General features: G+C 40.5%; 5 protein-coding genes across 12 annotated transcripts; 3 read left to right on the top strand and 2 right to left on the bottom strand.

Moving 5' to 3' along the window:
- The first annotated feature begins 644 nt into the window (after positions 1 to 644).
- LOC124261425 (protein mono-ADP-ribosyltransferase PARP12-like) lies at positions 645 to 12795 on the top strand. Its single transcript, XM_046695746.1, has 7 exons — positions 645 to 739; positions 3704 to 3857; positions 5109 to 5326; positions 8294 to 8500; positions 9166 to 9362; positions 9974 to 10198; positions 11083 to 12795. Exons 2-7 carry the CDS (start codon positions 3713 to 3715, stop codon positions 12155 to 12157), a joined length of 2067 nt encoding a protein of 688 aa, XP_046551702.1. The 5' UTR covers positions 645 to 739; positions 3704 to 3712; the 3' UTR covers positions 12158 to 12795.
- Positions 12796 to 18287: 5492 nt separating this feature from the next.
- Positions 18288 to 20103, bottom strand: LOC124261485 (putative nuclease HARBI1). The gene is given in 4 exon segments (XM_046695805.1): positions 18288 to 18485; positions 18857 to 19022; positions 19024 to 19343; positions 20053 to 20103. Coding segments are annotated over 4 exon segments (735 nt in total).
- Positions 20104 to 27356: 7253 nt separating this feature from the next.
- Positions 27357 to 37259, top strand: LOC124261424 (protein mono-ADP-ribosyltransferase PARP12-like). 4 transcript variants are annotated; one of them, XM_046695743.1, is made up of 8 exons: positions 27405 to 27491; positions 27686 to 27753; positions 28632 to 28796; positions 29587 to 29804; positions 31326 to 31532; positions 31901 to 32097; positions 32706 to 32930; positions 35316 to 37259. In XM_046695743.1, the coding sequence occupies exons 3-8, from the start codon at positions 28637 to 28639 to the stop codon at positions 36262 to 36264; spliced, it is 1956 nt and encodes a 651-aa protein (XP_046551699.1). In that variant the 5' UTR covers positions 27405 to 27491; positions 27686 to 27753; positions 28632 to 28636; the 3' UTR covers positions 36265 to 37259. The 4 variants fall into 4 exon arrangements, with proteins under 4 accessions (XP_046551700.1, XP_046551697.1, XP_046551699.1 ...); XM_046695742.1 differs by having other exon boundaries at positions 27454 to 27576; XM_046695744.1 differs by lacking the exon at positions 27686 to 27753 and having other exon boundaries at positions 27357 to 27491.
- Positions 37260 to 39334: 2075 nt separating this feature from the next.
- Positions 39335 to 55602, top strand: LOC124261473 (solute carrier organic anion transporter family member 3A1-like). 5 transcript variants are annotated; one of them, XM_046695793.1, is made up of 11 exons: positions 39335 to 39420; positions 40035 to 40131; positions 43709 to 44319; positions 45152 to 45238; positions 46051 to 46239; positions 47259 to 47423; positions 48102 to 48291; positions 51582 to 51702; positions 51885 to 52039; positions 53170 to 53234; positions 53792 to 55602. In XM_046695793.1, exons 3-11 carry the CDS (start codon positions 43719 to 43721, stop codon positions 54070 to 54072), a joined length of 1854 nt encoding a protein of 617 aa, XP_046551749.1. In that variant the 5' UTR covers positions 39335 to 39420; positions 40035 to 40131; positions 43709 to 43718; the 3' UTR covers positions 54073 to 55602. The 5 variants fall into 5 exon arrangements, with proteins under 5 accessions (XP_046551749.1, XP_046551748.1, XP_046551752.1 ...); XM_046695794.1 differs by having other exon boundaries at positions 39376 to 39447; XM_046695792.1 differs by lacking the exon at positions 40035 to 40131 and having other exon boundaries at positions 39366 to 39420.
- A 2489-nt stretch (positions 55603 to 58091) lies between these two features.
- LOC124261484 (nascent polypeptide-associated complex subunit alpha, muscle-specific form-like) lies at positions 58092 to 62584 on the bottom strand. The gene is made up of 4 exons (XM_046695804.1): positions 62525 to 62584; positions 62021 to 62360; positions 59737 to 61773; positions 58092 to 59194 (listed from the first exon to the last, which is right to left on the bottom strand). Exons 1-4 carry the CDS (start codon positions 62582 to 62584, stop codon positions 58092 to 58094), a joined length of 3540 nt encoding a protein of 1179 aa, XP_046551760.1.
- Between the last annotated feature and the right edge of the window lie 9505 nt (positions 62585 to 72089).

Raw genomic sequence — 72089 nt, 5'->3', positions numbered from 1 at the left:
AAGAAGAAAATATTTTTATTGGTGTGTCACATGTTATATATAAAACATATATAGACAGTTTAAAACATTCAGTAAAATATAACATCCGGCAATATGGCATATGAGACACAAGACACTACATTATATCTAAAACAGATAGTAGTAAATAAAATAACACAGCTTTGTAAGCAACAATGGAGTGTTGTATATTTAATTACATGACTACAAATAGCATTTACGTATGGTTATGGAGAAGAAAGAAAGTATTTTTAGTTGTGTGTCACATGTTATATATAACACAAACATAGACACCTTAAACCACTCAATATAAAATATAACATCTGGCCATATGGCCTATGAGACTATGTTAATAAGAAGAACATTTTCTTCTTATTAATAGTTAAACGCCAGCGTTTACACTAATTATCAACGCTATCTAACATCCGCTGTAGGGACAACAGGCTTTATAGTGCTGCGAACGCGCTGTCGCTGCACGTAGCTTCTAACCGAGGAAGCGCGATTATTGACATTCACCACCACTCGCCCCTTTCCGTAACCACCAAGGAGACGGCTTGTCCCGGAATAACACGAGTTGGTCAGGAATGGATTATTGAATGTTTACTATAGTATTAGCGACGTTTTCCAAGAATATAACAACCGTTCACATACTCGGAAGTACGGGTAGTTTCGGTTGTCCTTTTTGAGAGGGTCCCGTTGCTACTGTCTCAGCCGGATTCTGTCGGACAAGAGCGCCCTGCGGGTAAGGTTGTAGTCCTACATTGACAAAATGTCGAAATCACTTCAAATTTGGTTAGGAGAGTACAGAGAAAAATGCAAATTAGAAATATATGTGTCAGGTGTAGCTCCATAATCATTGATGATCTGACTGCACTGTTAAATTCAATCTTGATCTGTAATCGCGCAGATTATGTTTGCTTTATATTTGTGCCGGGTTAACTCCCTGGGTGCCAGAGGGACACATAATTAGCCTAAAGTGCTGTAAAAGACCTTTCAAAATAGGCTTCATCGTAAATGTCGCCATATTTGACACAATACGCACAACAAAATTTTGGACAACACTTAGCAGTGACTATTTCTCAAACCGCAAAGGTATTTGCACTTATATTTATACCAACGGATAGGAAATTTAATATTTTACATTTCCGTTGAATTTGATAGCCGTACGCAGATCTTCGGCCACGCGAGCGCAATTCGCACATGGTTCACCTATAAATCCTTAAGAAAATGTGCGCCTGAAACAAAACCCTCGGTTAAGTAATAAATAAATATATAAATAAATAAATAAAATCAAAAATTATGTACAAAGTAAATGATCTCCCCCTGCATGTACAAAATCAATCTTCCCCCCCCCCCTTTAATAATAATTTGTATATGTTGTTTGTACAAAATTAAGTAACAGGCCTAGGAGATACTGTTAAGAGTAACGTCCCATGACAGACACTACATATACAATGCCGTCCGGCAATTCAGCGCACCTAAGCACATCGATCGCAACACGGCAACTAAAGTCTCAAATATTGTGTGGTTTACGTGACTAAACATGCTGGTATGCATTATATATATAAGATTCTAACGTTGCATTATGCTGTACGGTTGACCTTACCAGCGTTCTGACGACATCGCTTGCTGTAATCTAAATATAGATTTGTGACACTCACTAGTAGGATAATAGGATCATGGTTACAGGTTACATTAATCAGTTTCTGACGAACAAGCGAAGCTGGTATTTCCGCGCGTCCGGTAATTCTGCGCTGCAACTGATGCGCATAACATCCAGCTGGAGATTTGAAGTATGGACGCGTATTAGGGCCAGATTATTTTCAAAAATCACTTCATCAATGTAAGGAAGAGTGTTTCATATTAAATCCAATTATAAATAATGATGAAAAAGTTTTAAAAGTCTGAAGAAAACGAATTTTCATAAAACTGTCAATTTATCTGTCAATTACTGTTACTAGTACTTAATTACCTTTAGTGATTAAAAGCCAGTCCCTTTATAAATATCCCGATTTCAAGCGTAGATGTGACAGCAGACGATGTTAAATTAGATACGGAAGTACGCTATTGCAGCTGCGCAGAATTACCGGACGCGCGGAAATACCAGCTTCGCTTGTTCGTCAGAAACTGATTAATGTAACCTGTAACCATGATCCTATTATCCTACTAGTGAGTGTCACAAATCTATATTTAGATTACAGCTCTGGATTCCCGTGATTGACCATAACTGAAAAGAAAAATAGCCACTACCATTTTCATTTTGATAAAATCGTAAATAGTTTGTACTGATTTCACGTATAATTGCACATGTTGTTTTCAAGTGCACAAACAGGTCTGTTCAATAAATCTTTACGTAGGCTCTAGACTTGCACAAGTCTCTAAGCTAATAATTAATAGTTTAAATGATATTTTTCTAAAAAGTATAAATAACAGACGGTTATCTAGACTTGCCACTTTAAAAGATAGAATAACTATACATGGGGAAGCGAACCCGGCCGTTGCTTGAACTAAAGTCCTCCCAGAAATAGAAATAAAACGTTTTTTGTTTATTACTTCATTAAAATAGGTAGTTTCAACTTATTTTCTTTGAGAGGCATTTTAGAAGTTGTGAAGATGAAGGAAAACTGATTTCTATGGATAGTCAACTGCTTTATTTCGATGCGTGCGACGTTTCGGTGTGGGTACTCACTTGCTTGGTAACGGTGTTAGTACCTATACACCGAAACGTCGCACGCATTGAAATAAAGAAGTTGACTATCCATAGAAATCAGTTTTCCTTTAGTTTCAACTTAGTTTCTCAATTAAGCCTTTTAATTTGGTCCTTTTATCATCACCCAAAATACCATTTTACAGGTAAAAATATAAATTTTGCATAATATCAGCAACTCTAGAAACATGTCATAGCTTACGTCACAATCAACAATGCGAGTTACAACTACCTTCAGCACAGTTTCGACCGGAAGATGCATTTGCACATGCGTTGCCATAGCGGTTGTGCAGTTGACAATCAAGGCTAAGAATGGAAGTGTTAAAATTGTAAACTTTCAACAAGTACAGGCACAATAAATGTACCAAGAAAATCCCTAAATCAATTATTTTGTACATCAATTAGGATAAAAGAAATAAAGGATGAATGGTATAAAAAAAATATGTACGCGGAACACATCTCATTTGCATACTACAACTAGCATCAGACACGTATATTTTGACTTTGATGAAAGGTTAAGTGATAAAATGACAAGATTCGCTCTCCTGTAAACTCATCTACTTCGCAGGATTTCACAAAAAGTGTTAAAAACCAAATTTGGGAAAAACGATAGTAATAGAATATTTAACTTTCAAACATTTTATTTCTATTTCATTGAGTACTTTACGCCTTCGTAAGATAAGGCTATAAAAGCAACATAAACGTTTCTCAGGCCTCATGTTTCGCCAAAGTGGGAATCTAATGTTACGATTGTTTTTTGTTTGTTTGTTTGAAACGAAAGTGATAAAGAACTTTTTTCTCTACAGGAATAGCAACACACCAAACAAGGCACTTTCTTTCAAACAGAACATGTTTGTGTTTATTATATCAATGACATATTCAGCTTAATTTGAAAGATATTTGTATGAGCATAAATTAAATTGATTGACGCGCATGATTTAAAAGTGGCGAAAATTATTTTGGCATGAATATTCAGCAAACAGTGCATATCTTCTTCAGACGATCGACATGAGCGTTTTCACAGGAATACAAGGTTTTGAGAGAGGAAGAGGGCGTGGTAGAGGACGAAGGAGGGGCAGAGGACGAAGCAGGGGTTGGGGAAGAGGTGTGACGTCATCAGAGACAAACACAGATGAATGTACAGAAGTCACGGGTGAGATTAACCTGTTAACGATATTAAAGGCACAATGTCACATATTTTCTACAATAGTTTGGCCTGTATTGCATATATTGGGGCATACACACTCATTTAAGCTTCCTGTTGATGCAATAAAAGACTTATTATCCCTTACGACTTGCCTGAAATCGATATTTGAAACTTCGAGGCGAATACTTCCAAATAGATCACACTTGCCATAATGTAAACAATTGCTCCGTACATAGAAAACTGCCGCACACGGTGTTGTCGCACACACCGGCGCAGCGATGACTCAGCATAATGTACTATGCTGGCTGACCGCATGGAACTCTGGGTAGGAGAGTGGGTGTTGTCGGTGTTTGCCGAACTGGTTCCAATCACAAGTTTCGTATTCGTAAAGGTGAGGTGAGGTGAAATTGGATTAAATGTCGCGCTTGAGAATATTTCGCTCATATGACGACGTGCATGCGTGTGTATGGGTATGTGCGGCTGCTTGTACTAGCCAAGACTTATAGTGCTAGCCCACTGAGATACCATGCCGCAGTGAAGCATGAATACCCCACTCAGACACATTATACTGACTCCGAGCCGACCAGTCCTTGTTGTACCCATTAATGCCGAGCGCCAGGCAGGGACCAAAAAGTACCATATTTTAACTTCTTTTGGTATGACGCAGTCGGGGATCGAACCCGCGACCTTTCGCTCTCCGGGCGGACGCTCTAACCACTACACCACGGAGGCGGTCTAGTATTCGTAAAGAACTCTCCAAGGGACATAACTCTATCATGTCAATGGGGTTCGCTTGAAATAATGCTCGGCCAGTAGTGGGCGCGAGAGTCGATTTAATGCAATCCTGCATTAATTCATACGAACTTTGTAAGTTAATATTGTAATCTAAATACGTAATTTCGTTTGAATTAATCATATAGTAACTTTTCTGGGGGCTGTTTAAGATTGTCTTTGACAGCTTAACGTGTTCACATTCAGACTGACCAGTACCGACCGTTGAAGTTGTTGTAAAATGGCAAATTTCATCTGTTTAGATCCTGAAAGTCCTTGGAGGTAACTCACCAAATCTAGCTACCGTTCATGATTCTATAACAATTCTGAAAACTGTATATTTGGACATGTATTGTATATGTTTACATTTAAAACGTGGTGGGACGTTTAACAAGAAACAAACAAATACATTCAAAACGTTTAACAGTGAACGCAAAGGCAGATAAACAAATCATTAAACAATAAAGAATGTGACTGATGTTTCAGTACAGAGTGTAAGACGAGGCCTGACCGGAGGGGCGAGGGAACTGTGTGAACGATACATATGGGGCACTTGTTATTGTCCTCGTGTCCACCACCAGAAGAAGGCTCCGTATGTGTGGCAGTACCTGGTCAACATTGGCGATTGGAAACTGTTGTCCAACAGTGAGATGGAAATTGTGGAGGAATCGTTCTGTGACAATGACAACAGCACAGAGGTTGAGGTGAATTCATTCAGCAGCAATCGACCCTTTCCGTAAATCACGAAAGGGGTCTTTACCGTATCTGGTGTCAAACCCTGGTGTCCTTCCTCTCACAGCCAATCAATAGTGACTTTTGGTTTGATTATTAAGCTTGTATTACCCTTTTGAGTGCCATCTGATGGATCTTTTTAGACTATGAATAGATCTTACAAGCATTGTTTAAATGTCCATTCTGTTTTGAACGATTGTTTCTAAGCTGCGCTTCCTTAGAACAGCGATTATATCTAACTGGGCTTCTTCACAACAACGATTATGTCTATTTAGGCTTTCTTACCACAACGATTATGTCTAAGTGGAAAAAAACGAAGCGTAACGGCGTTTTGCATTCCTCACTTCTGTAGATTTGACTTTTTGCATGTGATTGCCGCATGCGAACAGTAACAAACGATCTAGAAGGAAACATATTTGCCAAGCGGGGAAATACTGGGGAAATACTGCTTTACTTCTGAATTTATATATATTTGCTTGTGTAATATTTCGAAAGAAACTTAAATTGAAATTGATTATTGCGATCTTGTATTGAGGTGATATAGTATACCACACAATATTATGGACTGACTGACTGAGTTTGGTTTTACACCGCTTTTAGCAATATTCCAGCAACATCACGGCGGGGGACACCAGAAATGGGCTTCACACATTGTGCCCATGTGGGGATTCGAACCCGGGTCTTCGGCGTGACGAGCCAACGCTTTAACCATTAGGCTACCCCACCGCCCCAAATATTATGGATATCAGCTTCTTTTTATTGCCTACACAACACAAGGAGAAGCCCAGAAACGTTGTGTATACAATATAAAGACGTTGTCATCCACGATATTATGTCTTATACTTGAATACCAACATCTGTATGCCTCTCAAAAACCTATTCCCACAAAAGTATTCCCAGAAATTATTGAGAAACTTGTTTCGGCAAATATCAAATACAATGGAATCTGTCAAATCCAGACTCTGTGTAATCCGGTTTCTCCACAATCCGGACTACTCCCAACAATCAACTTGCAATGAGAACAATGCTTTGTTATCCGGACTTAGCTGACCATAATAACAGTCCGTTGAATAGACATCTCTGTTACTTCTGTTGGGGTCCTAATCGCGGCCAACATTAAACATTTTACTGACCCCTAACGAGGGAATCTGTGTTGGTTTTCTTTTTTATATCATAACGATAACTGTCAACGAGACGGTAATTTTACTCAAAATGTTAAAAAAGAATGTTTCTATCAGCTGCAATGAAACCGTGTGTCTTTCCTATATTTTTATTTACTTCGACCTGCATTAGTCACAGCAATCACTGTCATATTGCATCTACCCACGCTCGAAACGAAGTGTAGTTGACAGAAAATGGATACGTATACATATTTTGTTTCGTACATGTATATAAGCTATAGAAGTTTTAATTAAATGAATATGTTGAGATATGGTTCTCTTACAGTCTAAGTCTTTTCAGTACTTTGTGAGACCTCCCTGCCCTGCAACACACGACTGAATGCGCCTAGGTACACTACCGATCAAAGTTTGTACAAAAAATCGTGTGACAGCGTATCCCAATCTTTGACCACTTCTTTCTTCAGATCCTCAATATTTCTAGTCCTTTTTGGTTTACTCTGTCCTTCATTAGTCCCCATACATTCTCATTAAGGTTAAGATCTGAGCTGTAGCTGGACCAGTCTAAAACTTGAACATTTTGGTTTAAACAGTATTTATTCAGAAAATAGACAATACATTAGAAAGACAATACAGAACGAACAAAAAGGATTGGCAAACAGGTCGAACTAGGGCTATATTAATGCCTCTCCCGAGAGAAAACAAATTAAACAAATTAAGATTGTGCAAAAGCGATATATAATTCAATGAGGCAACTTTCAAAACAAACAAAACCTTAGTCTCGTCATCAGAGAATCTATTGCGGTACTGGATATGTCTGATATGACTATAAAGCGGGCAGAAAATAAAGAAGTGCGAGATATATTCTGTTGAAAAGCTACATTGGCATGAACTAATTTCTTTTAGATGTCTTTCGAATTGGTGCAAGTTTAAATCGCTACATCCTAGTCTCAGTTTGGACATGATGATTTGGAAAAAGTTAAAGTATTTTATAGTTCTGGGATTAAGAGTGTAATTAGTAAGATCGATGTGATTTAAATTTAGACAATGATTCCGCCGATTTAACAGATTCGTCGAGATTATTCCAGGCTTGTATGACTGATGGAAGAAAATATTTAGAGTGTTGTACTTGTCTAGTGTTTTCTGGCTGAATATCTCTGGCATTACGAAGGCAATAGTGAGTTTTGTGGAGCTAATCTTGTTAAGTACGCTGGTGTTAAGCCATGTAACATCTTATAACAAAATGCACACTTATGATTCTTTCTTCTTTCAAATAGATCTGGGCTGTAGCAGGACCAGTCTAAAACTTGAACATTTTCGTCGGACAACCACTGTTTAGTGTAGCCCGCAGTGTGCGTTTGGTCGATATCATGCTGGAAAATCTAATTATCTTCATACAGTGTTTGGGCCTTTGGAAGGAGGTTATGATTTAAGATGTCAACATATCTTCGTCAAATTTCCAGTGAAAATACACAACGGCGTCACTCCACGTGATGATATCCCACCCCACATATGAAATTTCGGGCTATGTTTTGAGCGTTGGTTTCACTGTACCTTTTGTCCAAATGTTCGCAGAGATCGGAAAAAGTCAGACAGAACTTTCATCAGAAATGAAATCATTATTCCAATCTTGATTTCGTGAGCCCTACACCAGTTTAAACGTGTTTCTTTTTGTGCATCTTTCATCAATGGGCAGAGAATTCCGCGCTGTGTATGTATTGAGTATTTCACCGTAACTGAAGGACACACTATTCACTATTTATTCTGTTCTGTGCTTGGGATTGACCCACAAAGTTTTATCTAATGTAATATAATTTCCAGGTCCGATTACATGGAGAGATTGCATCAACAGAAGTAAACTTTGAAGAAATACTTGACCCACCAGGGCAGACGTCGTACAACAAGCTCAGTTTCCGGCGACTGTCAACCCGATCTTACGTGGAAGCCGGAACTGACGAAATATCTCATTACACGCAGTGGGTGTGGTACTGGCAGGACAACAGTAAAGAGTGGTCGCCCTTTATACCGGTAACCATGACTTGCATTGCCCCGCCATGACACTTCTTCCTGGCATAACTCATTAACCCAATAATAGAATACCAATGTACATGTATCTCACTTTGATACAAATTTCACTAATCTCACTAATTGAGCATTTTGTTGATACAGACTATGGCTCATCTGGACAAGGTTTTATCAAACACTAACCCTAGTCAGCCAAATCCCACTCTGGCAATGTGAGAGACCTGTTTTGACAGAATCTGACCATGGCTAAGTGAGAGGACACCCGTTAACCCCCGCCATGACTTTTCTACCTCGCATAACCTACTACCCCATGCAGTTGCAAGTTACCTGCCCTTGGTTTCAATTTGCCTGTTTGACTGGCAACGCTAGGTCTAAGGTACCAATCAGAATGCGGGTTCCAAACAAACCTCTATGTTGGCTTGGCAGTTTCAACAACATGGCGCCCAGTCCCAATGATAAGGATGTCGTTTGTGCTTAATACAATACTGGAAACCCACCTCACAAAAAGCACTCAAAAATCTGTTTGCTGAAAAGGACGTCTGAATGTTTATTAAACCTACTAGGTATTCCTTGTGAAGGCCAGGGGGATTTTCAGGATAAGACTAAGAGGTATAGCTGAGGAAATATTGATGAAAACATCCCTCATCCACATCATTCTGCTCCTACAGCCGGAACTTCAGCTGACCCTGGAGACCAAGTACCTGGCTGGACAGAACACCTACCTCTACACTATCGCAGATCAGGAATACCGCCTGGACTTCACCTCTCTGGTTCAGGTCAACAGGAAGACTCTAACTCGGAGGCCAGTCCAGAGGAGGCCGATGTTTGTATCTCTTGATGACGCCAGGAGCTGCCAACAGACGTGGTAAGATATCTGGGGAATCAGTTATATGTAGGTTCACTGAGATCCTTCACTAGAGACAGGGTGTTGTGTCTGCTGACAACACCTAACATCCCCACAAGATGTGGTAATTTTTCACTGACAATTAAAAGTGTTCATTAAGGCCTTTCGCAAGAGATCTGTAACCTTGTCTGCTGGCGATGCCAAACGGCGACAGTAGATGTGGTAAGATTTCTGTGTCATGTATGCCCACTGAATCCTTTCACAAAAGACCCGTGACCTTGTCTGCTGGCGAGGCTCGACACCTGCAGACTGGCTGACTGGCTGAGTATGGTTTTACGCCGCTTTTAGCAATATTCCAGCAATATCACGGCGGGGGACACCAGAAATGGGCGACAATTGTTTGTCGAACCCGTAGGCGTGACGAGCGAACGCTTTAACCATTTAGCTACCCCACCGCCCCGACACCTGCAGAAGATGTGGTAAGACATGTAGGTTCATTGAGGCTTTCACAAACGACAATTGTTTGTGTCCGTAAATTCATTACCTTACCATACGATTCAATCCACTTGCGCACCACACAACCATGCGTGGTAACATACGAGAACGTTGTAATTTACAGAACTGTTATTCAGTTCCAGTTTATTGATGTCCCCGGCGACGGTACCACCGACTGACGTCTCCTCGCACTGGGCTCCGCTTGACCGTTATCAGAACAGTGAAAAAGTGGAACTGAATACAAGCTCCGATGAGTTTACCACTGTGATGTCATCCATCTACAAAACTCTGTCAGCGGACAGATGTCAAGTGCAGCGAGTATACAGACTGCAGAATGCTTTACTTTGCCTCAATTTCCTCAGGTAAAGTATTGAGGTGTTCCATACATTAAGCATGTACATACAGAATATGCAATATATATACGAGCAACCGAGTGTTTACACGTTAATGCTAGCTGCTGTCAAGCCGTCGCTAAAAGTTTTTTAAAAGTTACATGGCGGTGGATTTTGTTCTAGGCTGTAGTATTAATTAATGTTTCAAATCTTATCTATTTTACTTTTAGTTACGAGTTATCCAGTTGATTAGGCATGGGTCACAGGCCCTCGTGTCTTTGCGAGGATTAAAGATGTTAAATTTTTTTAACATTTGAGATGACCCCCGACTCGAAATGCTTCACAGTACAATACATTATAATGCATTGTACTGTGTAGCATTTCGTGTCGGGGGTCATCTAAAAAATATTTTTGTCTTTTTAATCTTTAATCTTCGCAATTTTTAATCCACGAGGGCCTGTGGTATGGGTGGGTACATGTTATGTGTGGGTACGAGACCGCCGAAAATGTTCAGGTTCAGATCTCCGTGGGTACGGGTTCTCCAGTTCGCAATATCACTATGCCAGTCTCCAACACTGGTTCCAGGTCTTGCCATTCTCAAGGCAATCGACAGTGACCTTTTCTGAAAACTCGGATGTGTTTTAGGGCCTGTTATGTATTGTTACTTTGACAGATTTTACCCATTGTTGTGGGTTTTTGCGTGGCATCATAATCCTGTGTTTTTCTTATGAAACATTCCATTTACTGATATCACATTTAGTTCTGAACGAAACTAATGCTGGGCTAACCTTCAGACCACATTCTGTTTGAATTAATAGATGTGTGGAAAATGGGTTTATCAAAATATACAAAACTGTATTTAATCGATGCATAAAAACGATGACAAATCACAATATATAAACGTGATGTTTCAGTATGAAGAGGACACTTCAGGTGTCTCATAGCACCGAGAGCATTGATGAGCGACATCTCTTCCACGGCACAGACACTCTAGACGTGGTCGACAACATCTGCATCAACAACTTTGACTTCAGAGTCAGCGGCAAGAACGCCACGATGTACGGCAAGGGGGCGTACTTCGCCCGTGACGCTAAGTATAGTCACTGTTACACCAAAGGCAGGAATAGGTACATGTTCCTAGCCCGAGTGCTTGTTGGTAAGTACGCACTGGGAGACAGCAGCTACACGAGGCCTCCACCGAGAAAAGGCCACGTGTTGTACGATTCTTGCGTCAACGACATAAACAACCCTTCAATATTTGTTATATTTGAGCGAAATCAGTGCTATCCCGAGTACCTTGTCGAGTACAGAGATGAAAGTGTTGACGAATCCGTGTCTGTAAGCAGAAGTATTGGAAATGTGACAAGATCACCTGCGAGTGCTAGTGCGCCAGCCAAGACCGCTCCAGTTCCCTCTATGATCCGAAAACCGGCACAGCCTGTTCCAACACAACCTGCTAAAGTCGTCAATCCTGCGTCATCATCAGGCCTCAGGAACCCCAGCCCCTCCTTAGGGAGTGTGTCAACACACGGATATGCATCTGTTGGATCCAGTTCCCCAGCCTACCCATCGTCCGTCTCCACCAGCAACAGATCGTCATTCGGGACGAGAGCGCCTTCACCTGTTCCAACACTACCTGCTACAGTCATCAATCCGCCTGCGTCATCCTCACCCCCGAGCACCCCTAGGTACTCCTCAGCGAGTGTGTCAACATACGGAGGTGCACATGCTGGATCCAGTTCCCCAACCTACCCATCGTCCGACTCCACCTGCAACACATCGTCATTCAGGACGAGAGCGCCATCCAGTAACCAGGCATATGGCAGTGCTGCTGGGCAAAACACCACTCAGGTTTCCAGAAGTGAAATACCTGTTAGTCAAAACTCAGGCGTCTCCTCCTCTGGTTCCCGTTTCTCAGACAATGTTGCAGCTCCAGCGAATCATGCTCGGCAGAACACACCCAAAACGAAAGTGTGTATATTAATGTAACGTTCGACCGTTTGAAAACCGTATTCGTCTACATTGCCTTTCCCATGGGTCAACAATTCATTCCCGTCACAAGAGACGACTGCATGGATCGGGCGGTGACGTTAAGTGATGCGATCTGTAGAATGTCCACCGACATCGTTGATCATTGCGTCTTCTATCTTGTCTGGATCCAGACTTATGTTGAAGAAACATCCAGACTACATGACGAGTTAAAGAATACCAGAACCGAGTTACCAAACAAGCCTTAAAACAAATTTCAGTCTGGAAAGGAAATTACAGAGATCTTTCAACATTCAACATCCTAAATGGGGAAGTGTACACGAAAACATCACATTTATTCTTATGTGAAACAAAATGGAATTTTTCAATTAGTTAATGTCAGTGTTTGAAAATATACACTCATTTTTCTTACAATGAAAATATAACCCTCAATATAAGTACTGAAATGTTATGCCATTATGAGGCCTTTGTTTACCGAGCTTAACAGGCGAGAGTTACCGCCCTTTGATTATGACGTAATAGGTGCCAATTGATTTAGACTGGTCTCCTGTCTAGTCTCACAGCAAAAAATATAAATACTGACATTAAAAAAAGCAAGTAAAAATACGAAAGAAGCATTAGAACTGAAAATGTAAGCAATAGGATAGAAATGATCGTGTGTATTTTCATTCATTACCTCACATCAGTGAAAATACCAAATATGTAACAATGTTGACGTACGTATGACATCACTATCGGGAAGCGACTTCCTGAAAATGGCGTGTTCACTGACACGAGTACGCGGGATTTTTTGAAGGAAACTTTCGTTGTATGAAGCAACGTATATGCATAAATGTCACATGTAAGTAGCCCGAAACATTCTGATAAGAAATAGTCGGAAATGAGGAGAAGCAGGATCGGATACTTTTTGAGAGCGGTGTGCGCGTGCGTGCGTTCGTGCGCGTGTGTGTGTGTGTGCACTATTGAGGTGAGGTGAGATGAAATTGGGTTTAACGTCGTGCTTGAGAATATTTCGCTCATATGACGACGTGCATGCGTGTGTATGTGTATGTGCGGCTGCTTGTACTAAGCCCAGACTTCAGCTGGTTTTTATAGTGCTAGCCCACTGAGATACCATGCCGCAGTGAAGCATGAATACCCTACTCAGACACATTATACTGACTCCGAGCCAACCAGTCCTTGTTGTACCCATTAATGCCGAGCGCCAGGCAGGGACCAATAAGTACCATATTTTAACGTCTTTTGGTATGACGCGGTCGGGGATCGAACCCGCGACCTTCCGCTCTCGGGCGGACGCTCTAACCACTACACCACGCTGTGCACTATTGAGAAAAGGGGGGTGCACACTTCATTTTCACAGTTTTTCATCGTTGTGCGTGAGTTAGCGTCAGTCGTGGTGTCACGCTTGCGGAAACTGTAATGTACTGAACCACAAAATAAATGTTGCACCGATACCGGTTTCTTAAAGCACACACTTCAATTCACTCTAATTAGCAATCAAAACGGAGGACTGAGTTCCAACTTGACAAATATGGTTAACACATTTTCGAGATTCACATTTAGAGTTCACACAAACAAAATCACCAAAAATGATACCATTAAGATGCCCCAAAGTCAGTATCGTGTGTGGCCTCCATGGGCATCGATGAAAGCGTTGCACCGTCTGTATATGGAATGAATTATCCGGTTGATGAAGGCCATAGGCACTTGGGTCCATAGTCTGCGAAATGCCTGATCGAGTCCAGCCGCAGTTGTCGGCCGCATTTTCATTTCCACGAATGTCATACGGAACCTTTTATCGAATCTGCTGTTTTCGGTGTGTTTGGTCGATATGCTTTTTCATCAGAAAACACACTGATGTTGGTAATACCTGTCAATTTGGATTCAAAAACATCATAACAAAACGGTACAATCATAATAAAAGCCTTGCTAGAATAAAATTTACATTTGGTTTTGAAAAGCAACTGTTTTTGTGGTTCAGTATACACTGTATATTGTGTTGAATCGATCTGGGGAACCATTTGAATACACCTATTTCTATATAACTATGTCTTACTACGATACCTTTCCTATCCATGTTCTAAACGTAGGATCAAGCGTATGCAACGAATAGGAGAACGCCTCTCTCACAGTATGAGAACGTGACACACAGTGTAAAATCTGAGATTGGCTTTGTTTGCATTTCAAACAAGACTCAGTGGTCCTTTCCTAGCACGACATCAGATATATTAAGCTAGATTTCACTTAGACACTTGGTATTGGTGACAAAAGACAATTTGTAAACTTATTTTGAACTGTATGAGGAATTCAGGGATTCGTTGTACAGATGGTGGTTTTGAATGAAATAGTTGTGATGTAATGGGCGAAGCATAACCGACATACGTTAGACGTGATTTTATAAACACTTTGCAGTATGGCTGAAAGTTCACTTTGAATGGTTAGGGTAAGAGTTAGGTTAAACTTGTCCTACAATGAGCGGATGGTATCATAGAAAAACGGTTCAAACAGAATTCAAAACTGCGAATTGGATGTATCTTCGTGATGTATTTGGATACGGTTTCGACATATCAAAGTGAAGATTGATGAGGAGGGACATATACTGTACGATATATGTTATACAATTTGGTTACGTGGTGACACTTGTCGTACAATGTATGTACGTTCTTTTTTCAAACTGCAACGTCATCACAGTGTGCAACTGACCACATACCCAGCTGACGGCCAGGCAACATCTGGAATAAAACAGTTAGCCTTCGCATGGTGACACCTTAGGTCTATGCCATTGGTTGTGCCGACAGTGCGAGAACTCTTAGAACGTGGGCCGCCGGTTCAATGGAGCACGTAACGTCTGCGCGCGAGTTTGAGGTGGTGCAGACAGAATCCAACATGGCGTCGCAGCACAAAACTGTGTTTCAGTGCGAAATCTGTCAACGAGTTTTCAACGATGTATCAGCTTTCAATCTTCACAAATGTAGTGACATTGGTAAGCATAACACATTTACTTACCTATTGATTATGTTCCAATGACAATGCTTTTCTGGCTCTAAAACAACATATTAGTCTTGTTTCACCAATATGTGATTCACGTGGTCTACGTGAGCTTGCATAATGATTGAATTTGTGAGTGAGTGAGTTTAGTTTTACGTCGTACTCGTCAATATTTCAGCTATATGGCTGCGGTCTGTAAATAATCGAGTCTGGATCAGACAATCCAGTGATCAACAGCATGAGCATCGATCAATGCAATGGGGAACCGATGACATGTGTCAACCAAGCGAGCGAGCCTGACCACCCGATCCCGTTAGTCGCCTTTTACGACAAGCATGAGTTACTGAAGATCAATATTCTAACCCGGACCGGCGTAAAACTAAACTCACTCACTCACTCACATCAGATTTAATGGCAACATAAACTCCAAAACTTTTTATGCACATTGCGCATTACCAAAAGGATTGAGGTTTGTTTGTTAAAAAAACCCACCAAAGACTTTATTTTCCATCTTTCTGTGAAGAAAGTTGTTTTAGTGTCAATGTAAGAGTAACAGATGGGCAACGAAGACTTAGTGATTTCATCATGTAAGGGGCGGTGGGGTAGCCTAGTGGTTAAAGCGTTGGCTCGTCACGCCGAAGACCCGGGTTCGATTCCCCACATGGGTACAATGTGTGAAGCCCATTCTGGTGTCCCCCGCCGTGATATAGCTGGAATATTACTAAAAGCGGCGTAAAACTGAACTCACTCATCATGTAAGTTTAGAGCAGATGTGTGAGCATGCTTTCAAGCACGAGTTATATTCAACTAAACTCCTGTTTGCGGTAATTTTCAAATTTAGCTAATATCTTGACAGGTTTATGCATTAGTGTGTCTTAATATATTCATTAATGTACACAATGTACTCATTATAAAATGTTTATAGAATTTATATTTTACATGTTTGTGTTGTAGACTATGGAGGCTTTGATGCGGAATCATTGTTCGAAAAGTAAGATGCTCTGGCTCTGCAACCCACGCCCACTGACACCGACAGTCAAGCATCCACTTCCACTGGATCCTCTGGACCTCCGACCATCTGGACACGGCATGCCACATTTTGTCTTATAGACTTGTACCACAGTAACGAAAACCTGGTAACAGGGAAAGTTGAGAAAAAAAGCCATGTGGTGAAGATCGCCAACCTGGCAAGGGACATGTTATGTGTTGTTTGCGCTTTATTAAATGTCTATGATGGTATTTTTCCTTTGAGCTAAGATAATACAAATAATTAGATGAAATATTTTCATATTTAAATAATACTGAATAATATTAATATATCCAGTTGAATGAGTTCAAGTCTCAAAACTCTGGACTGGTTACGATTTTGTACTAAGTTACGACAGAGCACACGACGTGTTTGCAAGGATTAGAAGGAGCCCAAATAATTAGATGTCATAATACAGGAATACGAGACTCTGGACTGTGTAATCAACACGAGACTGTTTGACATGCTGCCGAAAGGCAGACGGGTAAAGAGTTGTGCGTCTGAAGTAGTGGAGGTAATGCAGACCTACATTCAAATGCAGGAAGAGAGACACGATGAAGAAACAGCGAAACAGAAGAAACAGAGCCACGATGAAGAAACCGAGACACATGAAGAAACACAGACAGGAAACCATGCACAAAGAGAGAATGGGACTCTTCAGGGAATTTTAAAATGTTTTTGGGGACAAAGAGAAATAAATATGTCCTATTGTGAAAATGAATAAGGATTCCATGTTCCATGACTGACACTGTTTTTGTACCTTGCGGCCACATGGTAGCCTGCAATAGTTGTGCAATTAAATGCAAGGAATGTCCAAAGTGTAGGTATTCTATTGCTTAAGCGCTAGAAGTTTTCAAAATGTAAAAATATGCAAAGAAATACCCAATTTGTTACAGTGAATGGGCAAAGCTCATGTCTATTGTATTTTTTAAATATACTCATGCAAATAATGGTTGTCACCCCCTTCGATTTTTTTAATTTGAGAGGGGGTGTTGGGTGTGGATGTGAGGTGTGTGGGGGGTTGGGGTGGTGAGGGGGATGACAACCATTATTGGCATGAGTGAAGTTGCTGATGTTTCTCTGTTCTTGAAACAACAAAAGTGTTGATATATTTCTAAATAACGTAATTCACCACTTAATTGATATGTTGTGCCTTTTTGTGTTGTGCCTTTACATGGTTGCCAGTTATAGCTGCCATTAAGTGCAAGGAGTGACCTATTTGCAGATAAATCAAGCACTGACAATTTTCAACATGTAGAAGATGGTATCAATCAAACAAAAAATCAAACGCTGAATGGGCAAAGCTATTTTCTTAGTGTAGTTTTTTAAATTGTTTGTCTGTTATGCTGAGAAGAACACAAGAGTAACACAATGCAAGTATTTGATTACTTTTTGTGAGTATAACATTTTTTCAGATGACTCTTTGTTTATATTTTTAACTGGTTGTTTTTGTTAAGGTTGCACCGTTTTGTGCTTTTGTGATACTCATTTTCAAAAGAAGTTGGCTATGTATTTTATTTGTCACCTTTAAAAGTTGACAATGTGCAATATTGTTTATGTTATTTCAGTTTCTATTTACCGGTAATTTAACCCTTTACTTGCGTGATTTCTGGTCAAATTTGTTCAGTGACACATTGTTGGTTCCAATGTCACCGTTAATGCATCAAATGTTGTTGTGTGTTTATGGCACACATTGTCAAACATTGTATGACCGATATATCATGAAACATTGTTCAAACATTGTATGACCATATCATGAAACATTGTAAAACATTGTCTGACCATACCATCAAACATTGTAAAACATTGTCTGACCATACCATCAAACATTGTCAAACATTGTATGACCATACCATGAAACATTGTCAAAAACATTGTCAAACATTGTATGACCATACCATGAAATATTGTCAAACATCGTATGACCATATCATGAAGCATTGTCAAACATTGTATGACCGATGTATCATGAAACATTGAAAGACAACATTGTTTGCTGAATAAACTATTTTATTGAAATTTCTCTTTGTTGTTCATGAGAAACAGGTCGATTAAGAATTGCAGTTCTTGACATAGCTAGTAATTTGATAACTTTTTGAACACTGTGCATAACCTTTAATTCAGGTTTCTAACAATATGATTGCGTTTAGTGGTACCCTCAACATCATTCTGTTGAGCAAGGTAGCCATTGTCAATGTTTTGAGCAGGGCCATCCAGAATAAAGTCTCTGAGATCTTCATGTGTTGAGATACAAATGTTGTGTATGATACAACATACCATGATAGTGTTCACTGCTGTTTTCAGCACTCGTAACTAATCGTACCCCTGTCTTAGCCGTGTCCGGGAGAAATAATCCCCCAGCCAATCAGAATGCGCGTATGTAGAGAAAAAATTGGGTCAAAATATTTGTTTGAAATAATTTTCATTTCGGCTTGGATAAGTTTTCCCTACACACTTCAAGTATATTTAAATTATAGCGTAGGGAACTATTCACCGTTCACTCGGAAAAAAATTCCTTGGCGTGAATGCCAGGTTTGTTTTCAAAGTAAACAAGAGTTACATGCCCTTTGAAAATAGTTCGGCAACTAGAATAATTCTTTCTCTCTGCGCTTTTGCGCTCAGACAGAGCCACGTTCAATAAAACGTCTACAAGAGGGATAGGTTACGGAAGGGACGAAAGTTACGAATGCTGTTTTCTGTTGCTGGGTGTCCAGATACTGAAGCTTGCGAAACCGTCCTTTCAGAAGTGCAAATGCACGCTCAATTACAGTGCGAGCAGAACTCTGGCTAGTATTGTAATGTCTCTGTTCTTGTGTTAAGTGACCGTTGTCCCTAAATGGTGTTAGCAGTCAGTGGATAGGCAGCGTCACCAAGCACGTGACCTTGACCACACAACTGTTGTCCATGTGTCCAAAGATCAGAGTTTTTCAAAACACGCGAGTCATGACAACTTCCTGGCCAACCAGCTACACAATCAATAAACCTCATGTCATCTCTACAAACAGCCTGCAAGACAACTGAATGAAACCCCAGTCGGATAACATATGTTTGACTGTGTTCATGGGGAGCTTTTATCTTGATGTGCGATGCATCAGTTGCGCGAACTATCCCGGGAAAGTTTCGCTTTTCAAAGAAATTATCAATGACTTGTTGTCGTTCTTGACCTCGAGGCTTGGTTTAACATCATTCAACAAAACATGATGCACCCTTTCACAACGTACAACAGATGACTCAGTTATGTTAAAGCCGTCAGATATGTTGTGAATTGTGTTGCCAGGTACCACATTGCTATCAGTAAGTGTTTCTCCACAGAAATGCATTCTCCGCCTCCTGTCCAAGGACCCTAACAAAAAACAAAACAAAACCAAAAGGAATAAAGAAGTAAATAATAATTAAACAAAGAAATAAATAAATAAATAAAAATAATAATAATGTGCAGTAAAACAGTTTTAACTTGCGTATTCATTTCTATAAATGTTGCGTAAATTTGCATTGAACGTGGAATATACATAAACTTTATATGTTACTTAAAAGCACTCATCGACAGTAAATGAGAAGCATATAAAATATACCACGAACTATCATGCACAACGTTTAGTTAATGTTTTTCTTCAAAGATTAAGAGGCTCTACCAATTAGGGACTTAAACCTGTAACTAACATCTGAACCGAGGAAGCACGTGTCGTTCTCTCAGTCTGAATAAAATGAAGTTGGATATAATGAAGTATTAACGATTTCAGACAAAAGAAGTAAGTGTAATTGAAAATTCCCGAAACAACATTTTTGATGAAAGTTAATACCTGCATTATTCTCTTTTGGCACTGAAGACGGACTTGACCTTCTGCTTGATTAATTCTGTTCAGTGACTGCGGTCGCCTACTGCTTCCTTGATGTAGAAGGCTGACCTACTAGTACTGTTGGTTGGACTCATGCCGTTTAGTTTTTAAGTCGGTTTAACAATGTACCAGCAATATCACCAGAAATGAGAAAACGCTTTAACCATTAACCCCACCACCCCTCTTACTATAAGTTTCTTTCTTGAAGGGTATAATACATCAAGTATGAAGGATAAATCAATGCTGGTCCATTGCCCTCATGACATCGTTATGGATACGAACAACTGCAGTCTCTGTGCTACGTTTTGATTTGTAAGCACTCTGAAAGAGTTCAAGCAGGTTGTTATTGAGTAGGTGTTCTTCAAGCCTTCGTGAAAATTGTTTTCCAAACATTTTGAAATGAAAGATACATTAGATACTGGCCGGTAGTTTTTTAACTCATCCGAATTTAAATTGGCCTCTTTAATTAGAGGACTGCCTGTTTGAAAACTTTGGCATCCCTCAAATGGATAAGGGGCTGATGAGAGAATCCAAGCTTGCTTACATGATCTGACTTATTTCTTCCGGATAGGTTAAGGAGAGTTCAGACAAATATGTACTACTGAAATATTACTCATTGAAAATTGATTCTGCAGAGAAGTCTAATGTCAAGTTCTTGGCGTATATCCCATATCTTGGCGTTGAAAAATCCTGGCAAAACTATTGGCTAGAGTACAATTTGTATCCTGCTTCAACAGACTGTTCAACAAGGAATATATGACAACAGAACAAGGACGAATGACAACAGAACTAGACTTCAGAGGAGCCATTCTCTTCCCACAGAGGTTACTTGTCATATCTTCCTACGAACCTCTGTTCTAATACGGCCATATTTCCCGGTTCTCGTAAAATCCCCTAGCGGCAAAAGATCGCAAAACGAATTCTTTCTATCCAATCAGAACACCTGTTACATCGACTTAGATTCAACTTAGACTAACACAAGCAAATGTGAGGCCACAAATATCCCCCATCTGCCGGGGACTTGTGTTGATGTTATACACAAGAGACGCCACTGATCCGCCATAACATGACTGAGTTCTGTCTAGAAGAAACGTTTGCGCATCGCGCAGGGGAAGAGGTTTAGTTTTCTCGAAGTATACGGAAATTACCGAGGCCTTGCGAATGATCACTTTTGAAACAACGTCGCTGATTGCACAACTAAATCTGATTGCCTCCAATCACGAGTCTTGATCGCTCACACCATGAAAGGGCCGTATTAGAACAGAGGTTACGTAGGAAGATATGACAGGAGTAACCTCTGTGGGAAGAGAATGCAGAAGAGCATGCTTATCCAATATTCGTGATAAGCAACACATCAGTCTTATCATCAACTCCACAAGAATCAGAGAGTGACTGTAGCAGCTCAGAAGATTTAGTGTCATTAGAAACCTGTCTAATGTCTATATTTCAAGTCTTCCTGTAGCTAATGTCTTTTCTCACTTGCTTAGGAGTAGTAAGTTTGACAGAGCAGTGAATAAGTGAATGATCAGATAACTGTTTGTCACTAACATCAACGACATCCAGAATATCACAACTATCCTTGGTGATGACTAGTTGTGTATGACCTGGTCGGTGAGTTGGTCCAGAAACGTGCTGTAGGAGATTGAAAGATGTCACAGAAGGATTTAGCAAAGGAGTCAGACACAGAATCAACATGGATATTGAAATCAACCATAAGAACGAGATGACCTGGTGACAAGGCTGGACTAACATTCAGGAACACTTGCCACATGATTTTGGTCGCTGAAAGTTTGGGAAGAAAACCCATTCCAGCTGCGTTATATACTCATCATCGAAATTTATGTGATCGTTTAACAGCTATTTCACTGCCTAGCTCTTCCTGGAACATTCCATCATCATCGATTTATGTGTTAAAGAAAGTTTTGTTCACTAAATTTCAAAGAAATAAAAGATGTGTTGCAAACATATAGTTTTGTTTCCAGGCAAACTTAGTGGAGTCAATTCTATGTTTTTCCCTCCTTCATTTTACATTTATCATTTCTACCAAAACATAACATGACATAACATTTTCTAATTTATTTCGGTGTGAATCACTGGTAGGGAACTTGGTTACAGTGAGAGTGGAGGCTTTGTGATTTTTGCGACAGAAACTTTATGATTTGTGACAGAGCCTTTGTGATTTTAGCAACTGCAAGGCGAGGGTAAGTTGCAATATATGGCCTGTAGACATCCGAAATCAACTTTAGAACCGAATTAATTTCACGTTTACCTCAATGCTAAGTTCCTTTAGGACAGAATATAGTTAGATTACTCTGAAAACCCTTGATAATCGTGTAAAGTCATAAATTGTTAAGATTTTTATACTTTTTTAATTAATGAATTGATATATTTAAAACAATGATTAAATAAAAATATTGTAGCATAAAAAGTCAGTATTCTGATTGGGTTTATCTCCCACTATAAAGAGGCATGTGCTGTTTTAGCAGCCAAAAGAAGACACATATTTAAAACACTGAATTGGTCTAATGTGACCGAAAATTTGTGATTATGAAGTTGATGTAACGGAAAATTCATTCATGGTCACAGATAATTCACAATCACAAAAATGGAACTGACAGGACACAATTTGTAAAATCTTGTTCATGAATCGGAATTGGACGTTTCTATTAATGTATCCATAGTGTCTAAAGATCGTCAGAATGTTTGAAGCTATAATTCGAGGTGATTTCAATTGTACATAAAATTGTCATTTTTCGTCTCTAGACTCTTCCATGTCAGAACATTGTTGACTACAACATCATAAGTGGTCAAGTATAATGTCATATGCTTTTATTTCCATCAGGAAGCGTATGACGTTTGCTTGAGTTACTTATAATAAAATTGTGCAGAATCGGTTCACTTTCGTTGAAAATCTCCTGGCATAAATATTGCTGTAAGGCATACCTGTCATACCTTCCTGTTTCGCATAGTTTTCTCTATCCTTAGATTTACTTCAGTATTCTGGAAATATTATAGTTCAGTAAAAAACAATCTAATGAATCCACCTATGGGATTAAAAGAGCCATGAATCATTAGTGGTGGTCCGATTTACTGAAATAATCGAAGATTGGTTGCAGTGACTAAACCACCAAGCAACTGATCATGTTTTCTCATAATCGAACACAAACATTTTTGGAACACTTGTTTGCATTAACAATATATTTCACAAGGTTGGTTTTGTCTGTCATTAAATTTACATTGCATAAGCACTACACGTTTGTTCCAGATCATGGTTGAATTTATCTTAATGACTCCAGAAAATATATGTTCCTAACATACTTGTCATCCTTTAAAATGGGGCGGTGGGGCAGCCCAGTGATTAAAGTGTTCTCTCGTCACGCTGATGAATGTTCGAAGCCCACAATGTGTGAAGCCCATTTCTGGTGTCCTCCGCCGTGATATTGCTGGAATATTGCTAAAAGCGGCGTAAAACCAAACTCACTCACTCACTCCTTTAAAAATGTGAAAAAAACCCCTAAAGAATTACATGTTTTCTCTTTCTTTCTTTTTTGTGTGCATTAAGACACATTACAGGAAAATTTGATAAATGACGCTAACCAATTATTTTTGATGAATGATCGGTTGTAATAAACCAATCATCAATTACGATGTTTTAACTAATTCCCAACACTATGAATTGCCACTTGAATGTAAACGTCTAGTCCATTCCTCAAGTCTGTAGTGTTTATTTACCTAGTGTGTTACATGAGACAACATTTTACGTTTTGAAATCTATTTATGATTGACAGATAATCATCATTATCTGCAATCATCTACAATCATCATCAAAATCATCATGAACATTGACTAAATTGTCTTCTTCTGAAAATATTTGTGTTTGTACAGACTCTGTAAGTTAAGCATATTGAATGGGGCTTTGTACTATCTATTTGTATGTGTTCCATTTCGAGAGGCAATGACGTTGTGACTTGCAATCACTTGCAGGTACTCATTATAAAATGTTATGTAGACATGCTCTAAGAATGTGAAAACTGGAGAACTGTAAATGATATGATGCACACCAAATTTCCCTTGGGATAATATAGAAGTCATTTCATCTAAGGACTTGCTCATTTGAACGACTTGAAATTGCATGATGCTCACCATTTATTGCCCAAGGAAATGTTTATATACAAAAAAAACAACTTATTGCCTTATCCTGAATGAACACAAAATAATAGAAATTTTTTCGTTACCATCATCTTTCATAAAATCTAAAATTATCCGTTACCAGTGGTAAAAACTCTGTCACATATCTAAAATAAACACAATTTCATGTGGAAAACTTGACATAATTCTTTGTGAATATTTTGTCCTTCTTGGGGTTGTTAATCTTGATGTTTTACTCATATTTATTATCAAAATGACTTTCATTGCAACTTGTGATAAAAATTATATCTGTACTATTGCTATATTTATGAAAGTTAATTATAAAGTTGCAAGATGATATCGTGATGGTCTTCAACAGGCAACTGTCGCATCGCTTGTTATCTCCATCAGCTCTGACTACACATGATGCCCCTGATGACGAAGTCACAGATCACTCAGAATAGATTTTGAGACGCTCCCCTTCCCACCTGTCTATTCCCGTTGCTTGCCGTGATCCCCTCTGCGTCGACTGTCAACAATTATGTACACAATGATGATAGTTTGTTAAACAACTTTTTCTGTGATGCATGGCAATTTCTAACTGTTATATTTAGAAATTCATGGGGACACCTTATAGTCAAACTGACTGCAGTTTGATCTCTCTGTAAAAGGCTGTCGGACGTTCTACTGCGTTTTGTCTAAACTGCCAGAGTATCACATGCTTAAGCCCTGTTTTAAATGGGAAAATCATATTATCATAGATATCCCTTGGAAAAATATTTTCACAATCTACGGAAAATATTCCAGGGCCACAAAGCTTCTGGACTTTCAATATAGATTCATTTATAACTGTGTGTTTGAAAAATAATATGCTAAGAATGAATTTGGTAGATAGCAATGTTTGCTCTTTTTGTAAGTCTGAACCTGAGAGTATAATGCATGTCTTTATTGCCTGTACATGTGTGAAAGAGTTTTGGAATAGCTTGAAACAGGACATGTATACAAAGAAAATGTAATATCGATGAAAACTTTTCAGTTTTTGATATACGCTGGGTATTGATAGAAGACGCAAGTTCCTCAATCACACTCTTCTATCAGCTATAAGATGTGTTTATATCACGAATTTAAAAAACAATGTTTTGTGAAAATTCTCAAGGACACTAAATCTATTGAAGAATACATATCCAAATACACCAACAGTATCAAAAAAGGCCGAAAGAACTGCTACAATAGTGAGAGAGTGAGTTCAAATTTATAGACACATCGGCAATATTTCAGCCATATTGTGACTTAAATACAATAAATTACTATGGCTATTTGTGAAAAGGAACCTACCCCTACTGTCATGAAATAGTGTGGAAATTGTAAAATATTGTAAAATGGCTGAAATAAATAAAATATATAAAAAAACACAACCCCCAACGTGAACAGAGATTCAAAATTGCTGAGCGAAATACATATCGAGCGAAAACATGTACATGTACGGTACGATATAACGTATGGGTTGTAGCGCTGTTCAGCGTATCATTAAACGCGTCCGTGTGTGGATGTAGGAAGCCAAGCTAGGGAGACCAGAGATTCAGACTACCGCTTGGTCCAAATAACCTTGCGGCTAAAAGATGACAATAAAGTGTTTCAAACAAACTTCCCTTGACAAAAATACAAATTAACACTGATAAGACCATTCAACCTAATAGTTGAACACTAATCCGAGATTCACATTATGGGCATGTTGATTACAGTCAAGAATGCAATATAAACACATCAAATAAACATATACGAGCCAGATTGTATATTAAATAGACGCTTTAGAGAGAAACAAAACTACAAAGATAAGTTATATTGAAACAGGTTTTTCTGAAACGGCCAAGTGTATATTTCGTGTATCTTCCAGTCACTGCGCTGTCAATTCGTCAAGATTTTTAACAAAAGTGTCAAGATGTGTCTTTTGACGTTTTTATGACGCCAACTTGAGGCAAGGTCACCCTGGAAGGCCACGCGAGGCGTTAAGTTCAAGGTTAACATCGTGTCATATTCATTAACACAAAACATATCATTGCCTATATAGTAAGCTGTAAGTGAGGCGTTGTCTCATATAGACTATCTCCTACCGAGGGAAACGTCATACTAAAGAGTGAAGGAGCCAGTTGGAGATGGTGAGCTTTGCACCGAAATATACCTTTCAATAAAAGGAAGCGACAAAACATCTACATGCACTTTTACTTATGATTTAAGCACATTATGAAAACAAGCACATCAAGTCTCCATTAACAAGATTCGCTGGAAAACATCTTCAAGTTAATAATGGATTTGAACGCATGTGTTTAATAAAGTGAATTAAAATAGATCAATTAAATTCATTAAAACATCAAAATGATTAAATAAGTTAAACGTATTAAGTAAGTTAAGGTATTAGGATGGTAGAAGGTCTTACCAACAAGGTAGGGTTTTTGTATAGAATCCCACTGAGCGTGTGTCCTGCCCGATGCTTTGAGGAGTATCTTCTGTCTTGTCGACACAGCACACAGACAAAGCCGTATTCCAGCAGGTTTATAAATAGGGTCAGTGTTTCTGTGGATGTGCAGCACGGCAAGTTTGCCTCACCACGAAATCCCAAAGTAATGAAAACAATTACTACAATCTGATCTGATGCAAGACTATAACCTCCGAGTTGACCGTTAGGTGCAAGCAGCAGGAATGGCACGACTCTCCGTTTTGGAAAGTTTAATGTCTTTAAACGTATTCTGTTTCCATGGAAACAAGTTTGTTATCACTATACTGATGATGAAGCAGTTGCAGAGCAGTCAAGCTAGACACTTGGTATTTATAGTGAAGATGGGTCTGGTTGAGTGTGTAATTTAATGCGTGATATTGGGCACAGCGGGTGACCATTGGTCACATGTTGAGCAACGGTCGCTTTACATATAAGGTATGATGCAAATCCCGCTGCTTACATCATCATGGACTTATGCTTAGTCTATGAATATATATAATTTTGATAATAACAAACAAGCCCATTTAAATTGAAAAGGAGCCCTAGAAGGACCAGAGATGAACCTAGGAAATCTAGACTTGCTTTATTTAGGGCTTTAGCACTGCAGAGAGGGCTTGGCAGTAGGGAAATTAATGTGGTTCAGGGACTGTGAGACAGACTAGAAGCCAAGCTCACTGGAGAGCTGTGAAAACTGCTGTACAGCGCCGCGAATGAGCTGTCGCTGCACGGAGCTTGGTGTTTCTAGGAAGTCTTGCAAACCGAAACCGAGAGAGCGCGATGGTGTTTATCAGTGATATATTAGCCACGTTTTCCAAGAAAGTAACACTCGTTCACATACTCGGAAGTCACATGGTGGATAGGGTTAGTATAGTGTCATTTGTCCTTAGTGAGAGGATCCCGTTCTTACTGCCTCAGTCGGATTCTGTCGGGCAAGACCACCCAGCGGGTAAGGTATACTGAACAATGTCGAAAACAGTAAACACTTCAAATTTGATTAGGAGAGACTTTTACAGAGAAATACATGTATGTAATTTAGTAGGCATATTGTGTTTCAGGTGTAGCTCCATAATCCCAGTTGATCTGACTGAACGGTGAAATTCAATCTTGATCCGTAAGCGTGCAGGTATGTTTACTGTTGTACAGGGTCAATATACTGGTGTCAGAATCGATAATGCGTCATATGTGCCTCGTGTCACAGATTAAATCATAGACACAGGAGATCCTGATAAGAGTAACATCCATGGCAGACACTACACTGATTCAAGCAACATGTATGTCAGACACTGATTAATGTAATGCGTATTGATAATGCTGATTTGCAGGTTTTACGCGCTCTTCCGAAATGATTTGTATTTCAGGGTCAACATGAAAGTTACATGTATGACAAGTCACTGACAGGATGAATGTTCAAATCAAACACTGTCTGAGACACTGGTCAAAGTAACAAGCATGACAAACACTGAGTGAAGTTTTAAGCATGGGAGACATCTGTTACGTTTTTCCAAATAACCGATAATTTGTTGTTTGAGCCAGTAAGTGTGAGCGAGTTGGGTTCTACGTCAATAGTTCAGCAATATCACGATGGGGGACACCAGAAATGGGCTTCACACATTGTACCATGTGGGGAATCGAACCCGGGCATTCGCGTGACACTTGCACCACAAGTGCCGCCCCAGCAGTGTAACTGACGTCATTGCACAATAAGGCTATATATAGCAACATAAAGGATTCTCAGGCCTCATTTTTCGTGAAAGTGAGAATCTATTGTTTTCGTATATATTTTGTTGGAAACGAGCGTGATGAAGAACAATTTTTCCCAATAAGAATAGCAACAAACTTAACGAGGCACTTTGTTTCAAACAAAACATATTTGTGTTCATTATATTTATGACATATTCATCTTCATATTTGTATTAGCATAAATTATGGCCTGACGCGCAGGATTGAAAGTGACATCCCATGCGGGAGAAAATTATTTTGGCATAATTATTCTCCTTACAGTGCATATGTTCCTCGACATGAGCGGTTTCACAGGAATACAAGGTTTTGAGAGGGGAAGAGGAAGAGGGCGTGGTAGAGGACGAGGGAGGGGCAGAGGACGAGGCAGGGGTAGGGGAAGAGGTGTGGCTTCATCAGAGAACACAGATGAATCGACAGAAGTCACTGGTGAGACTGACCTGTTAAAAGCACAGTGTCACATATTTTCGACAATATTTTGGCCTCTATTATATATATTTCGGAATATGTACTCACTTAAGCTCGTACTAATGCAATAAAATACTTATTTTCCTTTACGACTTGCCTGAAATCGATAATTCAAACTTCGGTGCGAACAGCTGCAAAACAGTAACACATGCCATATATGGAATGTAAACAATTGCTCCGTACATCGAAAACTGTCGCACGCGGTGTTGTCGATGTTTGCCGAACTGGTTTCAATCACATGTTGCGTTATAGGATATTTGTAAAGAGCTCTCCAAAGGACATAACTCTATTGGGGTTCGCTTGAGTGGGGTAGTGAGGGAGTGACTTTAGTTTTAGGCCGCACTCAGCAATATTCCAGCAATATGGCGGCGGTCTGTAAATAATCGAATCTGGACCAGGCAATCCAGTGATCAACAACATGAGCATCTATCTGCGCGATTTGGAACCGATGACATGTGTCTACCAAGTCAGCGAGCCAGACCACCCGATCCCGTTAGTCTCCTCTTACGACAAGCATGAGTTTCGTCACGATATGGCTGAAATATTGCCGATGTGACGTTAAATAATAACTCACTAACTCAAGCATGAGTTACTGAACATCAATATTCAAACCCGGACCTTCACGGGTCGTTTACATTCAAAACATGCCGGGACATTAAACAACAGGCAAATGCATTCAAAACGTTTAACGGTGACCTTTAGGGCAGATAAACAAATCATTTAACAATAAAGAATGTGACTGATGTTTTAGTACAGAGTGTAAGACGAGGCCTGACCGGAGGGGCGAGGGAACTGTGTGAACGATACATAGGGGACACTTGTTATTGTCCTCGTGTCCACCACCAGAAGAAGGCTCCGTATGTGTGGCAGTACCTGGACAACATTGGCGATTGGAAACTGTTGTCCAACAGTGAGATGGAGAAGGTGGAGGAATCGTTCTGTGACAATGACGACAGCACAGTGGCTGAGGTGAGTTCTATCAATCCTTTACGTAACCACACCGATGAATGGGGTTCAATTACCATTTCTGGTGCCTTTCTCCTCACAGCTGATCAAAGGAATTTTATTGTTGATTATTCCATTCTTTTGAGTGGGTATTTTTAGACCATGTGCGGATCTTTTTACAAACACTTCATGAATGTTCATTCTGGGACATCGGTTTTGCACAACTTTTTTCTTACCACAACGATTATATCTAGGTTGAAAAAGGCGAGGCGAAACGGCGTTTTGCATTCCTCACTTCTGTAGACTTTTTGCATGTGATTGCTGCATTTGAACAGTAACAAACGATCTATATATTTGCCAAGCGGGGAAATACTGGCTGTAACTCATAATGCTGCTTTACTTCTTAGTTTGTATATATTTGCTTGTGTAACTTTACGAAAAAAAATTAAAATGAAATTGCTAATTGCGATCTTGTATTGAGGTGATATAAGACAAAATATATATATTATGGATGTCAACTTCCTTATTGTATATTGTATACACAACACAAGGAAAAGCCCAGAACGTGTGTACAATAAAAACAAATTGACATCCATAATTTTTGTCTTATACTTGAATACCAACATCTGTATGCCTCTCAAGAACCTCACGAGGTGATATATTGTTCCCAGAAATTATTGAGAAAGTTGTTTCGGCAAATATCTAATACATGTATATAAACTATAGAAGTTTTAATAAAATGAATATGTTGAGATATGAGTTCTCTTACAGTCTAAGTGTCTTTTCAGTACTTTGTGAGACCTCCCTGCCCAGCAATACACGACTAAATGCGTCTAGGTACACTACCGATCAAAGTTTTCATGAAATCGTGTGACAGCCTATCCCAATCTTGGACCACTTTTTTCTTCATGTCCTCAATATTTCTAAGCCCATTTTGGTTTATTCTGTCCTTCATTAGTCTCCAAACATTTTCAATAGGGTTAAGATCTGGGCTGGCCAGTCTAAAACTTGAACTTTTTCGTCGGACAACCACTGTTTTATGTAGCCCGCAGTGTGTTTTTGGGTCGATATCATGCTGGAAAATCTAATTATCTTCATACAGTGTTCGGGCCGTCGGAAGAAAGTGATCATTTAAGATGTCAACATATCTTCGTCGAATTTCCAGTGCAAATGCACAACGGCGTCACTCCACAAGATGATATCCCACCCCACATATGAAATTTCGGGCTATGTTTTGAGCATTGGTAGATAGGTTTCACGGTATCTTTTGTCCACATTTTCACACAGATCGGGAAAAGCCAGACAGAACTTTCATCAGAAAAGAAAACATTTTCCCAATCTTGTTTTTTGTGAGCCCTACACAAGTTTAAACGTCTTTCTGTTTGTGCATCTTTCATCAATGGTGAGGGAATTCCGCACTGTGTATGTAATGAGTATTTCACCGTTACTGAAGGACACACTATTCACTATTATTTCTGTTCTGTGCTTGGGATTGACTTATATGAAGAACCCACAAAGTTTTATCTAATGTAATATAATTTTCAGGTCCGGTTACATGGAGAAATTGCATCATCAGAAGTAAACTTTGAAGAAATACTTGACCCACCACGGCAGAAGTCGTACAACAAGCTCAGTTTCCGGCGACTGTCAACCCGATCTTACGTGGAAGCCGGAACTGACGACATATCTCGTTACACGCAGTGGGTGTGGTACTGGCAGGACAACAGTAAAGAGTGGTCGCCCTTTATACCGGTAACCATGACTTGGAATGTCCCGCCATGACACTCCTTCCTCGCATAACCTACTAAATTTGCCAGTTTGACTGGCAACGCTAGGTCTAAGGTACCAATCAGAATGCGGGTTCCAAACAAACCTCTATGTTGGGTTGGCAGTTTCAACAACATGGCGCCCAGTCCCACTGATAAGGATGTTGTTTATGTTTGATACAATAAGCAACAGCACAAAAAACACTCAAAAATCGTTTTGCTGAAAAGGACGTCTGAATGACTTTTAAAACTAGGTAGGCTTCGTGCAGGCTAGGGGGGATTTTCAGGATAAGAGGTATAGCTGAGGAAATATTGATGAAAACATCCCTCATCCACATCATTCTGCTCCTACAGCCGGAACTTCAGCTGACCCTGGAGACCAAGTACCTGGCTGGACAGGACGCTTACTTCTACACTATCGCAGATCAGGAATACCGCCTGGACTTCACCTCTCTGGTTCAGGTCAACAGGAAGTATCTAACTCGGAGGCCAGTTCAGAGGAGGCCGATGTTTGTATCTCTTGATACTGCCAGGAGCTACCAACAGACGTGGTAAGATATCTTGGGAATCAGTGCTATGTAGGTTCACTGAGATCTTTCACTAGAGACAGTTAAGTGTGTTCACTGAGGCCTTTCACTGGAGACCTGTCTTGTGTCTATCGACACGCCCCACACTAACAGTCCCTGCCTGGTGCTCGGCATTAATTGGTACAACAAGGACTGGTCGGCTCGGAGTCAGTATACTGTGTCTGAGTGGGGTATTCATGCTTCACTGCGGCATGGTATCTCAGTGAGCTAGCACTATAAAACCAGCTTAAGTCTGGGCAAGTACAAGCAGCTGCACATACACATACACACGCATGCAGGTCGTCATATGAGCGAAATATTCTCAAGCACGACGTTAAACCCAATTTCACCTCACCCCCCACACTAACAGCAGATGTGGTAAAACAAGTGACATTTATGGACACTGATGCCTTTCACAAGAGACCGGTGTCCTAGCAAGGTGTCATATTCATTGGTGTCCTAGCAAGGTGTCATATTCATTAACAATTAAGTAAGTTGATATGAAAATATCCTACGATTCTGTCCACTTGCTCAGCACAAAGCCATACATAATAACATACGATAACATTGTAATTTCCAGAACTATAATTCAGTTCCAGTTTATTGATGTCCCTGTCGGCAGTAACACCAGCTGACGTCCCCTCGAACTGGACTCCACTTGACCGTTATCAGAACAGTGAAAAAGTGGAACTGGATACAAGCTCCGATGAATTTACCACTGTGATGTCATCCATCTACAAAACTCTGTCAGCGAATAGATGTCAAGGCCAGCGAGTATACAGACTGCAGAATGCTTTACTTTGGCACAATTTCCTCAGGTAAAGTATTGAGGTCTTCTATACATAACGCATGTACATACAGAATGTGCAATATATACACCAGCAGCCGAGTGTCTACACGTCACTGCCAGCTGCTGTCAAGCCCTCGCTGACAGTTTATTAAAAGTTACATGGCGGTGGATTTTGTTCTAGTCTGTAGGGGCGGTGGGGTAGCCCTAGTGGTTAAAGCGTTGGCTCGTCACGCCGAAGGCCAGGTTCGATTCACCACATGGGCACAATGTGTTAAGCCCATTCCTGGTGTCCCCGCCGTGATATTGCTGGAATATTGCTAAAAGCGGCGTAAAACTAAACTCAGTCAGTCAGTCAGTCTAGTCTGTAGTGTTATTGGCAGTAAACTGACAGAAATACTTGTTAACTTCATCTGTCTCCGCCTATAGTAGTTTCAACATCCCTACCCAGTGTCCGGATGGGCCGATATTCGAGACATTCGGGAAGTATCGTGAGGTAACAATTTCTTCTTGGCTGGTTGAGAACAACGAGTTCTGCGACTTATCCACTTGTCCAGTGACCTTATACACGATTCGTACCCAAGAAAATGATAAACCCTCACTTAAACTGTTTTTGTTACATTCATCCGTTATTTTGGTGACCCGTACTCAAATTTGGAGAACACACACACACACAAATATGGATGACTCGCTGTAAGGCAATATCGTTATTCATCAACATTTACACCGACCTTTATGCATTTTATGGTTTCATTACAGAGCTACAGATAACTTCTTGGGTCATTGAGTTATGTACTCGCTTGTGTCAATCTCAATTGGGTATCCTAATTTTCCTTTGAGTAACCAAATAAATTGTACCCACCTCACTCAAACTCAATTGGGTATTTTGCCATTTTCCATTAATTGTAAAATTATAGTAAAGTTTATGTGTTGGTTTACGTGTTTGTTATTTATGTTGGATCTGTTAACATGAGAAACGATAAGAAAGACTGCAAGTTGCCAAGGTCAGGTGCTGAAATAGAACCCTTTAATATACCTCAGTTATTTTATCTTTTTTGTTTGTACACATGTAAGATCAGATTTATTGAGTATTTAAAAAAATGAAGCGTACTTGTACGCAATGGACTAAACAGGAATTGAGTTTTCACATAAATATTTGCGTAATTTACGCAGATACGCAGCTTATCTGTACCTCTGGTTTCATTCATTAAAATCAATCAACCAATGAACTCCACAATGTCTGTGATTTTAGTCAAGTGGCCGTAGCAGATAATATCAATCAGCATCTGAAATGGTAGGTTTATTGCTTATCTGGCAGTCTGTAATATACTGGTAACAATGTCGTTCATTCATCAACGACCGTGAAGATCCGGGGTAGAATAGGTCTTCAGCAACCCATGTGCTTGCCATAAAAGACGACTATGCTTGTCGCGACTATGGATCGGGTGGTCAGTTTCGCTGACTTGGTTGACACATGTCATCGGTTCCCAATTGCGCAGATCGATGCTCATGCTGTTGATCACTGCAGACTCGATTATTTACAGACCGCCGCCATATAGCTGGGATATTGCGGAGTGCGGCGTAAAACTAAACTCACTCACTCATTCATCAACATTTACACCGACCTTTATGCATTATATGGTTTCATTCATTAAATTAATCAACCAATTAACTCCACCAATGTCCTCAAGTGGCCCTGGCAGATAAACTCAATCAGCATCTGAAATGGTAGGTTTATTGCTTATCTGGCGGACTGTAATATACAGTAACATGAGGTAATGAATAACCAATAAGTCATGGTTTCACATTGTCCTTGAAGTCGGTCGGTGGAAGGAATTTACACAGTCGGTATGAAACTATTTGTGAACACAATTGCAAGTCAAATTTCAAATCTTATCTATCTTACTTTTAGGTTCGAGTCATCCAGTTGATTAGATATGAGTGGGTACATGTTATCCAATATGTGGGTTCGATACCGCCGAAAACGTTCAGGTGCAGATCTCATGGGTACAGGTTGTCCAGTTTGCAATATTACTATACCAGTCTGACACTGTTTCCGGATTCAAAACGGAGCACTTGGCACTCTCAAGGCAATCGACAGTGACTTGTTTCAGGAAACTCGTATTTGTTTTAGGGCGTGTTATGTATTGTCACTGTGACAGATTTTACCCATTGTAGTGTCTTTTTTGCGTGGCATCATAATCCTGTGTGTATGAATATGTCTTATGAAACATTCCATTTACTGATCTCATATTTAGTTCTGAACGAAACAAATGCTGGGCTAACCTTCAGATCAATCCTGCTTAAATTATTAGAAAACGGAAAATGGGTTTATCAAAATATACAAAAACTATATTTCATAGATGCATAAAAACGCTTAGAAATCACCTATTTAAATATAAACATGATGTTTCAGTATGAAGAAGACACTTCAGATGTCTCATAGCACAGAGAGCATTGATCAGCGACAACTCTTCCACGGCACAGACACTCTAGACGTGGTCAACAACATCTGCATCAACAACTTTGACTTCAGAGTCAGCGGCAAGAACGCCACGGTGTACGGCAAGGGGGCGTATTTCGCCCGTGACGCTAAGTATAGTCACAGTTACACCAAAGGCAGGAATAGGTACATGTTCCTAGCCCGAGTGCTTGTTGGTAAGTACACACTGGGAGACAGCAGCTACACGAGGCCTCCACCGAGAAAAGGCCACGTGTTGTACGATTCTTGCGTCAACGACATTAACAACCCTTCAATATTTGTTATATTTGAGCGGAATCAGTGCTACCCCGAGTACCTTGTCGAGTACAGAGATGAAACTGTTGACGAATCCGTGTCTGTGAGCAGAAGTATTGGAAATGTGACAAGATCACCTGCGAGTGCTAGTGCGCCAGCCAAGACCGCCCCAGTTCCCTCTATGATCCGAAAACCGGCTCCACCTGCTCCAGTTGGATCCAGTACCCCAACCTACTCCAGCATCACGTCGTCAATCAGGACGAGATTGCCTCCGCCTGTTCCAACACAACCTGCTAAAGTCGTCAATCCTGTGTCATCTTCAGGCCCCAGTATCACCAGGCCCTCTTCAATGAGTGCGTCAACATACGAACATGCATATATTGGATCCAGTTCCCCCACCTACCCATCGCCCGTCTCCAGCAGCAACACACCGTCATTCAGGACGAGAGCGCCTCCCAGTAACCAGGCATATGGCAGTTCTGCAGGGCACAACCCCACCCGCTTTTCCGGAGGAGAAATGCCTGTTAGTCGAAACTCAGGCATCTTCTCCTCTCGTTCCTCCTTCTCAGACAATGTTGCTGGAGATCGGCAGAACATACCCAAGAAGAAGTCGTGTATATTAATGTAACGTTCGACCGTTTGAGAACCGTATTCGTCTACATTATCCTTCAACTCTTACCCGTCCATAGAGACGACTGCATGGATCGGGCGGTGACGTAAAGTGATGCGATGCGATCGGTAGAATGTCCACCGACATCGTCGATCATTGCTGCTGTTATCTTGTCTGGATCCAGACATCCATAGAAACATCCAGCCCATTACCAGATGGCGAGTTAAAGAACACCAGAACCGAATTACCAGCCTCCAAAAAGTTTCCGTCCAAAAAGTTTCCGTCTGGAAAGGAAATTACAGAAGTCTTTCAACATTCAACATCCTAAAAGGTTGTCAAGTCTGCAATATCCCATTAGCTTACCAGAACAGATTAGACAATATAATCAAAACCAATTATAACTCTTCTGTGTCATCGGCGTCCATTTTGTTATATTACCTTGTTTTGAGGAGCACATGTATAATAGACGAATCCAAATTCCACGTGTTCCTGATTATAGTTCTGGGTTTGCCAGCATCCTACGCGTGCTTGTTGGTTTCCGCGAAGTGGTAAACGTCAAGGACTAGCCAAACTGGACTTCTCTACCGGTGAAGCTGATCTTACTGAAATATTAACCTAAGTGACCTTAAATTCAAACCACGGATTTATTTTGCCAGTATGTGTGTATATATGTATTGCTTCGCCTTGTATATGACGCTTCTGGTTTCACAATTATGTTGATCATGTTTAACACGCTCAAAACACTTTTATTCACTTCCAGTTACTTCCTCTTGTTTTCAACCCCCTTTTATATATATATTATCATCACATTTTGTGCAATTACTGTGCGATTTCCGTATATCGTTGATAATTTATTTTTGCACATATGCAGGTATTTAATAGCTCACTATGTAATTTCGTCACTGTCATCCACAAATTATGGCTGCAGTAATGCCGATATTACTTCAGCTCACTCACTCACTTGATGAAATGGTACAATCTACAGCAAAACGCAATAAAAATGATCATCCATATTATTTTATTGTTGGTCATGTGAGGTAAACAAGGTTTAAGGTAACACTGCCACCCAGGCCTCAGCTGCCGGGAGACGATTTGCCATCGGACGCAATTGAGCAACTGTCTGTAAGTACAGCGGACAAAAACCTATATGCCTATATGCATATCAAACACGGGTGTTCATTTATTTCTTCAACTTAAACAAATAGACAAAAAGAACAAAGGATGCCTATCAGAAGCCGTTATTTGAAAGTACCCCTTACGGTTCTAGTGTGATTTTAATACAGTATCCCAGCAGTACAAGCATTTTACGATTTCTGATGAATGGATGGTATGATGACTGAGATTGATTCGGGTCCCCTTTCTGTGTTTTATACCGTGATGTTTTATCATACCATGTCATAATATCATGTCAACTGACTAATATTTAAAACACACGTTAGATTTTTTTGAAACCGTAAACTGGATCAATCCCATTTTGCCATTGCTATGATCTCCGCTGTAACACCATGTGTATTTTTAGTACAGTGCTGTTAGATGATCTACTTTGGTACAGATAATCGCATCTGTGAGCAGCTCCCTCCATAACGATTTTGGATTTGACTACGGGGTGTCTCAAAATGTTTTCGTAATAGATCCAAGTGTGCATAGCATTTGATACATACCACTGACGCATTGATAAATATCATCATCAAGGTACTGCTTCAAACTGCGTGCATTTCTTGAAATGGCCGTTGACAGTAGTTCGTGAAGAAATATTTATTGAACAAAAATCATGTATGGCACAATGCCAGGCAGCATCAGGTTGGGTCAGTCGGGCCACTCTTTAAAATGAGGGTATCAACAAATACATCGTTAAAACACTCAGTAGTACATATGGGATGTCGGCACAGCCTTGCAGTATCGTCATCCGTGTCTGACGGTAGCAAAGAGCCTTTTCCACTCTACAGTAAGAGCACTGCCAAGTTCCCGGAGAGATAACGAAAGTCAGTGAGTGAATGAGTTTAGTTTTACGCCGTCTTTAGCAATATTCCAGCAATATCGTGGCAGGGAACATCAGAAATGGGCTTCACACATTGTACCCATGTGGGGAATCGAACCCGGCTCTTCGGCGTGACGAGCGAACGCTTTAACGACTAGGCTACCCCACCGCCCCTGCGGAAAGACAGTGGGTCGTGAGAAGACCTGCAGTTATTTCCACATGTGTTTCACATGACTGGGCTGGCCACCCCATGGCAGCAGGGTCCACTGGCCATTGTGTTGTGTATTCCAAATTTCAGGTATATCATTCTTACATGAGGCTGGATAACATCTTGTCACGTCATGGACGATAGATTGCGTCATATTGTTCCAACGACAAAATTGTTGACACTACATTTCAGGAACTTGAAAACAATAAAACTGTAACAGTGTGGTACATAATATTGAACAAACCAAACTATTTATCTTCTAAGTATGCCATGGTCGTCACGCAGTAAAGGTAAGATAACTATCTAAGACTAAATCTAAATCCTGAGTCAAAACTGGGTAATATACTCATGCCAGTGATGGTTGTCACCCCTCCCCACCCCAACCCTCATTACTCCCCACACCCCTCACCAATTTAAAAATTGAAGGGGGTGACAACCATTATTGGCATGAGTATACTATTCTTTTGCACTGACATTCTTTATCGTAAACAAAAACATAACATCATAAAGGGAAGTGATACACTATTGTGTCATGATTGAACGTGTCACAAGGAAGGACACTAAAGACTGAGTTAAAAGACATGTTTTAAACCGAAACATGTACAACTTCTCTGAGTATTGAGTGAGTATGGTTTTACGCCGCTTTTAGCAATATTCCTGCAATATCACTGGGGACATCATCTCTGTGAGTAGACAAGGTTTCCTTGGTTACGGATGTTTTGTTATCTCGCCCTGGCTTTATTTAATTTTCTATTTCATAAACATTAAACTTGAAACGAATAGTTAATATTTCAGGTCAGACAAAATGTGATATTCATTGGTGTTATGACACGTGTCATTTATCTGTGTGGATGTTTGACAAGTGTCCGTCATGAGAGTTGATGTCAATAACGGAGAGCCGTGCCTACTCTCACACTTTCTGGTGGTCTGCGTTAATGGTCGAGTATCACATGGATCTAAAGCTACGCGTTGAACATAAACTAGGAAGGTGAGGACTTCTGATCTCCATTCATTTGTGAGTAATTATCAACACTCGTAGTCATCTGTCGACGAAACGTTTGCAGAATCTGTTTTGGAGGAATATTATGATGATTCTTATACATTTCGCACGTGTTCTCGGTACGTAAGTCCCCAAACATTCAAAGTTCATTTAAACCTACTACTATTTTTAATCGTAGTTTATATATGGTATTTTAATTTATGGCTAGATTATCTAAAATTGCCAATAGCTGAAGGGATGGTGTAAATCCAGCTAAGTACCCATGGCACCTTAGTATGGTGATCTACCTTCAGTTGTTAGCAGTCTATAGCCTGTTTTTACATTGCATCGTCTTCTATAGTTAAAATGTTTTAAGTTTAATTACTAGTTTTTAAATTTCCATCTGTGATAAACTAGCTGTTCTACTATCCTTCGGTGACAGGTTTTTATAATTTACCTATAATTATTATAAATATATAACTTGATATAGTCACGATATTGCTGAAATACTGCCGATGTGACTTAAAACTTTAACACACTCACTCACGTGTTCTCAGCTGTTTACATGAAGACATGTCGACCAGTGGGCAATATTGCTGATTGCCGATTTAACTTATTTTCAGTATATTGATGGCTTGCATGCTTTGAAGAAGCAATGTAGAAGTGTCTGTGTTTGGGATGACGTAATTAAATTTACAAGTCAACCGTCAGAATTTTCAGGTGGGTGAATACACAATTCATGATTGAAAAGGAGGAATTAGCCTCAACTGAAGCCCGAATAGTAGGACTGACAGTTTGTAGTTATATTCCAACACACTTAAGAATCGTTAGCCCTTAGTTCAAACTGGTAGATTCTCTGAGGGTGTGGGTTCGAATCGGATGGGACTCAACCAAAGTAAAAGTACTAGAATCTGTACAAATATAACATTTACTAAGAAAGTGTAATCCCAAATATAACATATGACAATATTGACATATATTTTTGGTAATGTATATAATTATTACTGCCCCATTTAATGAACCTTCCAGGTTATACATACCAGGCAAGACAAAATGATATTTAAGTTGTGGATCTTATTAAAGGTAACTAACGAGTGTAATTAGACGAAAGGGCTCTGTCAATTTTAAATGATCAAATCATTGATGTGTTGATTTGGCATCCCCTTGTTACCATCTGTGACGTGAATACGGGCTCAGTCATATCGATATTTAATAGCGTAGACAATAAAATGCTCAGGTGCAATCTACACTGCTGGTGCGGTAATGATAAATCGATCTAATGAATGGAAATATCATAATTAGATTATTAGAAATATCGAAGAGGGTGTACCAGACACACCTTCGTGCCAATATGCACATTCATTGTAAACAGACATGAAGATCAAATTCACCGCCTGACAAGAATGCGTATATATATACATATGACATATATAAACATATATCTGCTAGTTGTATGCTTGTTACAGTTAATGTGTGAAATGATTAAAATTCACATTCAGCCAATGCACAAAGCCTCTTTACATTCCCGTCATGTTTTAAACTTGATTTGTAATGATAAGCTAAAGCCACAAAGCCCGTTCCTATATCCACAAGAAATCCCGCTAAAAGCAGAGTCATCTCTACGATTCCGACTATATCATGAGTCTTCATTAATGACCACCAAAAGATGATAGCAACAGGTAATGGAAAAACCATTGATTGTTCCTCAAATGTGATGAAATGTACACTCCAAGGGCTGGAGTGAGTGAGTTAATATTTAACGTCACATCGGCAATATCTCAGCCATACCGTGACGACCAAGAGCTGGAGCTCCCGGGATACAGCCCGAGATGAACAGAAAGGTAACTATTGGAAAGTCCTGCAATACAGTTTTAAGTCGCTGTCATGGCTTATAAATGAACACGTCAACAACAATTCCTAAATAATGCTTATTTAATAATTATGCGCCGTGCTTTCTTAAGAGGCGACTAACAGGATCAGGTGGTCAGACTTACCTACTTGCCTGACACATGTCATCGTATCTCTATTGTGTAGACCGATGCTGAGGTGTCAATCACTTGATTTTCTGGTCCAGACATGATTATTGATATACCGCCGTCATATAGCTGGAGCGCGGCATTAAAAAACAAACAAACAAAACAAAAATAAGTTTTAAACAGACTCAGAGTACAGTCTTAGATGTCATCAACAAATCTGAACTTGACGCTTTTATTGACCCAATAAAATCGTTCATATAATTGAATTCAATAATACTAAGACAAACGATTGTTGTGATCAACAGGCTAATGCCAGGGTCAGTCGGTACAAATTATAGGGCATTTAGAGCAACGTTTAATTAAATGGACAATCCAGTGATCAGGTGAGGACTGATTAGGTACCAATAATGTGGTTAATGATGCAACGTAAATTGATTGAAACGTAACATGTGTTCTCCGACAAGCACCGCTATGTATAATGTGTCCAGAGGTTTGTTTAGGCACTCGGACACATTCTTCCACAGAAGGCACACCGAGGCATGAGGTAAAGTACGATTACGACTGTTCATCCTTGCAACCTATCATAATTTCTAGCAACCTATAATAAATGTACGATTCTTCACAGTAAGAGAAAGGTCATTAGAAAGTATTCTTTTGCTATATCGTATCAACGTTTATATTAAAGGACCGGGATAGTACTGTTTTAACAGTAGTGCATGTATCACCTACTCAATGTCTCTTCTTTTGGTAAGAGGCGACAGAAGGGATCGGGTGGTCAGGCTAGCTGACTTCATTGGCACATGTCATCGTATGTCATTGCGTACATTGATGCTCATGCTGTTGATCACTGAACGTCCGGGTCCAGACTCGATCATTACCATACAGCCGCCATATAGCTGGAATATTGCTGAGTGCGGCGTAAAACTAAACGCACGCATTCACCCACTCTTTTTGTGGTACTCGTGCTCAGACGGCACATGTCCATACATGCCTTGTCGATTTCTCTTTTGTACTGAATTCCAAAGATCCACACAAATAGCAAATGCAACCAAATGCATGTCTCAAAGATTAACCAGATCCTGAAGAAGGATTCTCAGAAAGTATTTGAAACAAGCGGAATTACTACCGTGTGGAATTTTCAAAACTGAATGATTTGCTTAAATGTTAACAGTCACAGGAATTGTCAGAGTTTGGTACTGCTGAACTTTGTGCATATCTATCCTAGAGGACAAATTTAGGAAAAAGTTATTTCTTTGATCATCATTTGTAAACAAACGTGGTTCGCATTGAGCAACTTATCTATCTTTTGTACATATCTATCCTAGAGGACAAATTTAGGAAAAAGTTATTTCTTTGATCATCATTTGTAAACAAACGTGGTTCGCATTGAGCAACTTATTTATCTTTTGTGCATATCTAACCTACACGACAAATTTAGGAAAAAGTTATTTCCTTGATAATCATTTGTAAACAAACGTGGTTCGCATTGAGCAACTTATCTATCTTGTGTGCATATCTCTCCTACACGACAAACCTTTAGGAAAAGGTTAAGTCCTTGATCGTTATTTGTAAGTAAAGTTTATTGGTACTTTTAGAGCAATTTACCTATCTTGTGAAGTTTACTTTGAAACAATATGTGAAATGCTGGACCTCATCATTGACAAAATCATTCAAACAAATAGGCATCACCAAGGACCAATTATGCTCTGCTGCTTGTGCATCTGTTTCTCTATGCACGTGATTCAGAATGTCTGTTCGGATTGGCGAAATCTGAACCAGGTGATCTGGTTTTCGATGTTTAATTTGAGCCGCAGGTATATCGCTATTCTAATCTCGTTCAATAGCCTTGAAAAACCTTTTCAAGGGTTTTGTCACTCATACATAAATGTCTTCATGTAACATGGAAGAGTAATTAGCATGTGGTAATTTACTTTCCGTTTCATACATTTATTAATGAAGCATATCAGCTAATATTGTTGCAAGATGTATGCTTCAATTTACTGTAATTCGTGGTTTTCAGCTCAGGTGAAGCGATAAACGTGTGTGCTAGTAATGCACATTGTCATATCAACAGTATCATAATTTTCAGGCGGAACAATTTAACGAAACTAAAGGCTTAGATGCTGTGTTGTTGATAGTAAATTATCAAATTGTTCTCCGCATACATATGTGTCATTTGTTTTGTTTTTTTGTTGTTGTGATCTAATGATATAAATAATCTTTTGATGTTCATCGGACTGTAATGTTCAACAGCAACAGAGAGCGGCTAAATAAGGATACCTTTATCTTATAAATATTCAATCAGCTGTTACATGTTTCAGGAATATCACGATGTCGTCGAACGTTGCAACCATTAATGAGACGGGGAGACGTCGACGTCATTGTTTCAGCAACATCATCGGCTTCGCTAGCGTCTTCAGCGTAGCGTCTCTTGTTGTGGAGACAGTAAAGACGTACACGGTGTCCCAGATTACGACGTTAGAGACACAGTTTGGGCTCAGTAGCACCAAAAGCGGTTTTCTAGTAAGCTGCAATGAAATCGGTTTCCTTTCGACCATTTTCCTTTTCGGCCATTTTGGAGGAAAGCGGTTCATACCGAGGATCCTGTCTTGCGCACTGGTGTTGTTTGGCTTGGCTAATTGCATGCTGGGACTGTTGCGCTTCATAAACCCTACGTCACTTCCTGGTATAGATGAAGCATCTTTCAATCACTCCTCCACTCACACTGTCCGGCTTTGTGAGGATTCAGCAAATGTCAGCGAACGATGTCCTGATGTGGAGGATGAAAGGACCGGCACTAGTCAGTGGATGTTCAATGTATTTGCTGTGTGCATGGTGCTTCAAGGGATTGGGAAATCACCACGTCTTTCCCTGGGTCTTCCCTATCTTGACAATAACTCCCGTGATAAACAACAGTCAAGCTTATTCACAGGTGCGTTTCCAAATGCTACATTTGAATAAAAGAGTTTGGGTGAAAGAGTCACATATTTGCAAAGCCAGTAAATTCTCATTCGAAAGTAGATACCAGCCATTAATAAAGCCAGTTATTCCTTGAAGGCATTTTAGACAGCTGATAACTATTTGTCTAGGGCCTCAACGATAACACGATTTAAACCACTAGGGAAGGTTATGTCCATTGTTCTTGGAAGTGTTTTATTAGCATAACTGAATAACTGCCCTAGGGCAATATTTCTATTTAATAACAATAAAGCCCTCGCAGAGTTTATTTAAATAACTACCTTGTAAGGGTGATTAACCTATACATAACTTGTGTATAATATCAGCCGACCAAAAATCTCGCCCAAAATAAGTGGAACATTGCTGTCGCGGCGTATAGCAATATTCATTCATTCAGGATTGACTGACAGAAACATCACTTAACAAAAGATTTTGACTATTGAACCGGGTCTTCAAACCGGATAGTGATAGTTATTTGCGGTTGTGAACCACATATTTATCGAGTCAATATCTAAAAGTTCTATTCTAACGCCATTCGGTGTTGCAAGAATTGTGAAACAACATTCCATTTAAAAAAACAATTACAACGAAAGGTGTCTGCAAGCGATTAGCAATGGCCGTGACCTTTCCAATACACCAAGGGCAGTATATTTTAGTTTTAGATAGGAGTGGTTTCCCTTTGCGTATAATGCCGTTGCCTAGCCCAATGGTTTTAATATTGAAACATCGCAGAGCTTCACATATATTTCCTTTTCGGTCACATTCTGGCAGTGACTTTGTCTTTAGTCCAGTGGTTCCTACTGCAGGTATCATCATGACTATCACATTCCTTGGACCAGTTCTAGCATTCGGGCTGGGTGGAGTATTGAGCAACATACCCGTGGATCTGAGTGGTGAGTTAGTAAATGTTGTTTTATGCCGCATCCAGAGAGGTATTATAAATCTACCACGGTGGCCTGGTAATCAAACAGACATGACAAACCGTGTCTTAATGTAATTATCTACGCCATCAGCTGTAGAGACAACACAATGGCGTTTTTTTAGGGTTTTTTTGGTTTTTGTTTGTTGTTAAACGCTGCACTGCAACGGCGGTCTGTAAATTATTACGTCTGGACAGAATGTTACGACATCATGATCATCGATCTACGCACTTGGGATGCATACCTGCCAACTCTCACGCATTTGCATGAGACTCACACATATGACTCATGTCACGCTCTCACGACAAAACTGATAAACCTCACGCCAAACTGGATTCATATGAAAGATCAAAATCAAAATCCGTTAAAAATCACTCAAATGGGTCTGTACAAATCGTTGTCAGTGCCTTGTCTGAGAAAAGAATTTGCAAATATGCGTTGGCTTCATGGGGGCTTCATGACCGGCCAGGGAGGACGGCCCTTGGACCCCGGCATGTCAAGCGGTTTTGTCTCTTAGGGCTGGAAGCTGTGGGGATAAAATGCATGAACCAAGTGAGCAAACCTCAGAATATCGCGTTAGTCACCTCTTACGACACGCAATCTTGCTGAAGACCAATTTTAACCCAAATGTTGACGAGGCGCTGATGTTTGCAGAATCTCCCGAGCAACGTGCGTTCTTGTTTAAAAGCACGCAACGGACTCGTAAAACGTTCCAATGAATAAACTAAATGCCAATCACATCTGACGTTTCATTAACACATGTATTGCCATGCTTTAATTTCAAGATTCCAAGTTAAGTCCGCTTCATCCTGAGTGGATTGGGGCATGGTGGATTGGCTACCTGTTGTTCGGATGTGCCGCTCTCGTTCTGGCTATACCTTTAGGCTGCTTCCCAAAACACATACGGGCACCCAAAGACCAACACACAGTCCATGTTCTGGAAACTACAACCTCACTTAAGAGAGATATTGTGGGTAGGTATTGCATCTCTATGTTGCTTAGAAGTCTGTTTTCACACTTAGATCGATCTGAGGGACGTTATTTTGATCTTGCTTAGCAAATTGGATGATATACACGGTTGCTTAAAAAGCGAAACGGGCATTCTCATTTGGAATAGAGTCTATAAATTTGGGATCCTATAGTGGAACGAAAAAGTATATTACAGGTATGACTTGAGAATCAACACCGAGGTAGAGCAATTGTTAGGTGGCTCCGGTGTCGTGTTTTACTGTTAGATGAAACTGGCTGCCTCTGCAGATTCGTGAAAACATTCTTATCGTGAATGTGTATATTCAGATTGTAAAATTAAAGTTAAAGTGTCTGTTTTGGGTGTATTACTTATCCGTAACAGCATGGAAAGCACGTTTCAAATTAAGTGATCTTTGTAAGGTGGGGAAACGGACGAAGCAGATTGATAGTTTACAAAGTACATCTACTTCTTTTCGAACACTTGCCGGTTCATGTTTTCTTGATTGAAAATGCCTGGACAATTAAAAGGTGAAATGTCCCCTGTGGTAACGAACAGTAGAATTCTTTGGAGCTTGTATATCAGGTGGGGGATGTGACAACGTTGTGTCGGATGTGCTCTTCGGTGATAAAACGTAAGGTTAGAGAGCGGGGTCACGTCTGATGAAGTTTGTCTGTTGTTTAACGCTGCCCTCAGCAATATCCCAGCTATATTGAGGCGGTTTGTAAATAATCGAGTCTGGACCAGGCAATCCCGTGATCAACATAATGAGCATCGACCTACGCAGTTAATATACGATGACATGTTGACAGCGAGCCTGACCACCCGATCCCGTTAGTCGCCTCTTACGACAAGCATGGGTTGTTGAAGACGAAAAGGCTAAAGTCGCTGAGCAGATTTGCATGTACTGGTCTCCACTGAGTCATTTTGTAATGACCTCCCACACATCATTATCATGCATTTGTGTTGATTTTCATGGAATAAACATCAGTGTAAAAGAACATGTATAATTTTCTCCTTCCGCAGACTTACCAAGATCGGTATTACGGGTTGTGAAGAACCCAGTAATTGCCTGTATCCTTCTGGGCGATTGCAGTGCCTTATTCTTTATTGGGGGCTATTTGAGTTTTGCACCTAAATACATTCAGAGCCAATTTGGCACAACGGCTGCCGAAGCAAATTTCATCTATGGTATGTATTTGGTAATGTGTTGTTTAATGAGGCATGTCCATTGATATGGGTGTTTGTTTAAATAACAACTCAGTATATATTTATCACTTTCAATCTTTTACTATATGTACGGACATTATATCTTAATATGTTATTCCATTGTTCACTGTACCTTGTTCACATACATTTGTAACTCAACGTGACCATACACCTGTGACACACCACATACATACGCAGACAAGCTGTGAAGAGTAAATTTCATTACAGTATTTGAACAGCATTTATTACGCATAAACGCCAGAATTTATGGATGTCAACTTCTATATTTTGATGGATACGACGTTTCGGAGTATATTCTTACCCCTTCATCATTCACCTGAATATATCCCTCATTCACCCGATGAAGGAATAAGAATATACTTCGACGCGTCGTGTCCATCAAAATAAAGAAGTTGATATCCATACAATCTTGCCTTTATCTTATATGAAACCATTTCCAGATAAGTCTCCTTGTGTGACTCTTTGCCCTTGACTTCTTCGGCGCGGATGGGTGTTTGTGCATGTCCGTGCGTGCGCCGATGTTGTGGAGGGTGGGGCGTTGATGTGGGTTCGTTTACATACCGTTGCATGTATAAGTGCGTGAATATCTATGGTGCTAATCATATTAAAGCGGGTTTGTTTCTTTATGTCACAATCTAGGTATTATAGGTTTGTTCTGGGCCATTGTGGGGACATTACTTGGAGGTATCCTCACGAGCAAACTCAAGCTGACCAACAGGGGATGCGTGAAGCTGATAGCCGTTCTTACAGCCTTTGGCACAGTCCTCTACACCCTCATGTGGGCCTTTGGATGTGACAACCCAAACATCAATGGTCTAGGTGGCGATGGGTAAGTGTCAGCTGGAAAACTGGTTTTCAGGTCACCATATGTCATGTCGATCTAAGGTACATCTCAGTAGAAATAATCAGAACACTAATGGTTATGGTGACGTAAGGTAAATAGCAGCTGATAAAGTCAGAAGATCAAGGGTTATGATGGTGACGGGAGGTAAATATCTGATGAAGTCGGGACGTCAAGGGTTATGGAGACGTAAGGTAAATGCCTTTTGAAATACTCAGGACAGAAAGGGCTATCGTGACGTAAGGTAAATATCAGCTGATAAAGTCAGGACAGTAAGGGTTATATTGACGGGAGGTAAATGCAAGTTGACACAATCAGAACATCAATAGAGAATACTACACGAGGTCTCATTACATACGAATTATACGAAACGAGTGTCCTTCCTGTGGTATCTGACCAAGCGAAAGCGAGGTCAGATAACATAGGAAGGCCAAGAGTTTCGTATAATTCGTATGTAATGAGACCGAGTGTGGTATTTTATTTATTACCCACGTCTTACATGCATTAAATTGACAAAATAGCGTATTTTTGTTCATATTTTGGTTTCAAACCGAAACCGGTTTCATAAAGGGTTGCGGAAGAGTTTTGTACTGTAGTACAATATTTGCATGACGTCACACCAAAATGACGTCACTGCCTTGGTAACCGACGTCACGATGCATGTCAGTTGTCATCGCCTCGAACAGCCTCCTACAGTAAACTACTCCGTAGCACACCGTTTCTTGGTTTGCAGTTGCTTCGTTCGGCTAACATCACTGGTGGAAACATTGCGTTTATGTTTTTCGACGGATATAATGTCTCAGTTCGACTCACAATAAAACAGCGACACGGCAACGTTCTCGATGCTTACATTCCCACAATGCATTTAAGTTGTAAAATGAATGAATTTACGTGTTCGTTATGAATGAAAATATAGTTACGTCAGAATGTGACCTTATTGAGAGGTCATCGGTTATCCAATCAAATCGTTCGAATCTCAGGTCAAGTCGTAACGACACAGGTCAACGCGATACGACACTCGTGTGACGTACGAGATTAGTAAATGCAAGTTGAACTACCCATATTGACGTAAATGCAAGTGACCACAAAGGTTATATTGACGGGTAATGAAAAAAAGAACATCAAGGGTTATATTGACGGGGAGGTTGAAAAATGCAAGTGCAAGTTGAAATAATCAGAACATCAAAGGTTATATTGACGGGAGGTAAATGCAAGTTGAAATAATCAGAACATCAAGGGTTATATTGACGGGAGGTAAATGCAAGTTGAAATAATCAGAACATCAAAGGTTATATTGACGGAGGATGAAGTAAATGCAAGTTGAAATAATCAGAACATCAAAGGTTATATTGACGACGGGAGGAAAATGCAAGTTGAAATAATCAGAACATCAAAGGTTATATTGACTGGAGGTAAATGCAAGTTGAAATAATCAGAACATCAAAGGTTATATTGACGGGAGGAAAATGCAAGTTGAAATAATCAGGACATCAAAGGTTATATTGACGGGAGGTAAATGCAAGTTGAAATAATCAGAACATCAAAGGTTATATTGACGGGAGGTAAATGCAAGTTGAAATAATCAGAAAATGCAAGTTGAAATAATCAGAACATCAAAGGTTATATTGACGGGAGGTAAAATGCAAGTTGAAATAATCAGAACATCAAGGGTTATATTGACGGAGGTAAAATGCAAGTTGAAATAATCAGATCAAGGTTATATTGACGGGAGGTAAGGTTATATTGACGGGAGGTAAATGCAAGTTGAAATAATCAGGACATCAAAGGTTATATTGACGGGAGGTAAATGCAAGTTGAAATAATCAGAACATCAAAGGTTATATTGACGAGAGGTAAAGTTGAAATAATCAGAACATCAAAGGGTTATATTGACGGGAGGTAAATGCAAGTTGAAATAATCAGAACATCAAAAGGTTATATTGACGGGAGGTAAATGCAAGTTGAAATAATCAGAACATCAAAGGTTATATTGACGGGAGGTAAATGCAAGTTGAAATAATCAGAACATCAAGGGTTATATTGACGGGAGGTAAATGCAAGTTGAAATAATCAGAACATCAAAGGTTATATTGACGGGAGGTAAATGCAAGTTGAAATAATCAGAACATCAAGGGTTATGGTGACGGGAGGTAAATGCAAGTTGAAATAATCAGAACATCAAAGGTTATATTGACGGGAGGTAAATGCAAGTTGAAATAATCAGAACATCAAAGGTTATATTGACGGGAGGTAAATGCAAATAATCAGAACAATCAAAGGTTATATTGACGGGAGGTAAATGCAAGTTGAAATAATCAGAACATCAAGGGGTTATATTGACGGGAGGTAAATGCAAGTTGAAATAATCAGAACATCAAAGGTTATATTGACGGGAGGTAAAATGCAAGTTGAAATAATCAGAACATCAAGGGTTATATTGACGGGAGGTAAATGCAAGTTGAAATAATCAGAACATCAAAGGTTATATTGACGGGAGGTAAATGCAAGTTGAAATAATCAGAACATCAAAGGGTTATATTGACGGGAGGTAAATGCAAGTTGAAATAATCAGAACATCAAAGGTTATATTGACGGGAGGTAAAATGCAAAGATCATCAAGGCGTTATGGTGACGGGAGGTAAATGCAAGTTGAAATAATCAGAACATCAAAGGTTATATGACGAGAGGAAAATGGTTGAAATAATCAGAACATGATGGTGACGGGAGGTAAATGCAAGTTGAAATAATCAGAACATCAAAGGTTATATTGACGAGAGGTAGATTGAAGTTGAAATAATCAGGACATCAAGGGTTATGGTGACTAGAGGTAAATATCAGTTGAAATAATCAGGACATCAAGAGTGCAGTTGTCACTGTGATAAATATCCATTATCTGTAATAATCAGTTAATGTTCTCAGTTGAAATAGATAGGCCAGTGAAAAGTTGGTAGACTTGGGGCGGATTTTAGCGACATAGGGAGGTTATCTGTAGCATAATGCACATTTATTGGTCCGACACAATATTAACAATAGAACACAAGCTTACAAACAATATACTGAGAAGAGTACAATTATACTTACACTTCCATATTTCTTTTGTAAGAAGTCTCTGAACAGTTCATGAAAATACATATAAGTTAAAGGGTTAAGTTAAACTTCAATCAAAGACATCATTAATAACTGTTTGTATTTGATCATCTTTTAGGTGGATATTAAGCACTCTACAAATTTATTATTACTCTCGTATTAAAACAAAACCATCTGGTTCTGTATTTCAGAATGATGAACAGCACTTCCGTTTGTAATTGTGATGCAAACGAATTCCTGCCACTGTGTGGGGTTGACGGGGAGACATACATCAATCCCTGTCTTGCAGGATGTCAGTCTCAGAATGGAACTGTGAGTATTTCAGTCTCTGTGGCAGGATTCCAGTCTAAAAAGAACACTGTACTGCATTTCTACTTTTGTAATTCATGCATTTATTGAATTCTTTAAAAGAATCATTGCCTTTGGAATACGTTTTTATATGAAAGTACTCCTCTTGAAGATGAAATATGTATTTCTCCTGACCAATATTTCAGACGTATACGGGATGTAGCGAGATTCCTGGGGATGAGGGGACGGCTGGATGGTGCCAGAGAGATTGCCCCTTCTTGTACCCCTACCTACTCGTTGACCTTGTAGCCGGCACCGTGGCGACAGTGTCCATAGTTCCTGTTTTCATGATCATCATCAAGTAGGTCGAATTTCGAAGTCATATCCGACAACACCCAAAGCATGTACTTAGTATGGCATAGGTTTTATGTTGAGTGGAGTATTACCATGTCAGTGCCTTGTAAGTGCCGATGGAGGTGGTTTCGAATAAAAGTTTCAAAAGTTTTCACATGCCAGTATCAGCACCCAGCACAAGAACCAGCATCAGCATCAACATCAGTGTCACTATCAGTATCGGCACAGCTTGTGTGATTCACCATCAAGGCCATGGTGTGTCAACGGCGCTAAATGGGATTCGTTGTTCATCCTGACATGGGTTCACTGTTTTGCAGGTGTGCATGAGACATTGCGGTGACCTTATGGTAAAAGTTTCACCGATCATGGGGTTCACTGTTTTGCAGGTGCGGTGCATGAGACATTGCGGTGACCTTATGGTAAAAGGTTCACCGATCATGGGGTTCACTGTTTTGCAGGTGCGGTGCATGAGACATTGCGGTGACCTTATGGTAAAAGGTTCACCGATCATGGGGTTCACTGTTTTGCAGGTGCGGTGCATGAGACATTGCGGTCACCTCATGGTAAAAGGTTCACCGATCATGGGGTTCAATGTTTTGAGTCCAATTCTGGTTTCATACTACGCCCCTACTGGAGTAATGCGGTGTAAAACAATATGCAAACACTTTCGCTCGCCTTTATTATGCTGTATTCATATATGTTACAACTAGGCCCTCGAAACAAGTTACATCCTCGCATGGATACAAATAAGTGATGCCACTTAAGGTTTCATTTTCTTGTGTATACGTATCAAAAGATACTTGGATGAGCTAAATTCGCTTTCATTCATCAGTGTCACACAGATATTGTCCCTTATTTATGAGATGACCTGATACGTCGAAGCCAATATATATTTTAGAGCACTGTGGCCATTGATCTAGTGCGTTGCACATGGCTTTGTAGAGTTGCGCCCCTTAGCCAGGTTAGGATCGAGTCCCAGGCTGTGATCTTCGGCTTGAAAATACAGCATTCATCAAAGTAGTATCAGTGTATACGACCTGTGTCACTTTTTTCCCGATGACAGACCTATTTATTTCTGCAGTGTTATTCAAACTAAAGTTGACAATGAGTTGATGGTGTTTTAATTTCATCTTTTAGGACTGTTGAGCCGCGTGACAAATCAATGGGTCTAGCTATATCGGCTTTCCTGAACGGTGCTGTAGGTGGGTATTCGTGTTAAACATAGAGAATATTTCTATGGTAACGACGTTGTAATTAAATTAATGGCATAAGAGGTATCAGTCTGCCAATGTTTGGGAAAACTCTTTTTCTGATCGCTTCCCTAGATCTTTAGAGTCACTATAAATATCTCTGATTGAAACAGTTATACTTATGGTACTTTTTCAAAATCTCAAGTCAAAATCGAAAGGAATTTAGAAATAAACTGACGTACAAAAGAAAGTACACACTTGGTGTTTTGGGATTATTTTCAAAGGAAGAAAGTAAATAATATAAAAGGTGTTTTGATTGTGATTTTAAAGTCACAAACATTGTGAACATTTTGACTAAACGTATACGATTGTGGTTAATCCATGAATTGACGTGCATTTCGGGCAGAAAATCTTATACAAATCAACCATTATTGGTGTTTCCTGAAATCAAATCGATAATTAATGGGAGAATAAAGAACGACCACGTCCCGCCATAGTATTGTGTTGTGTTAAGGGAGGCACTGACGTTTCTTAAATTTGGTAATTGGTTTTATTTCGTTTGTTTTCAGGTTTCCTCCCATCACCTGTTGTGTATGGGATGGTGATTGACAGCACGTGCAGACTGTGGCAAATAAAGTGTGGCGAGACTGGCGCATGCGCACTGTATGATCTCCCACTTCTGCGCTATCGCATGAAGTCTATGGATATCGGACTTCAAGTACTGTCGTCAGCTTGCTTCATTGTGGCTTTCCTTTTGTTTAAAAATGGCTTCGTTCAGGAGTCGCTTGATACAGATTCATCAGATGTCCAGTCAGAAATGGCAGAGGAAAGACAGCAGCTGGAAATTTAACACTTGTTAGAAACTAGAAATATAGCATTTTCAAAAGAACAACAGAATCTGTCTCATATGATTTGGCGGACCGTTGTATGCCAGGGACAGGATGGGTTGATGCTTGGTTCATCTCCCTACTGAGATGAGATGAAGTGGGGCTTTAACATCGGGCTCAAGATCATTGAATTTATACAGCCGAGTGCTCGCATATGTGGCTGGTTGTACTAGTCGAGGGCACTAATCCACCATGTCATACTTTAATATGAATAGCCAGTTCAGACACAGTGCATTCCATGTACATTAATGTATCATGTCTTACTTTAACATGAATAGCCAGTTCAGACACAGTATATTCCATGTACTCTAATGTACCATGTCATACTTTAACATGAATAGCCAGTTCAGACACAGAATATTCTATGTACATTAATGCACCATGTCATAATTTAATATGAATAGCCAGTTCAGACACAGTGTATTCCATGTACTCTAATGTACCATGTCATACTTTGACATGAATAGCCAGTTCAGACACAGTGTATTCCATGTACTCTAATGTACCATGTCACACTTTAACATGAATAGCCAGTTCAGACACAGTGTATTCCATGTACTCTAATGTACCATGTCACACTTTAACATGAATAGCCAGTTCAGACACAGTATATTCCATGTACATTAATGTATCATGTCATACTTTAACATGGATAGCCAGTTCAGACACCGTATATTCCATGTAATCTAATGTACCATGTCTCACTTTAACATGAATAGCCAGTTCAGACACAGTATATTCCATGTACATTAATGTACCATGCTATACTTTAACATGAATAGCCAGTTCAGACACAGTATATTCCATGTACTCTAATGTACCATGTCATACTTTAACATGAATAGCCAGTTCAGACACAGTATATTCCATGTACATTAATGTATCATGTCATACTTTAACATGAATAGCCAGTTCAGACACAGTATATTCCATGTACTCTTATGTACCATGTCATACTTTAACATGAATAGCCAGTTCAGACACAGTATATTCCATGTACTCTAATGTACCATGTCATACTTTAACATGGATAGCCAGTTCAGACACAGTGTATTCCATGTACATTAATGTACCATGTCATACTTTAAAAGGGGTACCCAACTCAGACACAGAGATACCCAACTCAGACACAGGGATACCCAACTCAGACACAGTACACACTCCATGCTCCGTCACATATCATCTTTTCACTTGTTTCGACCTTCCTCTCTAAGGGCAGACACTCTAACCATTGCAATATGGAGACTGTCGTCCTACTTGTTATGATCGGTGTAACAATGTGTGACGTGGGTGAATGTTTTAATCGTGAGTTGATGACGTGGTGTTTCTTCATGAGATCAAACCGTGGTTCGCTCGGACCAGACTCGATATAACACAGAAGTGAGAGAGACACTCCTTAGTTGAGACTGGATGCGTTGATCGACCAACACTCATTCTCATGCCATGTAGTAGACCCATTATCATATACAATGTAATAAACTGCATATTATGTGCGAACTAGTAGCTTTTGTTTCTCATGGTATATGGTAGCTTAAATGTGGAACCATAATTTGGGCCATACTATCTTCTGTTTGCAAGTGTCGATTTGAGTTCGCGTAACACTTGTGTTTCTGAAGGTTACGGAAAGAGACGATTTGTGCTGAATGACACGGGCATTTAGGAACAACGATATGTTGTCGGAAAGCTGTTCTTCATTGAAAACTGGGAAACAATCTACACTTCCTTCCTTTCCGGGGAGGGGCGGTCTCACGGAATCCTTCGTAATTATGAACAGGCGGACACACAACACACACAAACATTGTCTTGTTTTAAATTCCATTTTAAATTGTAAACCTCTTCTTTACAACTTTGTTATGTCGGGGACGCTGGTATTAAAATGTTATATAAAAATAACAGTCAAACCCTGTTGTGTCGAACTCGTCGAGACCAAGGCAAAAGTTTGACGTTTACATCAGTACTGATCATTAAATTAAAATATAATTATAAAAATATAAATCAATTCTATCACTTTATTCATGACAAATAAATATGCATACAAAAAGATGTAATTTACCAAAATAAAATGAGTTCGACACAACCGGGAATTCGACACATCTAGTTCGAGACATCAGGTAAAAATAATGATACATGTAAGGGGACCGCGAGATGAGTTCGACACAACCGAGAATTCGACTCAACCGAGTTCGAGATATTGGGGTTCGACTGTAAACAAAAAAGAATGTCTCGTGGAGATACGTTGTAAAAGAACGCAAGGTTTATGAAAAAAAGTACGTACAGAAATAAATTATGAAACAAGTAAGTAACCAGACCAACGAATAATCAACAATTTTAAGAGATATCATGAGATTAAGTCCACATCGGGTCAGCAGTAGTACAAGTCTGTGGACAAATGTCCTGAACATATCACAATCGAATGTCGAATGCCATGACGAAAGAAGCACATGCTCCGCCCCTGAAGGGCCCAGGTTCCATGCTTGGATATAGATATGGTTATAGCCGCCTTCTAGAAACGTGGTCGAACCAAATGTGTCTACGCCTGTACACAAGTTGCAAACAAGTCCACACATTTGTGCACTGATACCATCTACTCTTACCTGTCAGAACTAGTGTTTACTTTCTGTTTTCACCGGTTGTGTGTTTTCACCGGAATATTGCCTGACCTAACATCCCACCATGCGCCTGGTGAAGTTCAGAATTGGCAAAATACACAGTCAAATTTGTCTGAGTCACTCAGTGAAAGGCACGTGTCCTTGTTCCACTCCACGTAAATGACTGATGCTATCGTGGATATAAGTCTGTACGTTTAAGCCAGAAGTGAGGAAAGTGATTCATCAACCCAAGTGACATAACCCTGTTCTGTTATAATATCCATTGAAAAGAGCAGTATTACTCACAATCGACCTCCGGCTGCTACAATCAACTTTACAATCACCTATGCAATTGCCCTATTCGATATTGCAACAACAGAAAAACCTACACATGTTTCATAACAACGTGATTCTATACAATGATAAAAAGTCGCTCTAGTTTCAGATGTACACACTCATTAAGAACATTACAACAATAAAGAGATAATGGCGAGAGCCATCAGAAGTTGAATGAGAACATTACCGTGCTTTCATGACGTTACACGTGACGTTTCGAATTGGATGTGGGGGTAGCCTAGTGGTTAAAGCGTTCGCTCGTCACGCCCTAGACCCGGGTTCGATTCCCCCCGCAAGCCCCCTCTAGATCCGCCCCTACCTTGGTTCTCATTCGCAATGGAAAGTGCGAGATAGACTTCTGTGCTCAATCACTTGCCATTTCGTCACATATGAAACCATATGAAACTTATATTGGTGGTAGGAACATTCATAGGTCGTTAACAGCGGTTATTTGACAGTATAAACAGGCACTGTATTCCTGCATCCAGATGCTCAAAAGCAAGGGAGTTAACCCAAGAGTCTCTGTGAATGCAACATGGGCTGTTGCCAACTATGGGAGAGCACAACTGTCTTTTTTAACAATATAGTACAATTTGTCCTTTTTCCTCAGGACTAAACGGGACAGGTTTTAAGTTTCTTACAGTAGTGAGAAAACGTGTAAATGTTGCTGAATTTGTTGTTTTGCCATCGTCATCGGCCCGGAATATATGGCTGTAGTTCTTGTGGAACTGATCTTGTAGTAGACCTTGACTTTGATTGTTCTGGGAGCAAGCGCGTGAGTTATCCATTTCATTGTGGTTGTTTAAGGTGCTCAGACCTGCATTAGGTGACGTTTCCTGAGATAATACTGACTGTCTCAATGTGGGTGTGGCCAATGTAGAATCATATTTCTGAGAAAGGACATATTGCCCATGTACAGGTCTGTGATTTATAGGATCCAATAACCTCAATTCTGCATTCGAAAACGTTTCATCAGAATAGGACGAATTCTAGTTGAACGGCGCCCTGTACGTATGGTTTTCTTCGCTTCAGAAAGATCATCGACCATTGACCATGGATCACCACAACCTTGACCGCGAACACGACCACGACCACAACCACGACTCAATCCAAGGACAGCAGATGATCCATCCATTTTCTACAGATGATCGGAGTGGAGTGTGTATAGGCAAAGCACTTATGTTGCTTTGCCCAAGGTTAACCTGGCATTGATTGCTGGAGCTGGAAGAAGCTGAAACTGTATTTGTTGCAGGTATTGCTTGATTCTGGATTAGAGACGAGTTTCCAGTAGATTTCGTGGAGGGTGCTGCTGTCGGGGATGGTACAGCTGGGACAAGTTGCACAGGAGAAGACTGTTGATCACCACAACCTTGACTACGACTTCCCAATCCAAGAACAGCTCCATTTCCTACAGACGATTTTCTATTGCTGGGCGGAGTGTGTACAGATGGGGGACTTGTGATGTTTTGTCCAGGGTTCACTTGGAGTTGATTGCTGGAGCTGGAAGAAGCTGAAACTGTATTTGTTGCAGGTATTGTTTGATTCTGGATTAGAAACGAGTTTCCAGTAGATTTCTTGGAGGGTGCTGCTGTCGGGGATGGTACAGCTGGGACAGGTTGCACAGGAGAAGAGTGTTTCAAAGCACTGGCAACACTGGTATTTGTTGTAGGTATTATTTGATTCTGGATTAGAAACGAGTTTCCAGTAGATTTCATGGAGGGTGCTGCTGTCGGGGATGGTGCAGCTGGGACAGGCTGCACAGGAGAATAGTGTTTCAAAGCACTGGCAACACTAGTATTTGTTGCAGGTATTATTTGATTCTGGATTAGAAACGAGTTTCCAGTAGATTTTACGAAGGGTGCTGCTGTCGGGGATGGTACAGCTGGGACAAGCTGCACAGGAGAAGACTGTTGATCACCACAACCTTGACCACGACTTCCCAATCCAAGAACAGCTCCATTTCCTACAGATGATTTTCTATTGCTGGGCGGAGTGTGTACAGATGGGGGACTTGTGATGGTTTGTCCAGGGTTCACTTGGAGTTGATTGCTGGAGCTGGAAGAAGCTGAAACTGTATTTGTTGCAGGTATTGTTTGATTCTGGATTAGAAACGAGTTTCCAGTAGATTTCTTGGAGGGTGCTGCTGTCGGGGATAGTACAGCTGGGACAGGTTGCACAGGAGACGAGTGTTTCAAAGCACTGGTAACACTGGTATTTGTTGCAGGTATTATTTGATTCTGGCTTAGAAACGAGTTTCCAGTAGATTTCACGGAGGGTGCTGTTGTCGGGGATGTAACAGCTGGGATAGGTTGCACAGGAGAATAGTGATTCAAAGCACGGGTAACACTGGCATTTGTTGCAGGTATTGTTTGGTTCTGGCTTAGAAGCGAGTTTCCAGTAGGTTTCACGGAGGGTGCTGTTGTCGGGGAAAAGCTGAAACTGTATTTGTTGCAGGTATTGTTTGATTCTGGATTAGAAACGAGTTTCCAGTAGGTTTCACGGAGGGTGCTGTTGTCGGGGATGGTACAGCTGGGACAGGCTGCACAGGAGACGAGTGTTTCAAAGCACTGGTAACACTGGTATTTGTTGCAGGTATTATTTGATTCAGGTTTAGAAACGAGTTTCCAGTAGATTTCTTGGAGGGTGCTGTTGTAGGGGGTGGTACACCTGGGACAGACCGCAAAGGAAAAGACTGTTGGTCACCACAACCTTGACCACGACCACAACCTTGACCACGACTTCCCAATCCAAATACAGCTCCATTTCCTACAGATGATTTTCTATTGCTGGGCGGAGTGTGTACAGATGGGGGACTTGTGATGGTTTGTTCAGGGTTCACTTGGAGTTGATTGCTGGAGCTGGAAGAAGCTGAAACTGTATTTGTTGCAGGTATTGTTTGATTCTGGATTAGAAACGAGTTTCCAGTAGATTTCACGGAGGGTGCTGCTGTCGGGGATAGTACAGCTGGGACAGGCTGCACAGGAGACGAGTGTTTCAAAGCACTGGCAACACTGGTATTTGTTGCAGGTTTCATTTGATTCTGGATTAGAAACGAGTTTCCAGTAGATTTCACGGAGGGTGCTGCTGTCGGGGATGGTACAGCTGGAACAGGTTGCTCAGGAGACGAGTGTTTCAAAGCACTGGCAACACTGGTATTTGTTGTAGGTATTATTTGATTCTGGATTAGAAACGAGTTTCCAGTAGATTTCACGGAGGGTGCTGCTGTAGGGGATGGTACAGCTGGGACAAGCTGCACAGGAGAAGACTGTTGATCACCACAACCTTGACCACGACTTCCCAATCCAAGAACAGCTCCATTTCCTACAGATGATTTTCTATTGCTGGGCGGAGTGTGTACAGATGGGGGACTTGTGATGGTTTGTCCAGGGTTCACTTGGAGTTGATTGCTGGAGCTGGAAGAAGCTGAAACTGTATTTGTTGCAGGTATTGTTTGATTCTGGATTAGAAACGAGTTTCCAGTAGATTTCACGGAGGGTGCTGCTGTCGGGGATAGTACAGCTGGGACAGGCTGCACAGGAGACGAGTGTTTCAAAGCACTGGCAACACTGGTATTTGTTGCAGGTATTATTTGATTCTGGCTTAGAAACGAGTTTCCAGTAGGTTTCACGGAGGGTGTTGTTGTCGGGGATGTAACAGCTGGGATAGGTTGCACAGGAGAATAGTGATTCAAAGCACGGGTAACACTGGCATTTGTTGCAGGTATTGTTTGGTTCTGGCTTAGAAGCGAGTTTCCAGTAGGTTTCACGGAGGGTGCTGTTGTCGGGGGAAAAGCTGAAACTGTATTTGTTGCAGGCATTGTTTGATTCTGGATTAGAAACGAGTTTCCAGTAGGTTTCATAGAGGGTGCTGTTGTCGGGAATGGTACAGCTGGGACAGGCTGCACAGGAGACGAGTGTTTCAAAGCACTGGTAACACTGGTATTTGTTGCAGGTATTATTTGATTCAGGTTTAGAGACGAGTTTCCAGTTGATTTCTTGGAGGGTGCTGTTGTAGGGGGTGGTACACCTGGGACAGGCCGCAAAGGAAAAGACTGTTGAACACCACAACCTTGACCACGACTTCCCAATCCAAGAACAGCTCCATTTCCTACAGATGATTTTCTATTGCTGGGCGGAGTGTGTACAGATGGGGGACTTGTGATGGTTTGTCCAGGGTTCACTTGGAGTTGATTGCTGGAGCTGGAAGAAGCTGAAACTGTATTTGTTGCAGGTATTGTTTGATTCTGGATTAGAAACGAGTTTCCAGTAGATTTCTTGGAGGGTGCTGCTGTCGGGGATAGTACAGCTGGGACAGGTTGCACAGGAGACGAGTGTTTCAAAGCACTGGCAACACTGGTATTTGTTGCAGGTTTTATTTGATTCTGGATTAGAAACGAGTTTCCAGTAGATTTCACGGAGGGTGCTGCTGTCGGGGATGGTACAGCTGGGACAGGCCGCAAAGGAAAAAACTGTTGGTCACCACAACCTTGACCACGACCACGACCACGACCACGACTTCCCAATCCAAATACAGCTCCATTTTCTACAGATGATCTTCTATTTCTGGACGGAGTATGTACAGATGGGGGACTTGTGTTGGTTTGTCCAGGGTTAACCTGGCGTTGATTGCTGGAGCTGGAAGAAGCTGAAACTGTATTTGTTGCAGGTATTGTTTGATTCTGGATTAGAAACGAGTTTCCAGTAGACTTCTTGGAGGGTGCTGTTGTCGGGAATGGTACAGCTGGGACAGGTTGCACAGGAGACGAGTGTTTCAAAGCACTGGTAACACTGGTATTTGTTGCAGGTATTGTTTGATTAAGGTATAGAGACGAGTTTCCAGTAGATTTCTTGGAGGGTGCTGTTGTCGGGGATGGTACACCTGGGACAGGCTGCACAGGAGACGAGTGTTTCAAAGCACTTGCAACACTGGTATTTGTTGCAGGTATTGTTTGATTCTGGCTTAGAAACGAGTTTCCAGTAGGTTTCACGGAGGGTGCTGTTGTCGGGGATGTAACAGCTGGGACAGGCTGCACAGGAGACGAGTGTTTCAAAGCACCGGTAACACTGGTATTTGTTGCAGGTATTATTTGATTCTGGCTTAGAAATGAGTTTCCAGTAGATTTCACGGAGGGTGCTGCTGTCGGGGATGGTGCAGTTGGGACAGGCTGCACAGGAGACGAGTGTTTCAAAGCACTGGTAACACTGGTATTTGTTGCAGGTATTGTTTGATTCTGGATTGAGATTAGACAGAGTTTCCAACGAGTTTCCGGGGAGTACAGTAGATTTCTTGGAGGGTGCTGTTGTCGGGGATGGTACACCTGGGACAGGCTGCACAGGAGACGAGTGTTTCAAAGCACTGGTAACACTGGTATTTGTTGCAGGTATTATTTGATTCAGGTTTAGAGACGAGTTTCCAGTTGATTTCTTGGAGGGTGCTGTTGTAGGGGATGGTACACCTGGGACAGGCCGCAAAGGAAAAGACTGTTGGTCACCACAACCTTGACCACGACCACAACCTTGACCACGACTTCCCAATCCAAATACAGCTCCATTTTCTACAGATGATTTTCTATTTCTGGACGGAGTATGTACAGATGGGGGACTTGTTTTGGTTTGTCCAGGGTTAACCTGGCGTTGATTGCTGGAGCTGGAAGAAGCTGAAACTGTATTTGTTGCAGGTATTGTTTGATTCTGGATTAGAAACGAGTTTCCAGTAGACTTCTTGGAGGGTGCTGTTGTCGGGAATGGTACAGCTGGGACAGGCCGCACAGGAGACGAGTGTTTCAAAGCACTGGTAACACTGGTATTTGTTGCAGGTATTGTTTGATTAAGGTATAGAGACGAGTTTCCAGTAGATTTCTTGGAGGGTGCTGTTGTCGGGGATGGTACACCTGGGACAGGCTGCACAGGAGACGAGTGTTTCAAAGCACTTGCAACACTGGTATTTGTTGCAGGTATTGTTTGATTCTGGCTTAGAAACGAGTTTCCAGTAGGTTTCACGGAGGGTGCTGTTGTCGGGGATGTAACAGCTGGGACAGGCTGCACAGGAGACGAGTGTTTCAAAGCACCGGTAACACTGGTATTTGTTGCAGGTATTATTTGATTCTGGCTTAGAAATGAGTTTCCAGTAGATTTCACGGAGGGTGCTGCTGTCGGGGATGGTGCAGTTGGGACAGGCTGCACAGGAGACGAGTGTTTCAAAGCACTGGTAACACTGGTATTTGTTGCAGGTATTATTTGATTCTGGATTAGAAACGAGGTTCCAGTAGATTTCACGGAGGGTGCTGCTGTCGGGGTTTGTGCAGCTGGGACAGGCTGCACAGGAGACGAGTGTTTCAAAGCACAGGTAACACTGGTATTTGTTGCAGGTATTATTTGATTCTGGATTAGAAACGAGTTTCCAGTAGATTTCACGGAGGGTGCTGCTGTCGGGGATGGTACAGCTGGAACAGGTTGCTCAGGAGACGAGTGTTTCAAAGCACCGGTAACACTGGTATTTGTTGCAGGTATTATTTGATTCTGGATTAGAAACGAGTTTCCAGTAGATTTCACGGAGGGTGCTGCTGTCGGGGATGGTACAGCTGGGACAGGCCGCACAGGAGAAGACTGTTGAACACCACAACCTTGACCACGACTTCCCAATCCAAGAACAGCTCCATTTCCTACAGATGATTTTCTATTGCTGGGCGGAGTGTGTACAGATGGGGGACTTGTGTTGGTTTGTCCAGGGTTCACTTGGAGTTGATTGCTGGAGCTGGAAGAAGCTGAAACTGTATTTGTTGCAGGTATTGTTTGATTCTGGATTAGAAACGAGTTTCCAGTAGATTTCTTGGAGGGTGTCGCTGTCGGGGATAGTACAGCTGGGACAGGCTGCACAGGAGACGAGTGTTTCAAAGCACTGGCAACACTGGTATTTGTTGCAGGTATTATTTGATTCTGGCTTAGAAACGAGTTTCCAGTAGGTTTCACGGAGGGTGTTGTTGTCGGGGATGTAACAGCTGGGATAGGTTGCACAGGAGAATAGTGATTCAAAGCACGGGTAACACTGGCATTTGTTGCAGGTATTGTTTGGTTCTGGCTTAGAAGCGAGTTTCCAGTAGGTTTCACGGAGGGTGCTGTTGTCGGGGGAAAAGCTGAAACTGTATTTGTTGCAGGCATTGTTTGATTCTGGATTAGAAACGAGTTTCCAGTAGGTTTCATAGAGGGTGCTGTTGTCGGGAATGGTACAGCTGGGACAGGCTGCACAGGAGACGAGTGTTTCAAAGCACTGGTAACACTGGTATTTGTTGCAGGTATTATTTGATTCAGGTTTAGAGACGAGTTTCCAGTTGATTTCTTGGAGGGTGCTGTTGTAGGGGATGGTACACCTGGGACAGGCCGCAAAGGAAAAGACTGTTGGTCACCACAACCTTGACCACGACCACAACCTTGACCACGACTTCCCAATCCAAATACAGCTCCATTTTCTACAGATGATTTTCTATTTCTGGACGGAGTATGTACAGATGGGGGACTTGTTTTGGTTTGTCCAGGGTTAACCTGGCGTTGATTGCTGGAGCTGGAAGAAGCTGAAACTGTATTTGTTGCAGGCATTGTTTGATTCTGGATTAGAATCGAGTTTCCAGTAGACTTCTTGGAGGGTGCTGTTGTCGGGAATGGTACAGCTGGGACAGGCTGCACAGGAGACGAGTGTTTCAAAGCACCGGTAACACTGGTATTTGTTGCAGGTATTGTTTGATTCCTATTTAGAGACGAGTTTCCAGTAGATTTCACGGAGGGTGCTTTTGTCTGGGATGGTACAGCCGGGACAGGCTGTAAAGGAGAAGAGTGTTTCAAAGCACTGGTAACACTAGTACCAGCGGCTCCCTGTGGTCCATTTCTTCTGTTTACAGACATGGATTCATCAACAGTTCCATCTCTGTACTCGACAAGGTACTCGGGATAGCACTGATTTCTCTCAAATATAACAAATATTGAAGGGTTGTCAATATCGTTGACGCAACAATCGTACAACACGTGGCCTTTTCTCGGTGGAGGCCTCCTGTAGCTGCTGTCTCCCAGTGTGTACTTTCCAACAAGCACTCGGGCTAGGAACATGTACCTGTCTCTGCCTTTGGTGTAACAGTGACTATACTTAGCGTCACGGGCGAAGTACGCCCCCTTGCCGTACATCGTGGCGTTCTTGCCGCTGACTCTGAAGTCAAAGTTGTTGATGCAGATGTTGTTGACCACGTCTAGAGTGTCTGTGCCGTGGAAGAGTTGTCGCTGGTCAATGCTCTCAGTGCTATGAGACATCTGAAGTGTCCTCTTCATACTGAAACATCATATGTATATTTATATAAGTGATTTCTCAGCGTTTTGCTTATACATCTACGAAACATATTTTTTGTGGTACATTTTAATGAACACATTTTGCAAACATCTCTTAATTCAAGCAGAATGTGGTCTGAAGATTAGCCCAGCATTTGTTTCGTTCAGAACTAAATATGATATCAGTAAATGGAATGTTTCATAAGACATATTCATACACACAGGATTATGATGCCACGTAGAAATACACTACAATGGGTAAAGTCTGTCACAGTAACAATACATAACAGGCCCTAAAACAAATACGAGTGTTCAGAAACAAGTAGATTGCCTTGATAGTGGCAACAGCCTTAAAGAGTGTTGGAGATTTGTGTAGTAATATTGCAAACAGGACAACGGGTACCCACGGATATCCAAACCTGAACGTTTTCGGCGGTATCGAACCCACATATTGGATAACATGTACCCACTCATACCTAATCAACTAGATGACTCGAACCTAAACGTAACATAGATAAGATTTGAGACACTAATCGACTTGAATCTGTGTTTCATAAAATAACGCATAAGTAGTTTCACACTGTCAACTTTGTCTTCCACACTCGACTTCAAGGACAATCTGACACCATGACTTATTTGGTTATTTGTTATCTCATCTGACTGTTGTCATGTTCCCAGTACAGTACAGACTGTCAGATAAGGAATAAAACTACAATTTCAGATACTGATTGAGTTTATCACAGACATTGGTGGAGTTTATTGGTTGATTGGTTTTAATAAACTAAACCATATAACTTATAAAGGTCGGTGTAAATGTTGATTAATGAACGACACTGCTTTACAACAAATATGTATGAGTCCATATTTTTGTGGGGGTTCTCCAAATCTGGGCACAGGTCACCCAAATGACGGACAAATGCAACAAAGACAGTTGAAGGGCGGGCTTGACATTTTATTGGGGTACGAATGGGTTTTTTTCTCAACTGGGCAAATCGCAATACTCGTTTTTCTCAACCAGCCAAGAAGAATTCGTTACCTGACGAAACGATGTCGGCCCTCCTGAAAATTAGGTTGGAAGGGTGAAACTACTATCGGCGAAGACAGATATAGTTTACAAGAACTTCTGTCAGTTTACTGCCAGTGATACTACAGCCTAGAACAAAATCCACCGCCATGTAACTTGGCTTGACAGAAGGTGAGGTGAGGTGATATTGGGGTTTACGTCGTGCTTGAGAATATTTCGCTCATATGACGACGTGCATGCGTGTGTATGTGTATGTGCGGCTGCTTGTACTAGCCCAGACTGAAGCTGGTTCTATAGTGCTAGCCCACTGAGATACCATGCCGCAGTGAAGCATGAATACCCCACTCAGACACATTATACTGACCCCGAGCCGACCAGTCCTTGTTGTACCCATTAATGCCGAGTGCCAGGCAGGGAGCAACAAGTACCATATTTTAACGTCTTTTGGTATGACGCGATCGGGGATCGAACCCGGGACCTTCCGTTCTCCGGGCGGATGCTCTAACCACTACACCACGGAGGCGGTCGGCTTGACAGAAGCTAACGTTGACGTGTAGACACACTATTGCTGGTATATATATTGCATATTCTGTATGTACATGCTTAATGTATGGAACACCTCAATACTTTACCTGAGGAAATTGTGCCAAAGTAAAGCATTCTGCAGTCTGTATACTCGCTGGCCTTGACATCTATTCGCTGACAGAGTTTTGTAGATGGATGACATCACAGTGGTAAATTCATAGGAGCTTGTATCCAACTCCACTTTTTCACTGTTCTGATAACAGTCAAGCGGAGCCCAGTGCGAGGGGACGTCAGTTGGTGGTGGCGTCGCCGGGGACATCAATAAACTGGAACTGAATAACAGTTCTGGAAATTACCACGTTCTCGTAATACTATAATATCATATATGTCTTTGTGCTGCGCAAGTGGACAGAAACAACGAAATGAAAACAGTTTCGCAGAGGTCAAGGCTATTAACTGTTTACATTGAAGTGACAAGGCCAGGCAATCGTTTTTCGTGCAGAATTTAGCACGTGTGAGTGGCCAAGTGCGAGTGAGGTAGACTCGATTGGATATGAATAGTGTTCCGTGGGATTTTCGTGGAAAATTCATTATCGGAGCCTACATTATTTTGAAATTACCCAAAACCAACGGAGAGAGTAAACCTGTATTTTGTTATATGATGTTTTTCATACCACTCGTTTATCCGAGGTGATCATCTGAATCCTCGAAAACAAGAACAATAAGACGGAATAATAGCACTGTAAATGATTCTAAATCAATCCAAAGCCAGGGGCTGTGGGGTAGCCTAGTGGTTAAGGCGTTCGCTCGTCACGCCGAAGACCCGGGTTCGATTCCCTACATGTTTACAATGTCTGAAGCCCATTTGTGGAGTCAATCCATGTTAATTAATATTTAGATCCTAATAAAGCCATCTTCATCTTAGTGTAGAATTTTTAAAGTATTTCCAGAAAGATTTAGGAACATGGGTGTACAGATAAATCCCAGAAGTGCTTACCAATGATAAATTACGTTTAACAATTAACCTAGGCATAATTACATGTATACCTAAGCCGGGTAAAGATAGGACATTGTTAAAAAAACTGGAGACCGATTACACTCTTAAATATATTATATAAGATATTAAGTTCATGTATTGCAAAAAGACTCAAATTAGCTTTACCAGCTTTAATACATAGAAACCAAACAGGATTGATATCAGGTAGATGTATAAGCGACAATATTCGTTTGTTGAATGATATTATTTTTTAAACTAACTTAAGACAACAACGTGGCCTTCTGGTAGTAATTGACTTTGAAAAAGCATTTGATACTGTTTCGAATTTTTTATAGTAAATGTGTTAAAAAAGTTTCAATTTGGAACAAATATAATAAAATGGATTCAAATATTAATTAATAATAATCGATCCTGCGTGCCTCAGAACGGCCATCTTTCCCCATTTTTCAATAACAAAAGTGGTTGTAGACAGGGTGACCCGATGTCCCCATATCTGTTTTTATTAGTCGCAGAAATATTGGGGATAATGATCAGACAGAATAAAGAAATCAAAGGTATTGTTTTACATGATAATGAACATAAGATGGGACAGTATGCGGATGATACAGAATTGTTTTTAGATGGGTCCGAAAATAGTTTACAGGCAGCAACAAACACTCTAGACTCTTTTCACAAAATGTCTGGACTAAGAATAAGTAATACAAACACAGAGGCCGTATGGTTAGGCTCTATGGCAGGGTAGTGGAGGGGCTAGTAGTTAATTTTTGTAACCAATACTAATTGTATTCACTATTGTGTATGTATTCAGAAAAAACCATGGTTCCATTTTTTTCTGTTTGCTATAAGTGTAATTGTGGGATAATTGAATATGAGTTCCCAAAATTGCTTGCGACTCCATTTCGAGAAAAACATGTTTACATAAACCTATTACAACATAGTCATGTAGCATATCCAAAGGCAGCTTATGATGCATGATATAGAGATGACCACAAACTATGCTTATAATTTCAATTTGGTGACATAAAATATGACATAATCATAAAAATAAATCAAATATCATCTTTCCTTCATCGGACCCCAGCATTGTAAGTATTGACCTATATCAATGGAAACCATTTACTCAATTAATGTATTCTCCCATTTGATAATATATACTACCATGACACACTTATGTAGTAATAATAGTACCCAGGTAAGGTTAATGTGACTATCATATAGTCGTACACAAGTGTCAAATCGGGCCTACCAGTACAGTGAGAATTGACACACTGACACTCGTGACTGGGTAATTAAATGACAAATGACATAAAGCCAAATCTGCAGTCAATCTAATTTAAATGTATTAATACATTTGAGTTACAAATTACATCACAGCGAATAGATAACTACACATTACAAGTGTTGTATGCAAGGGCAATATATAATGTGCACTAGTATATTTATTTTAACTTTCACATTGTTAAGTAACTTTCATAGTCAATCAATCCGTCATTAACCTGCAAGAACAAAATATGCTGTTGAATACAAACTTCGACATTATTTGTCATACAAACATAAGCATGTCCTCTACACATATTTGTTCTTAATTTGGAAAGTAGAAGGGCCCTCATTAGAGAACATGCCTCCGCCTTGCGCAGCAATCTCATTTCACAGTTACATTTTCAAATTACTACTATGTACTTGTACCTTAATGTACTTTCACCAAACCGTACGCTGATAGCCCTTGTGGCATACCTAACATAACCACCAAGATTCATTGAAATTCATCTATAAGTTGTGGAGATATTATTCATATTCTCCATTTATTTAACATTGCGATTATTTTCAAAGTACCTCAGTGTACATGTACTTTAACATACACTCTTTAAAAAAGAGACGCAAAATATAATTTGAAAATAATGATCGAAAGTTTGTACGCATATGTCAAACTAAGCATGTTTTGAGTGTTGAATAATGTTGTTGGTATGGTTTAGAAGAACATGCGTGAGCGAATGCAACCATAAACAGTTATGAATGGTTTTATCGATCATGATTGTCATGATGAGCTTGACTGTTATGAAACACAACCAAAAGCCGCCATTATTGCTTTTCACGTGCAAAGCATGAGTACAACCTCTGACTAAAAAATGAATCTCGCAAATTCATCCAATACCCCTGCAAATACTGGATGAGAAAATGGGACGTGTCAACGGTGCCCACCGAAATATTGCCATTGAACGATTACAAGCTGGCAAATACAAGAGTGTCGTGGCGAGGACCTTCAGCATTCACCCCAGCACAATAACTCGTTTGTGGGATCGCTTTGTGCCAGGAAGACAGTGAGTCACCACATCAGCCCAAGATCGCTACATCCGGGTAGCCCACCTACGTGCCTGTCATCGTTCCACCCGGGACACAGCACAAGAACGGTTTGGAGCCCGGAGAATGTCCGACCAGACAATCAGAAACCGTCTCTGAGAGGTAGGTATGAGTGCCAGACGTCCAAAAGTTGACCCCTCTCTAACACGATTGCATCAACGTCAGCGAGTCAGGTATTGTGACGTGGTGCAGCCATGGAACCTTGGAAACTGGAGGCACACATGGTTCAGTGTTGAATCGCGGTTTCCCCTCAAGCGACGTGACGGAAGACAACGAGTCTACAGACCACGCAATGAACGTTTTGTATCCAACTGCATCAGGCAAGTGGACAGATTTGGTGGAGATGGTGTGATGATATGGGGAGACATCTTATACACCTGCAGATCGGAATTGTTGTACGTCCAAGGCAATCTTACGACCGCCAAAGGGAACTGTACTAACAGGACAACGCCAGGCCTCAAACAGCACGTGCTACAGTGGACTACGTGGACAATAACAACATCAATGTCCTGCTCTGGCCCTCCAGATCCCCGGATCTGAAACCAATTGATTACCCGTGGGATCAGAGAAATAAACGTGTACGTCAACGTCGTAATCAGCCATCGAAGCTATAACAGTAAGTGTTGTTCAACATGCTGCAGGAGGAATGGAGAAGGATTCCACAATGAAACACCCAACAACTGATTGTTCGCAGAACTCTTCTAAGACTGGTGTACACACAATGTCATACCAACTTTTGTTGGTAGCTTACCCAACAAAAGCTAGGTAACAGTGAGAGAGAGAGAGAGAGAGAGAGAGAGAGAGAGAGAGAGAGAGAGAGAGAGAGAGAGAGAGAGAGAGAGAGAGAGAGAGAGAGAGAGAGAGAGAGAGAGAGAGAGGGAGGGTTGAATGCATACCCTCTGCAACAAACCTTTGGTTTGGGCAGAAGCAATTATGATCATAGTGATTGTTATGCATACATATGTTTTTAAGATTCATTATATATATTGTAGTTGTAAAACACCCATCACAAGGTACATTTTGATATACTACATGCCTATGTTGTGATATGTTTATAAAAATATAGTTTTCTCACATTGGTGTTCCAGCTCGATTATGGGTACAAATGTTCAGTTACCCCAAAATGACACATATATTCATCAGAAAAAATGGAACCATGTTTTTTCTGAATCCATATGCAATACTGATTACAATTATCAGTGGTTCCCAAAAATAACATGCACTTCCCACGGAAAGCATTTTTGCTACATAAGCCCCTGCACTAGGGAGTAGGCTAAAATTATGTAACAACCTCCAACTAGACTGGGAAGAAGGTAGTTGTGATGTTTTTGGAGTCACATTAAATGCAGAGCTGGAAGACCTATGGGTGATTAACACACGTAAAACGCTAGATAATATTAAAAGAATATTAGGAAACTGGAGAAAACGCAATTTAACCTAAATTGGCAAAATAATCGTTATTAAATCACTCGCATTGTCAACACTAGTTTACTGCTTTACCTAACGCACCCGAATCTTCCATCAAAGATCTTAATAAGATATTTTTTGACTTCTTATGGAAAGATATTTTAGAAATAATAAACATATACAAAATTTTCCTGTAGATGATATATGTAAACCTGGAGCTAATATTAATATATTTGTTTCATTGGAAAACCCTTTTTGGCAAAATGTATTGGAATCTTGGAATGTTTATTATAGATTGTATAAATGTGAGGGAAACAAGGTAGATGATATTTTAGCAGAACTAGTATGGCTTAATCACCAATTTACTCATCGAAACTTCATCATTAAGTCATGGTTTTCAAAAAGACTTTTTACTATTAGAGACACACGTATATGT

This window comes from Haliotis rubra, unplaced genomic scaffold (genome assembly GCF_003918875.1).
Source record: "Haliotis rubra isolate DU_JTF1 unplaced genomic scaffold, ASM391887v1 Scf8, whole genome shotgun sequence".
In the NCBI taxonomy this organism is placed as follows: Eukaryota; Metazoa; Mollusca; class Gastropoda; order Lepetellida; family Haliotidae; genus Haliotis; species Haliotis rubra.
Note: the sequence above shows the minus strand (reverse complement) of the source record. Positions and strands in the feature narration are given on the sequence as shown.

What these genes read in the sequence shown, in the direction of transcription:
- LOC124261425 (XM_046695746.1), top strand. Translation starts at nt 3,713, where the DNA reads ATGAGCGTTTTCACAGGAATACAAGGTTTTGAGAGAGGAAGAGGGCGT. An exon ending in ACAACAGCACAGAGGTTGAG is followed by an intron (nt 5,327 to 8,293) that starts GTGAATTCATTC and finishes TATAATTTCCAG; the next exon opens with GTCCGATTACATGGAGAGAT. An exon ending in CTTTGCCTCAATTTCCTCAG is followed by an intron (nt 10,199 to 11,082) that starts GTAAAGTATTGA and finishes GTGATGTTTCAG; the next exon opens with TATGAAGAGGACACTTCAGG.
- LOC124261424 (XM_046695741.1), top strand. Translation starts at nt 27,408, where the DNA reads ATGGTGTTTATCAGTGATATATTAGCCACGTTTTCCAAGAAAGTAACA. An exon ending in ACGACAGCACAGTGGCTGAG is followed by an intron (nt 29,805 to 31,325) that starts GTGAGTTCTATC and finishes TATAATTTTCAG; the next exon opens with GTCCGGTTACATGGAGAAAT. An exon ending in CTTTGGCACAATTTCCTCAG is followed by an intron (nt 32,931 to 35,315) that starts GTAAAGTATTGA and finishes ATGATGTTTCAG; the next exon opens with TATGAAGAAGACACTTCAGA.
- LOC124261473 (XM_046695792.1), top strand. Translation starts at nt 39,368, where the DNA reads ATGGTCGAGTATCACATGGATCTAAAGCTACGCGTTGAACATAAACTA. An exon ending in GTTTTCATGATCATCATCAA is followed by an intron (nt 52,040 to 53,169) that starts GTAGGTCGAATT and finishes TTCATCTTTTAG; the next exon opens with GACTGTTGAGCCGCGTGACA. An exon ending in TTTCCTGAACGGTGCTGTAG is followed by an intron (nt 53,235 to 53,791) that starts GTGGGTATTCGT and finishes GTTTGTTTTCAG; the next exon opens with GTTTCCTCCCATCACCTGTT.
- LOC124261484 (XM_046695804.1), bottom strand. Translation starts at nt 62,584, where the DNA reads ATGGAGCTGTATTTGGATTGGGAAGTCGTGGTCAAGGTTGTGGTCGTG. An exon ending in TGGTCGTGGTCAAGGTTGTG is followed by an intron (nt 62,361 to 62,524) that starts GTGACCAACAGT and finishes TCTCCTGTGCAG; the next exon opens with CCTGTCCCAGGTGTACCATC. An exon ending in TGGTCGTGGTCAAGGTTGTG is followed by an intron (nt 59,195 to 59,736) that starts GTGACCAACAGT and finishes AACCTGTCCCAG; the next exon opens with CTGTACTATCCCCGACAGCA.